A 72,089-nucleotide genomic window follows, 5' to 3' on the forward strand; every position below is an offset into this window, starting at 1 on the left:
TCTTTAGAAATAAACAAAATCTGGAATTTTGCTGGTAGATCTTATAGCTGTGTGAAAAGGAAAAAAAAATTCTGAGTACCCACAACCTTCACCATGGAGGAGGTGAATCCCTAGGCTTACCTGAAGAAAACAGCACAACTGGCAATGTCTGCTTCTAGGTATATGAAAATTGTCTGATATAACAATTGTATGCAGTTGTCGATAGACAGCTTTTTGTCTGTCTTTGGATGCCTAAAGGTGTGGATTAAAGAGGAATCCCTGCATTTCAGGATGATGGGAACAGAACTGTCATGCCATTCTTGGTCTTAGATCATACATTTTTTTTGGTCTTGGGAAGTAGTCATGCAGCCTCCATTTACAAAGCGGATTTATCAGCTATTTTCTGATAAAGCAACATTTTATTAGAAAATGCCAGTTCATCAAACCCATACTACATGATTAAAATTACTGAAATAAACTTTACCTTAACCCATGTAGCATTTTCATGAAACTGTTGCTTACACACTTGTAAAATTACTTCATCATCAGTGTTGTTGTTTAAGCCCAGCCAGCAACAAAGCACCATGAAGCTTCTTGCTCATTCGTCCCCCCCGCAGTGGGACGAGGAGGAGAAAATATAAAGAAACACTCGTGGGTCGAGACAAAGACAGGGAGGGATCACTCACCAGTTACAGTCATGGGCAAAAACCAGACTCAAATTAAGAAGAAAATAAAATCAATTTAATTTACTACCAATCAAATCAAAACAAGGATAATAAGAAGTAAAACCAAACCTGAGAACACCTGGCCCCCACCCCTCCCTTCTTCCCGCCTCAACCCCACTCCCGGTTTTCCCTCCCTCCTCCCCCTCAGCAGTGCAGGGGGACAGGGAGTGGGGGTCAGGGTCCGTTCTTCACACGTTGTCTCTGCCACTCCTTCCTCCTCAGGGGGAGGACTCCTCACTCTTCCCCTGCTCCAGCGTGGGGTCCCTCCCACAGGAGACAGTCCTCCATGAGTTTCTCCGTCGTGGGTCCTTTCCACGGGCTGCAGTCCTTCACGACCTGCTCCAGCGTGGGTCCCTTCCACGGGCTGCAGTCCTTCAGGCACAGACTGCTCCAGCGTGGGCTTTCCCATGGAGTCCCGGCCATCTTGGGGGGCATCTGCTCCCCCACTCCCCTTCATGGTCTCATGCGGACAACCTGCCGCCTCACCACAGGCTGCGGGGGCATCCCCTCCTCCCCTGCTCCTCCTCCTCTCCTTCTTCTCTGACCTCAGTATCTGCAGAGGAGTTCCTCTCACATTGCAATCCCCCAACTCGCTGCAGGTTCCCTTTCTTAAACTTGTTCTCCCAGAGGCATGACGACCGTTGCTGACGGGCTCGGCCTTGGCCAATGGCGGGTCTGACTTGGAGCTGGGGAAGCTTCTAGCAGCTTCTCTCAGGAAACACCCCTGCAGCCCGTCCCCCGCTACCAAAACCCCACCACACAACCCCAAAACAACCAGCTTTATAGGTCCTCACTCTTGAGGTGTGTTTGGTGGACTTTTCCTAAACCAAGAATTCAGTGCTCTGAGAAATTTCCCACAGATAACCCAAAAAGCATTTGATCATCAGCCTGTCCATGGTCCTTTTGGTCAATCTGGCTGGTAGCCCCAGATCCTGTGAGGTGGATATCCACTTTTAGCACTAGTGAAAAAGACAAGCATATCAAATTTTACTGAGCAGTTTCAGGGTCTGGGGAGCTATTTTATTTCAGTCACTTTGTTTCATTGCTCAAATTAATAAAAAATGGTTTTAGTGTGATTTCAACTGAATGATATTTCAGAAAGAAACAGCTTTTCTTGCAAATTGGAAACCCAGATTTCTAGGCAGGTCTGCCTAACACCAGGTGGTCTCTACATACTACTGTGACAGTAACATGTTCGAGTTGCCCCAAGTTCACATTGCCTCAGTATTTGTAGTATTACCCAGAAGAATATTAAAGAAATATTTGCACTTATTAGAATGTGTGAAGACAGAGGTAGCATTGTTTAATTATCTAGAGCAATTGACAAGTTTAGTAGGACCATTGCATTTATTATGGCTTTCTCATAATTGTAAATATTATTCACAGAAATACAGGGTAGCTCATCCAAAACCTAGGATTTAAATTTTTTTCAGTAGAACACATCATCATCATGTTATATTTTATAATGCTTTATACTGCAGTTGTGCAGTGTATGCTGACAGATATCCACAAGTTAACAAGTCTAACTAGACTGTAAGTATGCAGATAAAGGCAACTTGGGATTGTTTGTCATGATAAAATGATTCAGATTGTTTAGACGGATGAATGAAACTGTCTTGGCAAGGGGCATTGTTGCTTCCACGTACTTGAATAGACTTCTGCATGCTATCTACAATGTTTGATTACAGTCTGACTGTGATTAAATTTGTCACACAAAGCATTTGATCTACAGTTTATTATACATTTGAAATGATGTAATCGATGACAAACTGCAATGATGGTGGGTCAGGTGCTTCATTATGAAGGCTCTACACATGGAAGGACACATATTTGAGCACTGGGAGCAAAGGGTTGAAACTCATAAGTCCAGCTTTGCTCAAGGCCAGTTCTTACTGACAACTAAAGAGTGAGCCACAAAGAAAGGTAAACCACTTAAATTGTTTAGGTGCCTCCAAATTTAGGCAGCACTGGAATAGACTTTTTTAATGAATCCAGCCTATAAGCCCTCTGTATAGACTGCCTTCTATAAAAAGAGAATATCATTCCTCCATCTCACCAACCCATGAAAACAAATATATTAAACAGTGAGAAATGTTTATCTGCTGTGGTAAAGTATGTGGAGATTGGAGGATTGCAATACTCAATCATCACTGAATAGATGATCCTGCCTCAGATAGCTGTGCTACTGTTGGTGTTTCTCCAGCAACCACATTGCAAGAGGGGAAAAATGACCCATTGCCTAACTGTTTAGTTACACTTGCCTTGTTTATATTATACTGTTTCAAATTTAGAACAGAACTCTGCATACATTTACCCATTATTAATCCTCCTAATGTAGGCAGTTCCAATAAGTTAAGCATACAAGAGCCTGCAGCGTCCATCTGTAGAGAGTTCCCAAATGGATGCCTTATTTGTAAATAAATAAATAAAATCCATCCCATATTTCAATAAATTTAATGTATTTGTTCCTATTATATAAGTCTGAGCCTTGGGAATATCATCAGGGTGTTCCTATCTCTTCACATATTGTGCCATAGTCTCAGCATTTTAACAAAAGCTGTCACCATCATAACGTGTATTTATTACAAAAAACAAGAATGAGGCAAAAATGATTGTAAGAAGTTGAACAATCCCATAATAACCTTCATAAGAAGGTGATCTGCAGAAGTAACATCTAAACACAGTTTCTCAGACTGCCCCTTGATTTCTCCATTGCAGCAAACAAGCAGATTTTACTTTACGTTCAACTGGTTGTGGGTCCCCCCCACAGACTTTGTCCCACAGAAATATAATTTAAACTGAAGAAAAAGTTTGATTAAGTAATTCCATTCATCTCTGAGAAGGCAGATTAGGCAAAATGGCTCTGCAGAGTTTAGCTTCATTGTCCATCTGACTACTGGTGTCCTCTTCAAGGACTGCCCAAGTTTCAGTATTCTTAGGCACCTGGACTGTCAGTGCATTATGAGATTGTAGAGAAAATAAATAGAATTAAATATGTCTAAAAAAACCTAAACCATGCTGTTGAAACTAACTTCGCACTAAGCAGGTTGAATTTCAGCTGCCCAGGCTCAAAAAGGTCCTAAGCTGTAGCAACCCAAGCTCAAAAACACGCAGACTTCCCAATAGCTCTTGGTGTTGGCATCTTTTGCTTGCTCCATGAGCAAACACTCACCAAGGAAAATTCCTCTGACCCTCTCTTCACCTCCTTGCTTCAGGACCTTGCTTTCCTTAGGGAATAATGTCAAGCTGAAATGCAACACTCAGGTTGTTTGTTTGTTTGTTCATTTGTTTGTTTTTGTGAAGCAAGGTGAACACTAAGCAGTGCATGCCTTATCAACATTGAAAATACAGCACCTAAATGGGTGCATTTATAAAAATGGGACTAATGGCAAAACTGTAGAACTAGCAGCAAAATTTTCCTACAGGAGCACTGAGAGCAGCTTATTCAGTTGTCTACCCACTAGACAAGTGGAGATTTTGGCTGCCCTTCTAAAGAGACCTCCATTTTCAACTCTCCACCAATCCCATCCAACAGTAGTGCCTTCAGTAAGGCAAGTCCAGTAACCAGTGTCTGTTTAATGGGAGGAAAGGGAGGGCATTTTCAGTGGAGGACCCTCAGCAGTGGAATTAATTTCTTTGTTGGTCCAACAGAGCTCAGGTGTCCGGACTTTCAGGGCACATCGCCAGCAGAAGCCTTCCTAAGAAAAGAGAGTAAATATGATAGGTTAAGCCCTTGTTCTAGGAGGAACTGGCAGTGGCTCATATGATAAAGGTTGCCTAATACTTTCCATTATAAATGCCTAAACCCTTCCATTATAAGCACATATTTTGGGAAGCTTTCAGTCTACTACTTGACCCATAATTATTATACTTCTGATTATATTCATATATATATATATTTTCTTTTCTTTCCTACCCTCTTTCAAGGGCAAAATGTGAATTGATTTTGATGGGCAAGGATCCTGTTGTTAGGTTTTTCACTTAGTGTTATTAATAATGATGTGCATTTTAAGGCCTTTATTGCTGAAGGTGATATACCTCAAGAACAGGAAGCAGACAAATTTGGTACCTTTGAGATGTGCACCAGTCACTTTTGTAACCAAGGTACCAAGAGAAGTAACTAAGCCAGTCAGGTTGTGATCCATGAGTATGGTCCTCATGGTACGAAATGCATATTAGTTGAAAATAAAGCCTGTGGACACTTACACTGTATGAGAACCAGGTGATCTCATCTGGAAAAGAAACTGAGTGGCATGCCTACCTTCTTTGTTTCCCTCTATTTTCAACGTTGTCCTGGTCAACAATATCATGGCTGACATTGTCCTGTCAACAATGCAATTGCTCACCACCCACTGACTGATGCCCAAGCAGCGATGGGCCCCTCCTGGCCAACTCCCCCCAGTTTATATACTGCGCATGACATCCTATGGTATGGAAGCTCCCTTTGGCTAGTTCAGGTGAGCTGTCCTGGCCATGCTCCCTTCCAGGTTCTTGTACACCTGCTCGCTGGCAGAGCATGGGAAACTGAAAAATCCTTAACTTAGGATAAGCGCTACTTAGCAACAACTAAAACATCAGTGTGTTACCAACATTCTCACACTAAATTGAAAACACACTGTACCAGCTACTAAGAAGAAAATTAACACTATCCCAGCCAAAGCCAGGGCAAACGTATATTATTTTTCTGCCTGCTTGTATTTCCTAGGCAGATCGTACTGTTCTATCCACCACACTGGACTGAAAGATCTTCAATTTGTGAAAAATAGACCCATGTTCCAAGGAGGTTTGGGGTCCAGAAAAAAGGACTACTGGAAAATCTTTCCAGTGTTTAGAAAGGAGGGCTACAGCAAGATGATGGGAATAAATATTCAAAGCCATTTCATCTTTATTTCTAGAGTCTGTCCTCTTTCTTTTACTGGAGGAACTCCCCTAGTCCCAGAAAAAAAACAGCTGTATATTCTGCAAGGTACAGTTTATGTGCCCCTAGGTCTTACAAGAAATGACAGTGTCCTCCTTTCACAATTCTTCCGCTAGCATTAGTCCAATACTTCCCATGATCAGAGGGAGGCAATCACAGCAACCCATGAGTGGCCTCCTGACATACATGAACATTCATAAGAGAATACTTTCATTCACAGTCCATTTTAGGGCTAAAGTTGAGTTGACACCACCAGTATCTCTATTTCTATAGCTTTATGAAATAATGCAGAAACTTTGCAAAAAAAATCATTCATTGAATAATTTTTTTTTTAAATTAATGTCTGAGCTAGCATATTTATAGCATTCCATAAATAAAATGACCATGAAACAAAAATAAACACAACACTTGAAAGTAAATCAGGCCAGTGGTTTGGTGGCAACTTTAGAAGTGGGTAGTGGGTATATTGTATGGATTGATGTTTATCTATGTTTGACACCCTCAGTCCGGAGGTAGGCTATAAAATATATTATTTCTTCAGGGGTTGGTTTCATCAAATATTCAGACATGAGGTTTACTGAGGTAACTGTCCCAAAGTCAGTCATGGTAAACATTGGGATTAGAATCTACATAATTTTGAATGTTTCTGTTACGAATTCATTCCAGTGTTCAAAGATGCCATAAAGTGGACATAGGTGATTTCCACAAAAAATAAAAGATTTTCATGTACACACGCACGCACACACACACACGCACACAAACACATTTAGGTTTTGTACTGGGTATTTTCAGCCAAATGGAAAACTCATGTTCGCATCCCAGACACTCTTCTGATTGTCTGCAACCTCTGACTGAAGCAGAGGCAGAACAGTCTTTTTTTTTTTTTTTTTTTCCCCTGCAGGTTACTTTTGCCTAGCTCGAGGGTTAAATTTTTTAGAATTTCCTACTATTTTGAGATTATTTTCTATATTTGTCAACTAGTTCTTAAAATTGCAAGATTTCACCCAATTGTCGTGGTTTAACCCCAGCCAGCAACTAAACACCACGCAGCCGCTCACTCACTCCCCCCCACCCAGTGGGATGGGGGAGAAAATCGGGAAAAGAAGCAAAACCCGTGGGTTGAGATAAGAACGGTTTAATAGAACAGAAAAGAAGAAACTAATAATGATAATGATAACACTAATAAAATGACAACAGTGATAATGAAAGGATTGGAATGTACAAATGATACACAGTGCAATTGCTCACCACCCGCCGACCGACACCCAGCCAGTCCCCGAGCGGCGAATCCCTGCCCCCCACTTCCCCGTTTCTGTACTGGATGGGACGTCCCATGGTATGGAATACACCGTTGGCCAGTTTGGGTCAGGTGCCCTGGCTGTGTCCTGTGCCAACTTCTTGTGCCCCTCCAGCTTTCTCACTGGCTGGGCATGAGAAGCTGAAAAATCCTTGACATTAGTCTAAACACTACTGAGCAACAACTGAAAACATCAGTGTTATCAACATTCTTCGCTCTGAACTCAAAACATAGCACTGTACCAGCTACTAGGAAGACAGTTAACTCTATCCCAGCTGAAACCAGGACACCAATGTACTTTGCAAAAAAATGTTCATCAAAAAGAAAAGACATTTAATTCCAGTTGCTCCTGTTCTCCACAACATGTCCAGATTCATAAAAATCTGAATTAACCCAACTTGCTAAAGATTCACCCCATTAGAGGAGAACTGTATCAATGCAGACTATGCTAGGGAAAATTGCATGTGGGTTAATTGTACTTTAAGAAGCACTGAGTTTAGCACATTCATGCTACTGCAACCCTGGGTTTACTTCTGCCACAGCCATACAGTTTTCCCAAAAGCCAAGTTCAGAGAGGCATTTGGGTCTACGGGAGATATAGGGAGATGGTGGAGAAGACCTGGTGTTTGCGGCATTCATGGAAAACAAAACAAAATGAGGTCATCTAATAGCTCTGTTGAAGAGAGCATAGTAAATTAATATGGCTGAAAGATTGGTGAGTTCTGTCTCTTTTTCTGAAGAAAATATTGCAGGCAATACTGAGGGGCCAGGGAAGCGCTTTCTGCAGTTGCCCTCCCCGGGATCTTGTAGGGTGCTGGATCAGGCCCTAATTATTTGCTTCCAGAGATGGGCAGCCTGGATGCTTTCAGGCTGCACTTCCCCAGCAGAGATGCTCATGCTTTTGCCTCCTCAAAAGGCTTCTTTTGCACGCAGACAGGGCCATCTTTGATCTCAGCTGGGGGTCCACTGTTAACTGCTGCTGGGAAGCAGTTTCAAATCAGCAGGTCAACGAGAACTTTTGAAGATAAAGCCATTTATTCAGCAGCTAGAACAGCAACCACAGGCAGCCAGAGGAGCATAAATTTTATGTCTGGTGTTGGCCATTAAAACAGGGCTTTACTGTTTGTGGTCTCGAGCTGACTCAGTAGCACCATTGGAGCAGTGCGGTGATAAATGCGTATTCATCGCCGTTTTATAATTTCGTTATTGAAGGACGCATTCGGCGTGGCTGTTTGGGGGCGGACGCGTGACTGCAGGTCCATCCTGGCACCATTGTGTCACTCGGCACAAGAGGGGTGGGAAGGCGAGGGGGCCATGGCGACAGCTGTGATGGATCTGCCTGAGCTGGAGGAACTGACGTTTTCACTGCTATTTACGGATCTTACAGACAAGCAGCTCTGGGGTGGACATGTGCTTGCCTCTGCTGCAAAAATTTAGGAAAGAAGGTAAACGTACCCATATCCTGGACTGAAACTCTACTAATTAAGCTACCAATGCTTCAGTGAAGGCTTTCAACAGCACCGAATATTCTTATAATGTAGGTGATGGCATATCTGTGCCAGAAACATAGGGTCAGATGCTCACTTGGTTTGTCTCCAAATTAAGTTGAGTACAGCTGCATCGTGAGCATTTATCCCTTATTGCCCAGAATCAGGATATAACCATGATTTATAGAAAGAAGTGGTATTTTAAATAGTTACCATGAAGCTTGTGTTTTGATTCTTGGCATAAATGGCTTAAATGTGTAGCTCTCGAAGGCAGTCTTACATATTTGTAAAGTTCTAAGATGAGGTGGCTTCTAAGTGTGCAATATTTAGTAACAAAATAAGGCAGCTAGTCTTCTGGGATTTTTTTTCTTCTTGTTTATTTTTTTTTCCATAAGTACAAGCCAGATGTGAGAGCCTGAGAAAGACTGTACTATCTTTTCAACCCTTGCCATAGGCCAAAACCATTCAGTCTTTAAGCAGATTACATCCTGTGGAAAGATACTTTTGCATGCTAGACTTAGTGTTAATCCACAAGAAGATTATAAAAACTGGTAAATGAGCAGTGAAAAAAAAAAAACCCTTCCCATTCGGATTGTATGTTTTTACTACAATCAGGAAAGTAAAGCAGGGCTAGGAGGAAATTAGGATTCTCTGCAGGTACTGTTAGTTTTGGAAGGTAGCAAGCGCATGGCCATGTCATTAGAGACTATATTTTTGCAGTCCTCAAATCCTTTAACAAAATTACATTTGGCAAGTGGAAGCACGGTGTGCCCTAAACACACAAATATCCCTTCGGTAGCTTTTCCAAGGTGATGTTTGAGAGTGCTGTCTCGCTGTCTGGCGGTCCTGTTCCACCAGCGAGGTTTATGGAAGTTCAATAAAAAGCATATTCCGATGTTCTGTAACATGAATGTAAGAAAACCTGCTGTTGTTGTGGTAAATGCACTGTCCACAGATTTATTAGGAATGCTCTCATTCCTGGAAGCGCCAGCTATTCCTGTAACTCGCCACCGCCAAGTTTTTTAACCATGTTCTCCTTTCACGCACACATTACAGAACGGAAAGCCGTGTCTGTGCTCCGGCCGCTGGGATCGGTTCTTCGTTTGTTATTGGATCGTATCATTTTACAGTTTGTCTTGTGTAAAGGGCAATGGAGAAAGCTGCTGAGAGTTTAGCTTCCCACGCCTGTTGTTAACAGCTAAGCTTTGTAACTGTAAAGGGCTTGCTTTAAAGTTTGCATTGAAGTCATATTTTAACGTGTAATAAAATCTACAATAAATCACTGAGGCAAGGAGAAAACAGGGAAAAAGGATGACAGGGAAAAGAAATTTTCTTTGCTCCATCTCCCTGTGGACTACTGGTATTTTTAGAAAGGATGGGAGCAGAACTGTATCAAGAGCGGGTACAGTGTGCACCCATTCCTGGAGCAACGTGCTCCAGCCCAGTTCCAGGTACTCCATGTACTTCGTGGAGGAACTGTGTGTCAGCTGTGCAGACAGAGGAATGAGTCAAATGTGTTTCTCATCTTTTAAATCTGTATTTGACAGCCTAAGTTGACTACAATACACAGTGGTCATCCAAAAACTAGTTCTGGCTGTGACTTGAGAAAACTTTTGAGAAAAATTTAAGGTTGAATTTCTTCATCCAGTATCATCACAATTAACATGAAACCATATCACAACATGCAATTACTGTGTGTAATGTTAGTTTTATAGTGGTGGCTCTCAAATTCCCTTCTTCTTCCTTCCTGATTTACATGTTTTCTCTTTCAGCAGTTAGCTTAGTGAAGAGTGAAACCTTCAAACCACCAAGGGGAAAACGTGGTGTATTCGTGCATCCATATTTAAGAACTGATCTATGGGTAGAAGCGTGAAATCAATGGCATCAACAGCAAAATACTCCAAGTGCCACTTTCTTTTCTCTGTTTTGCATTTTTGCATATAATCAAGGCTAGAATTACTGATTTCAAGATACCACCAAACACCTTCTTACAAAGGTATCTGGTATATTGACATGTTGTTAATCCGAGTTGCCATGTTGACATTTCCTAGATTGTAGAGGAACAGTATCAGGATTGAAATAAATTTGTCCAGGAAGACACTCTGACATGCTTTTAGTTTATGTTTGACAAAACAATAGTATTTTATTGCAAAAAGTCCCTTTATGTTTATGAAAATCCTGATGTGTTTTATACTGCTGCTGTACCTCATACTTTCCACATTTTTTCATTTGGTGTTTCATTCTGGTTTGTGTTAGGATACCATAAATTGTCCCTTGAAAGTCCAGCTTCAGAGCCTTTAACCACTGTTACTAATGTAAGAAATATTACCCCATTCATAAATCATATTTCAATTGGGACAAATTAATTTCTTACCTCTGAATCTGTAAAACATTCTGAAAGTTTAGCATCTACTCCTTACAATGGTGTGTTGTCTTTTGGATGAGACACGAAGATGTGAAAGTGCTTAGAAAAGTAGTAGTCTTGTGACTTTTACCTTTCTTCCTTGATTTAAGCTTTATTTGTAGAGACCAGACAAAAAATTGAAATATTGGATGTAACTGCTACTCACAATTCTCACAAATCTTCAGAGATGCATTTCATATTCAAATTTCATGACCAAGATCTTAAAATGCACAAAAAACCACTCCATATAAACATATCACATATTTAGGAAGCTGAGATGAGTACTCAGTGCCAGATTTTCAACCATGGACATAGATCTTTTCAAACAGAATACTGCTAAGACTGTAAAAAACTGTGATCTCCTGTTCCCAAGCATGAAGGGATAGGAAAACCTGACCATTCTCACTTGCAGATTTATGACAAATATGCTTTTGTTCAAAAGCCTAATTAATCATTATCAATAGTTATTATTTGAATTAAACCATCACATGGAAGGTCAAGTAAAAATTAAGCGCATTTTTTAGGACTCATACAATATGAAATTTATATTGTCTGGATTAACACTGAAAAACAAAAACCATGCAAAGGATAAGCAAAGAGATAGATAATAACTTGCCCAAGCAGCTCAGCAAACTGGTAGAGAGGCTGGGAACAGAATTCAGGTCTACTAGTTTCCAGTACAATATCTTCTCCCTAAGATCAGGCTGGCCTTGAAATTCCCTTCAGTACATCAGACAGGTAGGAAAGACTGAAAAATGAGAGGGGACATGCTTAAGTGTAGCCAAGACAGGGACGACAGAGGGGTGTCCTCAAAGTGGCTCCATCCTGGGATGTAGAAGCCTTTATCAGAGCTACCAGCTAGATGTTCCCTCTGTTACAGTCCAAAAACTTTTCCTGAAGGGATATAATGATGCCTTTTCTTTTAAAAACAAAAAACAACAAACAAAACAAGCAAAACCCACAACAGAAAAGAGGTTCGCTAATTGCTTAAGAAGTACAAATAGAAGACGAGGCGGTAGGCTCTCCATTACACAAAAGCTCAGTGATTAGAGCCCTCGCTCAACATATGGGAGACCCAGATTCAATTAATTTCTCAGCCTCTGAGGTTTCCAACCCGTATCTCTCATGAGGGTAGCCGAACTGTCACATTATAGGCAATTTGCGGTAGGAGGGAACAATGCACTCATCAGGCTGTGCTGGAGCTGTTCCACTGGCCGTTGAACGGTGACTCAGTGGGCCAGGGAGAAACAAGAAAAAGGGTCAGGATTATCCAGCACAGCAGCTGGGGTTTCTGTCCCAGAGCACATGCCAGTCTTGCCCTGTTCTGGGATTATTTACATGACTTTTCCAATGGCTGTTTGGTTTCCTATTGCACATCTGTCCGATGAACGGTGGTGATGTGGCTTTCAACTCATCCAGTTTCTGTGGGTTAATAATCATCATGTATTCAGCCAAAACTCGTTTTTTTGTGCCTACAGTATCTGAGGTTTCAGGGAGGTCTTGATCAGGCCCCATCTGGCTCAGCTTCATGTGCATGCAGGCAGCTACAGCAGGGCTCTACAGGAGTCTATCCAAAAGCTGCTCCTTACCCAGCTGAAAGAAATGCAACCAAAAGTAGCAGCATTGCAAGGGGTGTGCTATTTGTGATAAATTATTTAGATCCTATATTTACTCTACCTTTTTCATTAATTCCAGTTCAAGGGCTTTAGTGCATATATGCTGGCATGCAAAGAGTTAACAAGACATATGCAGGCATTGTATAGTTGTTGCTAAACTATATACAAGAATATGGAGTGAGTAGGAGAGTAGACCATATGAAATTATAAGATCACAACAATTTTAATACTGGTTTCCTAAGAATCTGTTTCTACAGTGCATTTCACTTTGGGAAAGTTTATTCAGACTTGTAGAAATTACGTTCAAAGTATGACTATTCTCATTCTGTAGTATTTTTTTGTCCACTTTGCAATCACTTTATCCAGGTAAGTGAGTGTATAACACACATTCTAATCATTTTCCTTCTTTTTTGTTTATCCACTGAGCTTTGTCTCCTGGAGCAGGCTTGATCAAATTGTAGGAGGACCAGTCTGTGGGGCATTGTGAGCTGCTTTAGAAAGCCATTGAGAAGAAAAAAAAAAAGTTATTTATACATTAATGCATCAATTAACAGTCAAAAAGAAGCACCATTATAAATATTAAGTGACATTCCAAGTGTAGCCTAACTTTAATTCTTAAATGAGCAACACCATACAGGAAGATCTACGTTTTTTTAAAAAGATTAGTCATTAAATTAGAATTTTAAAAAAGATAAATAATATTTAAGTAATATTTGAAAGACTAGGTGTGATATATTTGAGGCTCCTAACTTTTTCAGCCCTTCACCAACTCATTTCTAAAGTGAGTCAGGTAACAACTGTATTAGGAAGAATGTAAATGTGTGGAAAAATGGCACAGGCTGTAAACTCAATATGGAGAGTGGGAGGGGAATAAAATTAATTTTCCCAGTTACTGTTTCATTAATCATAATATTATTGTTGGCTAATTCTGCCTCCCCTTCCCTCTTATATCTAAAGATCTTCCACTGCTCTATGATGGCTGTATTATATATTTTTTATAGTCTTGAAAAATGACTTCCTTTTCTTTTTAAAGTCATGAGTTATGGAAGTGTTGCACTTGATTCCCCGATTTTTAAAGGTCATTTACTTATTAAGATTCTATTAAAAACAGTAGGAGACAATTAAACATAGCAACTATCTTTACTTCTCTTGTTATAATTTCTTCAACAAATAATATTTTCAATTATTTAAGTAATCTAGTGCTTTTATTTGGTTTGGGGGAAGGCCTGGATACACAGTATTTCTTGAATTTCTTTGTGCAGCACCGAAAGCAGCAGATAAACTTCTCGTTCTGCTATGGGAATAGTGCACATAGTCCTGTGGAGTCCCCTCAGTGCTACCTCCCAAACACTGCTATTATTCAGTAGCGGAAGAACACGGTGAGGATTAATTTGCTCTGAACGGCTTTCTTTACATTAGTGGCTAAATAATGCATTTAGGCTAAGTCCTTGGTGCAAAGCATGAACTGTTAACTCATGTTAAGCAACACAATCATCTCACTGACATTTGGCTCTCTACCTGTTATTTTGTCTGGGTTTCCCTCATGGCTCTAAGATCTTCCAGCTACTTGGTCCCTAAATGGTAAGCAAGGAGACCACTCAGAAGTAAATCAGGTAATAGTTCTTTGCTGGCCCATCTGATAATATGTACTTGTGATCTTGGTATCCTTCTTAAAGAAGGAATGACTTTGTGTGAGAGCATTCACGTCTTAATTTGGGTGGTAAAGGTTTTCCTAAAGTTACTGCAGAGCGAATAGCAAGTCAAAGACCTACAAGTCAACCTGGTCATCCTGTAGTTTGTCCAGTAAGCCATTTATAAGGTAATAATCCCATATTTGCTGCTGCAGTAGAAGGAAGAGCAACATTCCTCCATGACAGAAGAATCCACCAAAAAGCCTTTTGGGAAGGCGGAGGGGGAAATTTTAGAAGCATTGGCTTTGAAAGCACTTTCAAAGGATTTTAAAAATCTTTCTCTGAAAGCTGTATTTTGACACCTCCGTTGTGCAAAACATCATGAAATACTTGGTTTAGTTCCTTGTGAAGTGGTTGGGAATATGGATTGCTACCTTGCTGCTTTTATTTCAAGAACTACTGTTTCTTGGCTTGGTTCCTTATAATAAACTGGACTGGCTTCTAAAGTCACCTCTATTTTATATGGCTGTGATTTATTTTGCTTTGATGGAGTCTCTTCAGATTTTGCCAGTGTAAAGGAAAACAGAATTCAGCCTAGAGCAAGGCTATTAAAGCTGAAACAACAAAAAAGGGTCTGTGTCCTCCTTTTTTATGTATATTCCAGAAGACTGAATGGCACAAGACTCTATCTACTAACGAACTCTTGCCCCACCACTCTCATACTACATCCACCTGTATGTACCCTAAGAAAGTTTCTTATGCAAATTAAATCATGCCCTTGGCCATGACTAGAAGCATTTTAGTAGACTCCTCATTCCTATTTCTGTTAACAGCAACCCAAATTTGTCATCTCTGTCCTCTATCAGAAACACTTTCAAACAAGCACTCTATCTCCAGTCAGGTCCAACTGTCTTGAGAAATTAATCTCTGCAGATGTCTTCAGTGGGCATTCCCAATAAAGTGAAGTTAGTCTTGGCTACTGAAACAGCGTTGTGGGATTGGAAAACGCTTAGTGGAATTAACCATAAATTAACATTGTGCATCTTGAGGTTTGGGTTCAAGTACAATTAGTTTGAGGGTCTTGGCTTACTCCTTGCTAAATATTTTGTCTGCTGCAAGGAGCAGAAACACAGAGTTCCACTGGAGCAGAATAGTTTGTGGTTTCAGTGGAGATGCAGATAGAGGGTGGCTAGGGTCTTCAGGAAGGGTGGAAGAGGAGAGGGCAGGCATAGTTACTTTCCCCGCTCTCCTTGTGGCAATTCACAAGTGGAGCTGAATAAATAACTTGCATTGTGTACTTTGAACTTTTAGTATGTCCATAGGAATTCACACATTTTCTACAGTGTATTTGCTGTTTGACACTACATTTTTTGCCAATACATATATTTTACTTTATAGAACTAGTATTAATGAGATTAGAAGGGTGTCACAAAGTGGAAAAGATTTGATTTTATCTAAACAGTACATGGCTTTGACCTCTTCTTGAATTTTGTTTCCCGTATTTGAAGATTCATACCTTCCATACACTCTTGAATGCCATTTGGAAATGTCAGAAAAAAAAGCACTTCCTGATCTGCACATGACTTGACAGTTGGTATGTCTACATGTATGGTTACAGAAAGAGTCACAGGCTCCTCTATGCAGGATCCAGATCTAGTATGGAAGTTCAGCCATCAGTGTGACCAACCACCCCTGGCAGAGCACAACGTTAACCCAGGCACATGTCTTCTGAAGAAGCTGGGTCCAGCTATCTCAAGCAAGTACACAATGAGAGGTTGTCCATATGCAACTCAGCTACCAAGTTATCTCATCCTCCAAGGATCTGTCCCTGATATTTTTGCTGACCAAGGGTAATTGTGTTTACGTTCATGGTCTTACCTGCACAGGTACCTGTGCTGTGAGGCATGGAGGAGGTCCTTTCAGAAGTATCAAAACTGACTGATAGACTTTTTAAATGCGGATCTCATAAGGCCTGAACAGATGCTTTGATTTTGATACCACAACCTTATTCCTATATAGGCATTCTAATATTTTTACTGTAAAATAAAGTATAATGATTAGTAATCCATCATTACAGCAACACATGAAAATAGATAGTGGTGATTTCTGCTAACAGCTTATGTGGTCTGGCAAGTGATCTAGATACTATGATTTAGCATACCTAAATTCTGTTTGTGATTTTACTGTTCATCTTAACTGTGCATAATTGTTGTGCCTCTCTTTCTTCATCTCTGAAAATGGAAAACCAGTAATGAGCTCCTGACATCTCTGAAAGAGTTACTGTGGCTGTCTAAACAGAATTTTCTATATAATCTATCCATCTAAGTATCTCTTAATATTTAGACATACATTAGCACAGTTTGTTTCAAGCACCGGATTTTCATCTTAAAAAATGAAACGCGTTACCACAACCATAAGTAGACACATACGTTTTAATAAGAACAATATTTGGTTGGAAGCATTGGGAGCAAGAACAAATTCCCATTTACTGGATCTGTGTTAAAGCAGCTGAGGCTTTCATCCAAAACATGCCTTTTAAACCTATGAATTAAACTTTATGGGTTTGAACATATTATTCCTCTCACTTTATTATGCTTCTTTCTTTGTCAAACACCAGGGAAGACAAATCTACCAAAGCCAAGCAGAGAAAGCAGACTGGCTTTCTGCCCCCTCCAACTGTAACATTTTCTGTGTTCATATCCTGTTTCTTTGACCTTTATTAAACAATTTGTGAGCGTGACCCGGTCCCACTGTCGTCAGCGTTAAAACGTCTACTTACTGCAGCACAGCCAGGATTTTCACCCTAGTGTTTTGCTCTGCATTAAGATGGAAAATGGTCCCTGCTGGCACAAAGTCCAAAAGTCCTCTGGGCACCCGGCTGCCGTTTGCAGCTCACATGTGAAGCACCACACATGGGTCTGCAGGCAAGGTTTTTCTTCTCTTCTTGGTGGATTACACAACCTTATTAAAGCTGGTAAGTGTCAAGTTTTGAGCTATGGGCTAGAAAACATTGCCCAATAACCACAATTATAGTTTCCAAAATCTGTTGTTCCTCATTTGTAAATCACAGTGATTCCTGTTAAGTGATACCATGCATGCCTGCACAAGCCAGCGGAGAACCACCTCTTGCCAGTATGTCCAGGACAGCCTGTCTTTTTGTGGCCTTTGGAGAACAGTTGATCCTAATTCACCGGGAGAATGAATCACTACCCATTTGACATATGCTTTTCTAGTGGGTTTTGGGGTTGGGTTCTTGAAAATACAAGCATGTATTTCCTCCATTGCCCCTGGTGCTCCTGCCCGACACGGGCAATTCGGCTTCAAAACTTGAAGAGAACAGAGTGGAAGTGCAGAGTCCATGCATGCAGTGCTTGCAAGCAGAGGCTAGATGGGTGCCTCATGGGACTCCTTACGTGAGGCTGGTGATTTTTCTTACGACATGCACAGATGTGTGTGCACAGCTCACTAACCAGGGGAGGTGGGTGTCAATGTGACCCACAGGAAGGCTGGACAGTGACAGCCATAAATAGAGCTGTCCTGGGGAGGAATCCTAAGGCTCCCACCCACCCCATCCACCCAGACCACATTTGTCTCCCAGCACAATCCTGTGCTCCCTCCCCTCCTCCGACAGCAGCTGCAGTCCCCGTGCCCCTCTGAGGTTGATAAAGTGAGCAGACTGCATGAAGACATCCACGTTGCTCTAGGGCCGGCTGCTAGGAGACACCCTCCCACCGGAGGTGGAGAGCATCCCAGCCCTAACGTCTTAGCATCTCGCTGCAAGCCAGAGAGGGTCCGGCATTGTGGGAATGGGGCATTTCCAAAAATAAAACAGAAAGATCTAAGAAACTGCGTATTGAAGCAGCATTCCAGGCCCAGATACTTGTGTGTCCGGCTCCAAAGCATTGTACGGAGAGAAGGGTGTGGAGTTGCTTTGACCACCTGTCCCTGGTGAAGATCAAGACATATGATGATGGCTTATGCCAGCTGTTGTTTTCCCTCTCTGCTGCTGGTTGAATATCCTCATGTCTGGACTTTGCTAACCTGAGACTGCCGCTGTTGTGCTACTGCCCTTGTTATTTCTCACCCTTCACAAGCTCACAAAGAAAATGGTGCTCTTATTAGGTGCTGAATTCCTCCAAGTATTACATCTCTGACATAAATATTTCTCTTTCACTCCCCTGTTCCTGTAACTTTGAGTCTTTGCAGACATAAAAAGCTGGCAATAGAAAGGCAGAGAGGTGGAGGTGGGGGAGTGAAGGAGAATAAAAAGAGGATCTCATAGTCTTTCTGTTTCTTATCCGTCACTTTATACTTTCTGAAACATGTCACATCTGAAAAGCATTTTGCTTAACTCCTGTGACTGAAGGAGCATTGTATTGCTGCTATACTCACCTCACTATGGGTTTTAGGGGTTTTTTTTGTATACCACAACAAAATTCTTACAAATATTGAGGGAAAGGAAAGCTGGAAATGAACTTGTAGTCAGAATTTGTTTAAAATATAGCAGCTGCTGTCACTGCTGGTGTGCTCCAGCCCAAGCTTTAGATAAGCTCTTTGATACTGCGCTGAGGTAATCCAACCACTTTGATGCAGCATTATGGTGATCAGGCTCTTAGATACCATTATTAAAATGATCTAAGCTTTTTTTAACGCTTCACAGAGCAGTGGCCAGAGCCCCGAGTTCAGCACCAGGTTACTCCAGGTGCTTAGATACTATACTGAAGAAATTAAAGGTTTCAATGCAGTTCAAATTCTTTCATGATGCACTGAAATAACCCACTTTCTTCCCCCTTGAAGTGCTTTGACAGGGTATTGATCTGGTGCAAATTATTTAACCCCACTACAACATGGTGATGCAAACCTCCTGCTACTAAACTCTCTGACAATAGGTTGCAAAGGTCTAGGATTTTTTGTAATTGCCTATGGACAGTCAAATACTTGAAAGCATTTGTTATTCTGCATGCTTGACAAATACGTTCTCATAATACATGACAGATGCCAATACTCTGCAGTACTATTTTTAAAGAACTGATTAAAAATTGCTTTCATTTATAAACATGTTGAACATGAAAACTGTCCATTTAAAATAAGACACAGCAGTCATCATCCTACTGATTGTGCCTAAGTTTACAAATCACATCAGCCAGATAGCTGAAGCAAGAGAAAAGCCTGAGGCTTGCTACATAGCTCTGCTGTAGCACAGGAGCCGAAGTGGGCTCCAGATCCCTTTTTTTTCTAGAGCAGATTGAAAACTGCTTCCATCTCTATGTCGTTTTATGTTTTCTTCTTCATTCCAAAATGTGCTTATAGCCTAAGCAATGATCTCCCAAAGTGTCATGCTGGGATGCTGAGCTTGGTCTCTGATTTACATGACAGACGTAACCAGTTTACAAGGGAAGCACTTGGATCAGCTCCTTGGCTAGTGCGAATAGGTGATGTGGCCCTTCCCTGACTAGCACAACTTCCCAACCAAATGCCCAAGATCTAAAAAGTACAGCTGAGTACAATCTAATCGATTTGCAAATGTACTGAATCTTTCTGCATAGTCCCAGTGTATAAAAGTTAAGGTGGTAGAATTTCAGCCACGCTTTATAAACCTAAGTGTGTGCCTCATCCTCATGCACGGTTCTGGCAATCACACAGATCTGCTGATTGATGTCTACTCACAGGATTGAACTGGCTCCTGTAATTTAAGTCAAAACCTGAATCACCATGGTCTTAACTGGACTCAGTATCTTCAAGGTAAATGCACTGTGAAGTACACTCTCTGTATAGAATACCCTTTGGAAGATGAGGCTGGATTTCAGATAGCTCATTCCAGTTTTTTAAAACACACCTCATGTTGTGGTTGGTTATAGCTTAGTCACAGAAATAAATCTTGTTCTTGATTCTGTCCACCTTCTAGAAATACAGCTCTTTACCCTCTTTCTTTTTCATTTTCACATGATACTTTCATATTTAGAAACTCATTTAAAGTGTTTTGAAGTTATGAGCTATGGAGTTGCATTATGCTAGACACTGTTACCCTGCAAAATAGAGAGGTTGTTCTTACTCCACAATGACTCTTATTATGGAAAAAAAGGGGAGAGACCAGCAAACATCCTCCGACTCATTTCCTGACAAGCCTAAATGATAATCAGAATTATCTAGTTTTGTGCAGGAAAGGAAGGAAGAGACCCCTTGGCACCCTCCTTTGTGGAAGCAATATCTTGGTTTTCTTCTTTCCAGAGAGCACACGTCTGCCTCGACTGAGACCCAGCTCTTTCCACATTCCCTGTCTTATCAGTGCTAACACTTTCTGTCTATCCTAATATCAAAAGCATTTTTCTGCTTGCAGTTTCAGCATTAGTTTCCGCTATACTACCTTGGTCTGTACTGTTCAGCTGCTGCATGGGCTATGGCTGTTTCTCTCAGTAGTTCTCATTAGTTCCTCCTAGACCTACAAAAAACATTAAAAAAAAAAAAAGAACTCTGTGATAAACTTTAAATCCATGACTGCTCAGCATCAACTGTGTTGTTAACCAGAGTTAGAGAAACATGGGTAAATTCAGCAACACTCATGAATAGAAAGAACATCAATTATGTCCTGGTTTCAGCTGGGATAGAGTTAACTGTCTTCCTAGTAGCTGGTACAGTGCTATGTTTTGAGTTCAGAGCGAAGAATGTTGATAACACTGATGTTTTCAGTTGTTGCTCAGTAGTGTTTAGACTAATGTCAAGGATTTTTCAGCTTCTCATGCCCAGCCAGTGAGAAAGCTGGAGGGGCACAAGAAGTTGGCACAGGACACAGCCAGGGCACCTGACCCAAACTGGCCAACGGTGTATTCCATACCATGTGACGTCCCATCCAGTACAGAAACGGGGAAGTGGGGGGCAGGGATTCGCCGCTCGGGGGACTGGCTGGGTGTCGGTCGGCGGGTGGTGAGCAATTGCACTGCGTATCATTTGTACATTCCAATCCTTTCATTATTGCTGTTGTCATTTTATTAGTGTTATCATTATCATTATTAGTTTCTTCTTTTCTGTTCTATTAAACCGTTCTTATCTCAACCCACGGGTTTTGCTTCTTCTCCCGATTTTCTCCCCCATCCCACTGGGTGGGGGGGAGTGAGTGAGCGGCTGCGTGGTGTTTAGTTGCTGGCTGGGGTTAAACCACGACAATTACAGAACTTACTTCTGGAAGAAAAATTAGTATTTTAGCCAATCAGTTTTAAAATTAGATTTCTTTGCATTTTCCCTTATAATATCTTTACACCCAGAAAGAATACTCAGAAACAAAAATGGCAATTACCAGGACCGATGTTAGAAAGAAAAATGCTTGGGATGTGCTGAGATATTAACTGGGCTATGTAATTTCTGACAAACCCTATGTGGGTTCTGTGACAATTAAATGTTCAACTGTGTATTTGCATGTGCAAACTTAGGTTTTGTGGAAGAATGTGTATTTTTGCAAAAGCACCCGTTTTGGAGATGATCTGGGTAACAGAATAGAGGTTGTCAGCTTTTCTATTTGATTTTGAACTTGTTCTAACTTCTGTGATAATAGACATGATCAGCTAGCTAGAAGCACCTTGGAATTTATTTAAATGAGCAGAAATGCTCTACTCCTTTTGGTATTGCCAAAAAAATTGCAAAGCAGTGGAATTGTAGGTGGTTCTACTATCTTTATACATTTCTAGAGTACAGAAACACACACCGATATATACCCTGAAAAGTCACACATTTCTTCCATCCATCTATAATCCCATTATTCTATCAACCAACCATTTCTGCTTTTTTTCCCCCTGCCCCTTCATTTATGAAAGTGATTATATTGTAGCTGGAAAAACAGGGAACTTTGAAAGTTTGTAAGAAACTAGAATAAACTGCATTTGAAAATCTGGGAAAGTCAGGAGAACGTGCAACATATTTTCCCTTGATAAAATTGTGAAAAGCACAAAAGTACTCTTGAGACATATGTGTTTCCTTCTGCTGAGTGACAGCCTTAAGGACAGTACATGTGAGAGAAAAGTTTTAGAGGTAAAAATATTTTTTATTTTAACTGAGTAGCAGAGAATCAGGGGTGTTTGAAGCGCATGTAAATTGGCAGTACAGTCTTTGTCTTTCTATATTATTTTTCTCCTTTCTATCTCCTGTGCACGGGTGGATTTTGCCTTTTGTCTGATTGTCTGTTCAGAGCCCTGAACCACCCTCAGAGCAGAATTAGAGGTACAAGACACAGGATTTTGAGAAAGCATAATAAAGACTAAAACCTGTGTGAAAGAATCTTCTAGAGATCTAAGGATATTTTATATCTATTAATTGTCCCCTGTACAGGTGCCCTCAAAATACACATTTAGCATCAATCACTTCCACCAGCAGCATTGCATAGATGAGAATTGCATGCTTGCTGATCCGGTTTTTCACTGCAGTGATGCATTTTTCAAAGCTAATTAATAATTCCGCTGAATAAGACACTGAAATATATAACAGTTTGCTTGCATGTTATTTAAATGGAAAGGAAGAACAAGGCTTATTAGGAGAATTCAGTAGAGATGGCAGAGGTGATTTCCTCTCTCACACCACAGATTTCGGTGAGTGTCCACATTGTGGAAGGAGGGGAGCACTGGCACAACGGTGATACTGACAGACAACGAGATGGAGAAAAAGGCCTACCAAAGGTGGCTTTGACTGAGTGAGAAGAAGCAGTCATAAAACCTAAAGGAAACCAACAGCTATCGAAAGCTGATGGTGATTTGAAGATCAGAGCTTAAGCTTGTGGGGTTGTCAGAAAACTTTGCAAGAGCCATTGCAGAGGATAAATAATTTTCTAGGAATTCTGGAAGGAATTTGTATTGAAAATTAATGTTCATATTTATTTAAATATTTGTGTACTTGGTACAATTAGATGAAAGGAGGAAAGGGACATTAAGCATGTAATTAGTGGCTCAAGTTCTTGAAAACATCAGAGCAAAAGCATTTTCATTGGAAAGAGAATAATTCAGTTTCAAGCTATAGAAAAGGAAGAAATAGGGTGTTGAAGACTGAGGTGCCTGTTTTACAAGTGTAAACAGGAGATTTCCAAAAGGGTAACCGGGCTGAATTAGAATAATGAGGGCAGGAGGTAGAAGATGGTGGATTCAAGAAAGACTTCTGAGTAAGCAGGCAGGGAGTTGTGGCACACACATAAAAGCCTTCAACCAAAGTTGGATATATTGGATTAAAGGATCTATTGTTATGCAATTCTTGTCAGAATAATTCTTTGATATTTGTTTATTGGAAGGACTTTGTTGAACTGAAAACTGACATTCTGGATCCACTGTGATATAGCAGCAGAGCAGATGACATGAACAGAATTTCATTTCTGAGTGCAAGTAACCACTTGCTAATAAACATTTCCAAATTTGAGTGCAGCACTGTGGAATTCAAAAACTCTAATTGGAATAATTTGTGCAGAAATTACCTTAAAATGATTCAAAGGTCCTTTGAAAATTAACTGCATAATTCTGCCCCTTTGTCAGTGTGTCTGGAACTGTAAAGCACTCTCCGTTGCTACTTGTTCAACATAGCTCTGCTTAAAGAGAAATGTGAATGCTTTGTACCATCCAGAGACAAAAAAATAAATTCTTATACAGATTTAAATAAAATTACAGAATGGTAAATTTTGTTAGCAATTCTAGAAATTACATTTACAATTTCCAAACCCTTTTTAGGAATCTTAGCTGGCTGTTTTCCACCCTCTAACCTCAAAGAAAAAAGGTTAAAGCAAATGGTTCAGAAACAAATAGAAAAAGGTTTTGAGGTAGTAACCAAAACCAGGCTACAAAAGGTCTCAGAGCAGCTTTATCTGCTGGTGGGTACTTGCTCAGTTCAGTAGTCACATGATTCACACATTGGTTCATGTTTTTTTCCAGAAATAGAATCAATAGAGAACAGACAAACCCGCAGTTGCCAGTTTGTGCAGTCTTGTGGTTTTTCTTGAGGGCTCCAGGCTTGCACAGGTCTACCAGATAATGAAGACAAACTATTTCAGTTCCTGCGTGTCCATATGCTGCCCTACTGGGTTCTAGTTATCAAAGCACAGAAAAATAAGTGGTGGTTGAAACTGTCTAGCTAAAGTTTACATCAAGGAAAAAAATGTTATTTAAAAGCCACCTTTACATTTTCAGCAATAGTCTATTTGCCATGTATTTCATTAATCACTTGTAATTTATGTTAAAAGCCTTTTAACAGAAAGTCAATATGTTTAAGCCTTGAGGAAAGCATATCGTAGCATTAGATGTATAGTAGTAAATATTAAGTACCAAGTCCTTTGCATTATGCACAGGAATCTGTACCTTTCCTGACGATGGGCTCTACTAAGAGAATGCTTGAGCCTTTCTGCAGTTTTCTCAAACTTACATGACAACCGATTTTGATCTCCTAAATATGTGTAGCACTTCCACTAAATGAAATATCATATCTATGTAAACAGCAAGCAGAAAAGTTAACATATGGATGTTTAGACATGAGAGAAAGTTTTTCTTTAAATAGTGGAAGTAAAATGGACAGCAGAGTTTAAAAAAAAAAAAGATTCCCAAAATCAATGAGACCAGATAAGATTGCAGATACAGAGAAAGTAATAATTTTGTGCTTCTAAACCCTGACTCCTCAACTGTGTTTAGGAACCTGGACATGCATTGTTTTAATGCTCTTTGAAAGATGCAGGATAAAATATCATCAATGTTATCCAAAGGCAGGAAAATCTTTCTTCATATTTCGTTAGACAAAAAATGTTAACTAACTTTTCTCTGAGTTTAATGCACTTTTAGTAACCAGCAATGCGAGGAAGGACAAAGCATAGAGCACACAGGAAAGAACTGGAAATCATGTTGCTTCTAGAAAGTTGGTTCATAACAAGCCCAAAGCCTTCAATGACTTGTTGAGTGACTCTTCTTAGGGCTTCGCATCAAACTGAAATGTACTTTAGCCTTCATATATTTCCAGCATTCCAGCTGCATGATCACATTCATTTGTGAGCAGGTACTGAAGGAGCAGCATGCAAAATGCTGTGTGTTTATAGCCGCACTATGCTGTGTGTTGTAAATGGCCTCATACCACCAACTTCTGATTCTCTGCAAATCTTGCATATATTTTAACAAGCGAACTGGTCCAGCACAGTATAAAAACCAGGAAAAAGGATGCTATTATGATTAAGTATGAATTGTAAAGAGCCTGCATGAAATATTTCCTGTGATCTGGCATTACAGAAACAGCCATCCGGTGAGCTATATGTTCCTTCCTTTTCAGAGCCCAATTCTGCAAGCTGCTGAGTATTAAAGTATCCATTCATTTCAGTAAGAGCTGAAAGACTCCTCGTTAGCTCCCAGCATTAGGCTTAAGGACTGAGTTCAGCACTGATACAGGATCCCTGCTAAAATGTTATTCAAGAGTAAGGAAGTTTCAGATCCTTGAGTACACTTAAGCAGGTATCTTCTCTTTAATTGATTTGAATAAGAGGTAGCCTCCAGGCCTCAGTGCATTAATTGCTGCAACCTTAAGTTATATTGTGTGGTAGGACACTCTGAGAGCTGATGTTTTAAGATGAAGACTCATAAAATAAGAACTGTTCAGGCCTCCTTTTCTTGAGATGCTGGTGTGCCTCCTCCCCGTGTCCTTGCAGCCTGGGCTGGTGCAGCTTAAGGCATTCAGGACAGCTTCATGCACTCCCTGCTCACAGTCTTTCCAAATCAGATGGAAAAGAAAATAACAGAGATCTTTCTAAAGGACTGCAAGTCTCTATTCATTCCCACTCCAGAGGTCTGGAAGGGCTTTGGCAAGCAGTCAGGCTTTTGAGTGGTTACCCAAAGCAACAATCAGACCATCTCCCTGATGCTGTGTGGATCCATTTCAGGGAAAAATTCAGCTCTGCCTCTGCAGCCCCTGAGTGGAAAATGTCTGAAAGCGACGTGATGTTCCGACCAAGCGCTGCAGCCTGCAGAGGAGAGAGGGGAAGGGGAGACGGCGTGCGGGCAGCCTGTGCCCTCACCTGCAGCTGTTGGCGGCTGATGCTAGCCAGCACAGGATCGGTACCCGCAGCATGGATGAGTCCCTGATGATCCTCCTCCTGCGAGCTTTCGGCAGCTCCCTTCCTTCCCCCACCGTGGCAATCGAGGCTTCGTTGCCCCCCAAGTCCTTGGCCTCCACTGGGGACCTCGCCACCTCCCTGCCCCAGGGAACAGCACAGACCCACAGCGTGCAAGTGCCAGAACATTTTACGTAAACACTGATAGAGGTTTGGGGGTTTGTTTTACATTTGGGGGGCAGGTTTTTTATTTCTTCTCTTTTCTTTTCTTTTTTTTTTTTTTTTTAAGTCTTGGGCAAAACCACGCCTCTTCCCCCAGTTATTAATTGAGGAATGGTCTTCAGCAGACACAGGCATGAATTCAGTCTGACTGGTTGGGAGGAAATCTCAGCTTTATGTTACATAAAGTACCTTTACAAAAATGTGTAGGTGACAACATCAAGGAGTTTGGGCAATGCTGAAGTAACATTTTCAGTTTTCTGACAGAACAGTTGTGATTTCCTGTTCTATAGGAATGCCAAACTCCGGATTTTCATTTCAATTCAGAATTTTAAAGTCAACATTTCCAAAATGTTCCACACAGCAGAAATGTACTTTAATAAATACAGCTGCAAAATACCATTCTGCTACCAGTTTCTGAAAAAAAGTATATCCCTAAAGCATACTGGCCAGTCACATTAGTTAAAATGCAGTGATATATCTTAATGCACAGTTATTGAGATAACTTTGTTGATCAGCAGACTCTATTTGCACCTTTCTTTTATTCCTCTTTGTATACAATTGATTTGTGATCACTGAAAGCAAGATCAGAGCTTGCTAATATGTACTGTAGCTCACAGGTTCACTGGGAAGTATTTATTTCTTAATCATGTATCTCTTAGATTAATTGTTTGGGATGATCAAAGGCTCAGCAGGTGGTGGGGATGATTTAGAAACCACAAAATTGGTGTTATCTTTCTGATTGACATCCTATTAGTGCAGCATATATTTCCTGTTTGTCAGGAATGTAAAGTCTGAACATTCGGTAATAATATCTAGTAATATTTTGGAAAGGGAAACCATTGGCTGGATGCATTTTAACAAGATGAAAAATCTTTTTATTTCCTTCTGTCAGGTTTGAAACAGAAGCTGAGCACATGTAGCCCAACCTTTCCCGAGAAAAAGAAAAACTAGCAACAAGGCACCTGCTGCTGCTTTTTCCTGCTTGCCTTGAGCCACAATCCCTCTCAGCATTGCCCCTTAAAAACAACCAAGCCTGCAAGGTTTTAGAAAGATGCAAAATAATCATCAAAATAAAATAAAATGAGAGAACAGCTGTTTTAAGACAGGTTTGAGGCATGAACAAATAAAGCCTGTCCTGAGAGCTTCTTCCTCTCACCTACCTCAAGCTGCACTTCTCTCCTTCATTTTGGGTCAGGTTTTTCAAGATCATACCCCTTCTCCTGACAAGAGTAATTCTAGCCTTGGGAGAAAACTCAGGACTCAGCCACTCGAGCTCTTCTCTAAAGCACCAGAAATTCTGGCATTTTTTTCTTCCTTTGTTTCCCAAAAACTCAGGCAGCTTAGGACATGCTTTACTTTTTTTTCCCCCAAAGTCATTTTCTTTTTGTTTTTTTTAGAATAAAACCTTAGCTCATCACTGTTTCATCCCATGCTTAGTCTGAGAAAATACATTTCTTTTTTACTTTGTGATAGGGAATCATAAGATAAATTTGTGGGATAAAAATGGGAATGAAAAGAGAAACAAAGAGAAGAAAATAAAGTAGCTGAATAGTCTGAGTGAAGGCATAAGGAAAGCAAAACTAGAAACTCAATGAACCCAGCATTTCTCAGCCTCTTGTTTTCAATCAGCTGCCTCTCTGGGGAGAAGCCTTACTGTAATAACAGCTTTGACCTCTTTCTCTTAGTAAACAATTTGCCTTAAACTTAGAAATATACATTCTTGCTGTCAAAAGCCAAATGAGCCACCCCAGGGCATGTACAGGACCATAGCTAGGAACGTCTGAAAAGGAAAAAAAAAAGCAAATTTCCAAGGGAGATGCTACATCTTCTCTCATGGCATGGGAGGATGAACAAGAGGAGCCCAGTCCAAGCCATGGGGGAACTGGTCACAGGGCAGCACCTGGTTCTGCACCTTGTGCTGCAGGGTCCTGAAAACAGCCTTCCTCGCCTTTTCTTCATCCTGCCACACCACAGCAATGTGTTTTGCCTGCCACCAGCTCCATTCCCTGGGTAAAAAAGGGTAGCTCTCCAAACATGGCCCCCTAAGGGAGTTTGCACCCTGTTAACTGGATTGGGTGCAGGAGAAATCTTAAGGACCCCTGGAGAGAGTCAAGCTATGCAGGAAGGCTCCGCATTTTGCAGAAGTGGGTCCCCCACAGAGTAGCTGTTCCTAAGCACAGCTGTTGAAAAGAAACACTAATACTGAGAAATTGCAGCGGTGCCTTTTGGACAAAATGCTGCAGTTATGTTATAGTATCTGCCCTGTAAATGACACCTTTTGCTTAATATTTCAAAACCGTAGCAGAAATAATAATGCTCTCTCTCTTATAGATTATTACAGCTGCTAACCAGCATCCCAAATTAACTTAGCATAGATGCTGTTTTACTTTCATCTGGGTTTAACAAAAAGGTGCTAGGAAATAACACCATTCAAATCTTCTGTGCTGATTATTTGAGATACTAGAACTTTGTTTTTTAAGACTTGTAAGATTCCTCCCTACTTTTTCCCAATAAAGTGTGTTTGGCAATAGTTATGTTTACAACACCAGCTGCAAAAAACTTAGCAGTAGTTGCTCAACACTACTTCAGCCTCCACTTAAAAAAAACCCAACCAAACAAACAACAACCCTCTCCAACAAGACCTGCTGTATGCTAATGTGAGGGATAGAAACCATATATTTGTGGGTTTGAGTGTTATTTTGTTCAGCAGACTCTGAATTAATTTGTTGCTTACAGAAAATTGGGTAAGAAATGCACAAAAGCCAGGCCAGTTACTACATTCACTCATCCTGGGTGTTGTACGTGTGCAAATTCACATTTGCAGGATGCTGTGCCCCAGAAATGGCTCCTGATAGCTTTTCCAGGTGCACAGGGCTGCATAAGGTACACTATTTCCAATCAGCTCAGTATGGTACTCACCAAAGGTGTTTACAGCCACCCCCAGGCCATTCCTTACTATTTCTGTTGGCTCTTCGAAAACCTTTTATTGAGGGAAAACAAAGAGGTGGAAGAAGATACTTAAATCAACACCTGATATCACATCTTTCTGCTTATGTAACGGGCCAATAAAAAGACCCAAACAGCCCTGTCTTGTCATCCGGACATCCTGAAAGACGGTCATATGTGCTTATTTATTGTAATGTTTATGAGGTGAATATTTAGTGGAAAGGTAAGCTTCAAACTAAGAAGTCATTCCTGTTTCTGGGAGCTTTCCAAAGACTTATGGATCTAGTAGAAACAACTCAACTCATCAGAAAGCTTTTGAAGCATATCAAGAAACTTAATCACGCTATAGTTTCAGTGCCTTCCTTTGCGCAAATATTACATTTAAGCTCCAGCATGAATTATTAAACCTCCTTATAATGGTTGTGATTAATCTTCTACCAGCTAATAATTTTCAAGCCATACCTCCTCACTGCGCATGTAATTTTAAGAATGGCTCCTCTTTTCATCCTATCCCATCACTAAAATCTATGTGCCAAATAACCTCACAACTTCAGGAGCTTTGTGTAAATGTTAGGCTGTTTTCCTAACAAAACCAGCTTTTTTCCTCTGCAATGTAGCCATGGTTCAGCAATTTCAGCTCATGGCTCTCAGTGCAAAAAGGAGTACTGAAACCAGCCATGTAAAGGACATGCTAGTTGGTGGCAGCGGCTGTGAGGGTAGTGTGGTAACTGTGTCAAGCTCTTCAATCTGAGGATGCTAAACCGTTTGATGAACTCTCACCCTCAAAATCTAAGGCTGACTGAACTTCTCTTTTGTTCCCTACTGCATTTAATCCCCATTTTGCTCTGCCCAGTGCTAGGCAGAAAGAGTGAATTATCTTGCTGCTCCCTCATCGTACTATTTGGCTGCACAGATGTCTCGTGACTCTTCTCTAACGTCTAGCAAAGTTCCCTCTCATTATGGCCCCAGCCTAATTTCACAGAGGAGACAGCTCACTCATCAAAAGTCTGGAAAACTAAAGATTTTTGCGCCCTGTGGGGACGCTCAGAGCCTTGCATCAGTGGCTATGAGAGCCTATGGCTGCTGTGCGGTCCTCTCAGCTGCAAGAACTGGTGCGAGTTGAACATGCTACACCTGATGGGATCTTTCACCAGCAGAGACGGAGCCATCACCCAGGAGGGTACCAGCCAGTGTTTTGCTCTGTGAAAATATTTCCAATTACTTTAGTGAGACTTAGGTTCAGTCCTCAACTCCCAGCTTCTGTACATTTATCTCTTTGATGGGTTTAAGACTTAAATGTGGCTGACATATGGATTTTGTTCTTTTTGTTTTAAGCGGGTGGTTTCTATTAAAATATTTTTGTTGGTTTTTTATATAATGTTTTTATTGTACAGCAACCCACCGTGTCTCAATGGGGAAGCATTTTATATGTTCAGGCTTATTAGCAATACTTATTATTATTTCAAAAGGTTGGATTGGCTCATTTGTAAGCTAAAGACACAAAGGTATTATGTGATCTGTTTTCCCTAAACTTTAGATTAGGAGAACAGAAGATGAATAGTGAACCGAATCCTGAAAAGTCAGCCTTAGTATTATTATGCATAAATAGCAGTATTTATGCAAAAATAGTGTAATTATGTATAAATAAATAAAATCTGCCCTGAAATGAATGCCATCAATAGCATTGTAATAGGGATAATGTTTGAAACCTGGGCCCTGTTTTGCTAGGCAAACAGAGGACATAGCCCTTCTTGCTAAAAGGGTCTTAGGAGTTTGGAGAGACAAATGATGGTGGGTTGACAGTGGGTCAGGGAGGACAAAGGAAGGCTCATCCTCTGTGTTTCTAAGCAGGAAAATGAGGCAGAGAGGGGTGAAATTACTTGGTCTAGGCAACAGTAGAAGAGTAAGACACCAATTCCAGGTCTTGCCAGTCACTGACACATGACTCGGCACAGCCCTGCATCATGAATTTGAGTTGCATTTCATACTTATTCGTGGCAAGGGATGTTGAGTACTGGGGAGGGGGAAAGAACTTCTTCTGGTTTGATACTTTGGGAGTCCTTACAAATGTAGTCTCTGCTTTCAGTAGAGGAAAGAATTTTTCTTCTGTCTCAAGTGTGATCATTTTTAGAAAGGGACAAAGATCTAGGAACTCAAGGACACTTACACAATTTTAAGCCTTTCACCACCTACCATCTAGATGGTTTGAACAACCCTTTGTGTCCTTCATTTTCCTTATCCTTTTAGGACAAGCAGCGAGTCATGAAAAGTCAGAGCCTCCTCTAAGCACGATGATAGTGCTGTTTGCCTACAACTCCTGAAGGAGTGCTTTTGTTATCAATCATAATGGCAAAAGCACTTAACTTGGCTACTCTTACAAGAAGTCCCTGACTTTTTCAGCCTTTCCTTTTGTGCTGCAGATCGACAAGATCAGAAATAACTCAATGTTACAGATGAGAAATTGTCAAATAAGGTAGATAACTGGGGGAAACTGGGTGTGATTGCCAAACCTGGTCTTTGTACCTTTCAAAATTGTTTCATGTGTATTGTAACAGACTTGTAAATCTTTTTATCTAAATTTTTAACATTATTCTATTTTTATACTGTTTTTATATTTTTTAATATGGCATAAAAAACTAATTATTTTTTTTCTCTGTTTTGCTTTGTTGAAAGCCAAGCCAAGACCTAAACATGGAAACCCAATCCTGAGTGAACTCAGTAGAAGAAAATGCCAGATACTCAGATTTTTTTCAGTTCATTTTCATTAAGAACCAAATCCTCAAGTGTCTCTGCAGGCAGAAATGATTAGTGTTCTATTCTTAGGATGAATGGAGTCTAACTGACAAAGAATTAGGCTTTCACAAAGTTTGACAGAAGCTTTTTTGTTGACCTATACATAATGTACCTTCTTAAAAGAAGAAATTAGTTTCTAAGTTCTGCTTAAAACAAACAATTAGGCAAAATTATATTATACCAGTTCAATTGATAAAAACTGTATGTTGGGGGGATTTATAAAGACACTTGTACTGGCGTGGTGATGGTCAAGCTTAGCTCTAAAATAGCTGCCATACTTGTCCCATTGTACTATGACATGGCTGCCATTTTATGCTAGAAAAGGTAAACAGATATCAGTAAAAACATTACACTATAATCTAAAACACCAACATTGTGAATGGGTCTCCCTGTAAATTTTCATTTTGTTAATTTATCAACATGATATAAAGAAGGGTATGTGACTGAAATGCATGTATTTTGTTTGACTTACTTAAATTTGCCATCTTTCAGTTCTGGAGTGCAAATTCAGGAGTTTAAACTCTATTCAGATATTCTATTCAAATCCAAGAAAGCAGTAACTTCCCTGAGCAATCTCTGTTAGTTGCTTTTCCAAAGACAAGCTGAAAATTTCATGTGAATAACTTTTTTGCAGTACTTTCAGTGTTGTGAGATCATTCTCTGCCATCTTATGATGATGCTTTGGAGTCCTTCTGAGACACAGAAATGAAGGCAAGGAGAAAAAAAGGTAAACAAAACATTTTGAACTGATTTTATGTAAAGGTTTACATCAGCTCTTAATTTACCTTTTGCTGATCCATGCTATAGACATTAAGAATATTCATGCACTGAGGATACTGTAAGCCACTTGCTGTGGCGTGTCTGTATTCAGTTGAATCAGAAGTACAGAATAAACGTCCCTCAGCACAACCTACAAAAAAGCTAAGCAAACTGTAGTGAAAATAGGGCAAAATAGGTAGCTGCTACCCAGATTGCCTTACCACCAAGTTGTAAGAAAAATGGACTAGGCAGAAGGCTTAACAGCAAACAGTAGAAAGGGGATAAAATAGGCCAGCTGAAATAAATGAGACTAGCAGCAGGCACTGATGACAGGCATTGAGACATTCCAGTGGATCTCCTCCGGGATGAACTTCTACAAGTGAGGAGTCTCAAGCAAGAAAGATCTGCCTTGGGGCTAAGTCTGAATGAACCCAAAGACTGTGAGCATGTTGGCCCCAGCTGACCAGAACTGCTGCCTCCAGTTCGAAAGTGTTATAAAATGAAAACTCTCAGAGCCCTTGGCTAGAAAGATCTTCCAGCTTAATATTTGGCTTTGGCATTCAAAAACTTTTGTGCCTTTCTTTTCTGCTTCCAAGTGATGCCTCTTGCTGCACTTGAAGACCTTGCTCCTGCTGAAATCAATGGCAAAACTCTTATTGACTTTAATGGGAACAGAATCAATATGGCAACTCATCTCTCTGACACCCAATTCAGATCCTGTTCTTCTTCTGTAAAATAGTATCTACGCTCATTAGTAACCCTACTTAAGGAAGGTACTTGCAGAGGAAAGTATCTCATTTCTGAGGGTGGCAGAAGGTTCCAAATCAGTCTCTTAATTTCAAAATGTTTTCGGGTTTTTTCCCCTTCTTTAAGGATTTGGTGGCATGAATCCCTGTTCCGGGTGGTGGGAGAAAACAAGCCCTGATTTCTGTCCATTTGCCCTTCTACCCCTGCATTTCTTTTTCCTTGAAACCCTTTCAGATTCCTATCCACTCAGTTAAGCCTAGCTGTATGGATCATGGCATCATTATTATTCCTCATTCTTCTTTTAAAAGCTAGCAATTTTTACAAAGGCTTTGCTGTTACCCTGATGAGTATCTCTGAAGACGCTTAGTCCCAGAACAAGATATTTAGGAGCCTAGCTCCACTCTTAGTCTAGATCCCACTGAAATCAAATGCGAGTTAGGTACTTGCATGATTTTTTAGATCAGGTTCTTATCTCAAATGAAAAAGTTAGGCTGTTTCCCAGCATACTGACTGACATGCTTCACATCAGCTTTTTAAAAAATATATGTGTCTGATGGGAAATGAGTGTAAAGGATGGCTTAGGATGTTTTCAGCCTAGTACCAGGCAAAGTAGGGTCACAATCCTTCAGAGAGGAACCAGACAGAAAGAAGAAAACAATGTACAGTCAGGTTTCTTTTCTACTCACCAAATAAATCCTCTTTCAGCTAGAAAAAAATCTGTCTGGTCCTGAGGGACATTCAAGAGTGAGGAAAAAGTAATTCTCACTGCTATTATTTCTTTACCCCAGGTATCATGCCTGTGAAGAGATGAGATGGCCAGGCAGGAGCCAAGGGAAAGTGAAACCAACCCTCTGCTCCTCAACATGCTCCCCAGCTGTGGGCAAGCCAAAGGAAGGTATGCCTGCCGTACCAGATCACAGCAATCCTCCTCTTCCTCACCTGTGCTCAGGTGGCCCTGAGCCTCAGAACAGGTTTGCTTTTTGGCTTATTACCAGCTTCAAATTCTTTCTTTTGAGTCCAAAATTGCCAGCTCTCTGCTTTGCAGTATTCTCAGGGAATTAAGCCTGAAACTATTACCAGTAGGTTTTTTTAAAATTTGGTAACATTTATTAAAAAAACCCCTCAGTATAAATGTTCCATAAAAAAATTTTTAGTACGCATAATTAGTAAAATCTAGTAATTTTTGAATGAGATTCAAAGAAAGGCATGACTTAGAGTACCAGCTATAAAGAATCAGGCCTTAACAGAAAATCCAGATACCCTTGACAAACAAATGTCCACTCTGCTCCCTCTGGGAACACTGTGAGCCTCCTGTCTGCTTTCAAAAGCCTTGCCTTTGTGCACAGTGATTTTCATAAAACATGTATTTCTCCTCTTACTTTTCTGCATAATCAAGTTGCAACTGCTGTGTTGTTTCAACACAGCAGTAGCTGCTTGTTTAGCAAGGTGCAATTGAACATGAGCCAAGCTGGCAGAATTGGGCCCTCAGCGAAGAGAGTAAAAGCAAAGGTTGCAGTCTCCGTGCCTCTAATCTGTCCGGACAGGGAGGTAAAAAGACAAGAGACGGAGTTCAGCCCTTCTATATTTAGCTCCAGAGCGGCCATGCTATCTGCATGCCCTTGCTGAGCAGTGGGATCGCATCCGTCCAGCCTGCTTCGTGTGGCTTCTTACATTGTCCACACTTGTAAGAGCATCTCAAGTAGGTAAGTAGGAAAATTGGCAATAAACACTCACCCCCCCCAGGGATACCCTGACGTCGGTTGCAGCGTTGCTCATCCGAGGGGCATATCTCCTGTTGACAAACGTGATGACAGATCCTGGCTTGTTTTCTGCCCAGCTCACTTTTGGAGGCTAAAGAGCACATGGCAGGGAGACGCGAAGTAAAGCGGGTTGAGTTGCACCAGCTGGGAGCAGCCCTTGCTTCAGGAGCATCCCAGGACCCTCTGTAATCCCACGAAGCCCAGGGTCTGCAGCTGTGGGCAGATCTTTATGTGGAATTTGCAAAGAGAAAGAGGGTTTCTAGCTTCTCCCCCCATCCTGGCAAACGCGAGGCTGGAAACCAGCCAAGCGGAGCTTCCCGGGGAGCAAGGGGGCTGCTCCTGACACTTCAGTCCTAAGCAGCAATACGCACGTGAACGAATTAAAAAGTAATAAATTCAATGAGTTTGACACAATCTATGGATTCAGAAGTAATTAACAAGGATAATTAACTTTAAAAGGGAAACCAGATGATTTTTAAGGAAAAAGTGAAGAAGAGATTCAGCATTATTTATCTAACTGATTCCCTTAAATAGATTAGCTTAAACTTCTGTTACTAAGATACTGTACCAGCATCAAGCACATCTGCTTTTTCCCTGTCCCTCTCTGTCTGGTTTTAGATCATGCTTGTATGTACACAATTTTAGGAAAGCACCTAATCATTTCCCAGAAATCAGTCATACACTGAACAAATACTAACTGGACCTGTAGCTGAAGTAACTGATGTATACGCTCATTAAAGAAATCATTTAATATTGTGATTGTTGATCCAGTCATTACATTCAAGTTATACTATTACCATGGCTGGCAAGATGTTAGTTAGGATCTGAAATCAATGTTCAGGCAGAGGATTTGCCTTTTTTTCATAGCACTTTTATTTATATGATGGCTGTATGGATGGATCCCTCTTATGGACCAGCATTCATCTAGGGTTGCTTTTATATCCCACCTCTAAGTTTCTGGAAAGGTAAAATTCTCCTTCATGTCTTTTTTTTCCCATACAAGAAATCTTCTGAAGTTCCTCATAGCAGTCTTACCAGTTTCCTAATTAAATGCTAAGAATATCTAGAGGCACACATCAAAAAAAAAAAAAAAAAAAAAAGATCCAGCATCTCTTTCTCCAACAACCTCCTGCCTGTTTCTACATCCAGCATTTTCTGATTGGGGTACAGTCCTGTAATGATGTCTGAGATTATGAAATTTTGTGCAGTTCATCTGCCAGCATTGCCAGAACCCTTATTTCTTTGATTTCTATTCCCATCACAATGTGTTTCAGATTCGGCATGTATCTGCCCCTCCTCCACTCCATTTTGCTGCTATCTGCGGCCGCTGTGGGACCTTTGAAAGCTAACACTAAAACGTTACATAAAAACACTATTTCCTCCAATTTTCCTCTCTACTCCATTTCATTTTTTTTAAGTATTATTATTTTGGTGAAAAGTGGCTTTTTGGAAAATTCTCCCTTAGTGGTTCGTGGGGTTTTTTTTTTCCATAGTTGCTTTTACTTAATCCAGTGTGTGGACGCTACGTAGGCTGATTATGGCCTCAGAAATATTCATAAGAAATTTTCCTGAAATTAATGGGAATTGTGGAGGAGGCAAAATTTCATGATTTCCTTTTCATAGGCTACGCTCCTTAGGGCAGTTCACATTTTTTATAGTGTGCAGCCAATGAGGGTGACAATATCAGATGGAAAATGAAGCAATTGCCAGATATTTTCCATCTCAGTTAATAAGCCCCCTGCTCAGTGTCAAACTGAAGCTTATACCGAGGGCAGGCAAGCATTTTATTTTATACTGGAAATATATTTCTAGTGTTCTTTAAAAAAAAGAATTTTATGAGCAATTTAGTCTTTATATTTTTAATCCTTAAGTTCTTTCAAAGGCTACCAGTGGTTCAGGGCCAAATGTTGAGGGATTGCATAATACAAAAACAAGTCCAGCCTGGAAGAAGTACAGCAGAGCAAAACCATTTGGCTTTGGACCTTCTGTCACTACTGGGTATAGTGACAGTGAGTGAGATTTAAGGTACTGAAAGATGGCCAGTGTGATAATTCAAGATTTGAATAAGCATGTTACTTGTTAGGTGAAACTGTGGGTATTTCATGGTGCTTTACAAGACTGTTTTACATACAAAATAATGATATATATGCAAAACCTAAATCCCATGACAAAGTTTCTGACTCACTGAGTTTTACACTGTTTCCTGTTAAGAAATGCTTCCTTTGTGCATGTCAACAGTGCTTTCAGTTATTGTGTTGAGTTTGCTTTTACAGGCTTAAAAATAGCTTCCCTTTTTTTTTCCCTTCACTTTCTCCATACTTTTTCTTAATTTATTGATATGGTACTGAACTACTTTTTGAAATAGGATGTAATAATATAAATAATATTTTTAATTTGTCAAAGGTATTGGACATATGCTTTATTGTTGATTTGTCCAATATGACACCCATCATATGGTATGTTAATAAAAATCATATTTCACAGGCTGGTTTAAGTGCCCTTTATTCTTGCTTGTTACGGACATTAGAGGGAAAAGCACTGCAAGACTCAGATAAAAATTTCAACAAGCCTTTGGTTGTCTAATGGCTTCTCTTTTTTTCATTACTGCTGACTTTTGGGTTGGGTGGGTTTTTTCTTTCTTTCTTTCTGTATTTTTTGTGCATTTACTACTTGTGGAAAATGCTGTATTAAGAGCTCTGGTATATCTATTGACTACTGTTCCCAGTGTCTCCACAGGAAAATACAGGAATCTGACTTCAGATATGCTAAAGCCAGATGTAAGCCCTATTTCCCATCGCTTTTTTCCTAATGACAACAGTGAGTAGGTCCCTGTCTAGTTCTTGACAAGACTATAGCTGCCTATGGGTAGTTTTTAGCAGACAACGGACAAACTATTTTTTTGATCTAGACTGGCACAGATCTGCTCAAGACAGTTGGATTGTTTACATTTTCAGTTTGGCTGAGAGACACAATTTCGAGAAAAGAGTATATTTCATTACAGCCCATTGGCTGTAATGAATCACACATGGCATTACAAATACTGCTGGTCACCTCCAAATACACAGTGCATTTCTACAGAGAATAGAGATGTTTTCAGTAAAATACCCCTCTGACCTGTTAAGGCAAACAAGGTCCTTTGATCTTCCCAGATCCTTGGGTCTGAATCTCTAAGACGTAGATTTTGGGTGTTTGTTGTGTGGGGTTTTTTTTACTTTACGCCAGTGTCAAGTGCAAAAATGACAGTACTTGAATATGCTTAGTTACAGCAGGAAATGTTAGAACTTTTCACTAATACAAGTTCCCAGGTATGAAATGCTTCCTTTCTGTGTGTGTTTTTAAAGGCTTTGATGTCTGAGATTTGCCTATCCAGAACTTTGTGCAAGGGGCACAGAGGCCAGCTACTAAAAACAGGTCCAAGATGCAAGCAGGTTAACATTCAGTTTAAGTTAATTTATAGTCCATATCAGAAAGGAAAAACTTAGAAAGTATCATTGTGCGGATAAATGTTTTACTTATTGTACAAAGTATTTATTGTAACAAAGATGGGATCAACGAATACTTGAAAAGTTAATATTATTACAGAAGTAACAGAATGCAAGCTAAACACATACAGGTTGTTATCCTCAAAGCCAAGCACACAAGTTTTCCAATACCCAAACAGCTTTGAGATTGCAGCTAAGCGTACACAAGGTATTTTGTCTGCCTGTTTGCCAAAGTTCACATTACTCAGTAGTCTGGCTTAGCCCCTGGCATTGTAATAGCTGATGATGGTACAGATAGATGAATTTGTTAAATTCTCCGTTGCCTTTCTGAGTAAGTTTGCCTATGAGACTTTAACGTGGATTCATCAAATACATATTACAAAAGCAGCGTGGGACTTGAATGCTCAATTGTAGCTGACCTGATACCTATGAATCTTATACATGAGGAAACCTTTGTGCTCTTTCTTTTTTCATACATTAACTTTAAAGTAAGCAGTAGGAAAATGTCAAAGAAAATAAAGAAAGCAAAATAAGGTACTTAAGGCTTAAGAAGTTAGCTTCTTTTCAAAGTGATGCATGGGTGGTACTGTATAAATTCCTGTTTGTGAATAAGATTTGTGTATGCCTCCCATGTATCATTTTGAAAAGATACTCTCAGTCTTAGAACATTTCTATTTGTCTTTCATTAAGAAAATGTAACACAGTGAGTCACCTATTGAAAAGAGGGCTGCGGAACCACTACTGTCAAAGCCCAGGTTTGTTGAAAAGAGGGACTGTGCATGTGAAGTATCACAATTGCAAACTCTGGAAGAATGTCACTTGCTTCCTCTCTCAATTCAAAATACAAGTATCTGTACTTAAACTCTTCTCTCATTATTGATATTATTATTAATAATCTTATTATTACCATTTATTTATTTGTACAGCTCTGCAGCTTGCTAGGTATTTTACATGTAGGTGAAATGCACATTATCTGCCCTAGATAGCATGCTATTTTTCTTCTCCGTTATTATTTTTCAAATTATTCCAGGAGGCACGGTCTGTAGGTAGTGTATGCCATTAGCTAAAATTTCAAACATTGTATGCATGGAATTAAGATTTCAGTCAGGAAGAAGAAAAGGGTGAGGTATGGTTAAGTCAGAAGCTGTTTGTCTCTTTGCAGATAAACACCTTAATAATTATCATTTAGAGGAAAGAACAAAGAGCTCAGAAGTAGACTCTAATGTTTAATCACTTGTAATACACAAAATGCATTGTTTAAACTGAATTTTAAAAAGTGTTGATGTTTAAGGGTGAGGTGGATGCTTGCTCAACTCAACTGCATAAAAAAGCAAGCTTAGCTATGGGCGCTGGTCCCAGTGGCAAAAATATGAATTGGCAGAGGGAGGTGAGAAGAGAGTGAAGTGCTGATTCTGCTGCCCAAAGCGCTGCTAAGAAACCTGATTTGTCTCAGGACAACATGTAGTTTGTGGACTGCTAATTCTCTTCCCATCAGTCCCAAATGGCACCTGCTATCTGAATTACATCTTGCTAATTGCAGACTAGCTCCTACTGTGTCCTTCAGCAACAGGACCAGGTAGACCCTCTTACCCAAGACCCATAGCACAGACACAGTTCAGCCCAAGGGACAGGGAGAAACTCAGCTCAGAAAATTATTTTTACCTCTGTGAGAAAGTACCAAAACATGGATGTGTGCCCACTCAGCAGGCTTGCTGTTAGGACATATTTTTTAGGATCTACAGGATCGAACCTATTGATTCTAATGATTTTTTTTTTTTTTTCTATTAGGGATTTGGGGATTTTGTTCTATTTTGTTTTTGTTTTCTGTGCATCATCAACATAGTTTGTGATGCTTAAGTCATAATCAGTTATTCTTGTGCAATATATTTAAAAGATACCATACTTGCAGCACAATGCTATTATTACTTTTTCTTTCTTACTGTCTCCAGAATGGGACTGCCTCACACACAAAAAAAGCCAAACCCTTATGTTCTGAATCTCAAATGTGGTTTTCTGGTTGACAGTTTAAATTACCGCGATCTTACTTCTTACCTACATATACCTCTTAGCTATATACACTTGATATTGGAGTCTATATGCAAAGAATGTTACTATTGTAAAAATGTTGCTATTAACTATTAAGCTAAGCTGGAATTTAAATTGCACTAGAAAAAATACATAGCAAGCCTAAACCAATATCCTCTTAGGAAACAAAAAAAAAATCAACTGTTTTATGGCAGGTGATCTCTGGGAAGACAAAAGCTGCACCAAAGTGACACCACAGTAACTTATTTTCTAATCTAAGACTTTTATGAGAGTTTTCAGAGCTACAGCCCAGCGACATCATTTGCAGGGGATGACAAGAGCATTGCCTCTTAGTATCTTTGGTGTAATGACCTCACCTCACACCACAGCTCCCATGAAGACCTGCCCCGTGGCTGGGTAGTAAGGAGATGCTTGTGTAATCCTTGCACCTGCTGAGCCCCCCAACCCTATTTTGCTTGACACAGGCTTCAAACTGAAGCAACACAAGTCTTGTCCTAAAAGGTGAGGAGATGCACAGTTCTGTAATCCCTGCGAGAGACAATTCCTGTCTCCCCGCCTTGCAGTAGCTGCATGGGGCTAGCCAGGGACAGAAGAGTATCCATAACAAAGGTACACAAATGATTCCTTGCTGTTTAGGATCCTGTGCACAAGCATGGGGACTCTACAGGCCAATACAGGCTGACATTTCCAGTCTTTTCCCTACTGAAGAGTTGCACAAAAACCAGTGGGAAATAAAGGCAGGTGTTTGGCAGTAGTAATCCCTAGGAATATCTCATTATTGTATGGCAGAACAGATACAAATCTCATATACTTATTAGGTATGAAGCTTTTCTATACCCTAGAATATTTCTTTGTGGTGGCTGGAAATAAAATATTTGCCTCTTCTACAGGAAGGTTTTCATTGGTAGACTTGAGCAGCCAATGGAAAGACGCTTTCAGGCCTAACTTAGCACATGGATGTCCACCACTTCATCAGTATGTGAGTCAGTCCTTTTAGCAGTACAAGGTAATACTCATATACAAAAACAATATTTTAAAATAAGTAAACATAGTCCACAATAAAGCCCAAATTATGATATAAAATTAAACCGAGGCAATAAAATACTAGTTTGTCCCTACATACCCACCAAAAGAACATTACTGTACTCTACATAAAAGCATGAGATATAGAATAAATATTGTCAAATATTTATGTCAAACATTTAAAGAAGGAAAACCTCTTCTAATACTTTTTAATATATATGTTTTCTTTTCACTACTCCTTTAAAAATAGTAATCACAGATTTTGTAGTCTGTCTGGACACAGAACATTTATTAGTTCTTATAAATGTGAAGAGGTTGCTACTACCGTATTCACTATTGCATTTAGGTTTTTAAGTAAGTAAGTCAGCCATTCCGCAGGTCAGATTTCAGGAAAGGCAAATATCTTTGCCCACAGTTTCTCTGTTTTCGACAGTCTTTGCAGTTTTTGCAGGGTGGGGGAATAGCAACATTGCAAGACCTTCCTCACGGCTCAGTAGGTAGTTTCCCATGCACAGTCTCATAGTTCAGAGCAGCTTTTTTGGTCTGCCTGTGAAGTCTGCTTCAAGATGTTGGTCTTGAAGGACAGTGGCAGACATACTAAAGAGAGAATTTTCTTATAGGGAATATGGTAGTTCACCGTACAGTGATATAACATAGTCTAGCCAAATTATCTTCATTATATACTTTAAGTTACATCCCTTCAATCAACAAATACATACAGATACTATGTTACCCAGTCTTCAATTATGTGTGGTAATATTTCTAAAAATTGTCATAGTAGAGGCCTGCTCTGTTTGTAGTCATCTATACCATGAGGGGAGAAATCATAAATCCTTTTACTGACTTTTATAAGGGTTGGATTCAAATTGGTGGTGTAGTTGCAGCTAAATTGCTCTCATAGGACAGAAATATTCTGCCGGAGGACTTTGCAATTGCTGTGTTCATACAGATGTCAAAGCCATAATAAGGCAGGGCCCTTTGACCAGATGTCAGAAATACCTTTTTACCAGGCGGCTGTGTCATCTATTCTCCAAAAGTGTAATTTGTTTTAGAGAAAAGTTATTTCTGAAAGTTTTATTGGCATAATAAAGGCAGTTTATCACTTAATTCTGTAATTCATCATATGCACAGCACTGTTTGATGAATATGGATTTTCTTGCCAAATACTTGTACACTTGCCAAAGTTTTATAGTTAATTAGATATTTGGCTTTATTCATTGGCTTCAATAAAGTTACCCCAAAGATGAAATTGGCCCAATGTTTATGAAATGCTAAATAAGAGCTAAGTAAAATGTTTCCTAATTAGGGAGGGGGGGTGTCTTGTGGGCTAAGTTCTACTATTAATTAGACTGAAAATATCAAACTCACTTTTGTATTATGAACCTGACTCAGATTAGAACCAGGGGTTGAGAAGCATTCCTTGATTTTCTGTGAGCTGCATCCATTTTATTTTCATTTTCCAAACCAGAACACATCCCTTTTTAATTATATTTATTTTTCATCCTAATTCCCCATTTTTCAATCTAATTTAAAACTCCATTTAAAATAGTAAAATGTTTGGGAAACTTTAGAGGCAAAGAGTTGAAATGGAATGACTTGAACTGGCTGTTTTGAAAAAAAGCTGAATTAGAAAAGCATATTCTGTTTCTGGAGTGGAGTGGGCATAATGTTGCTTAAGCAGAGCTTTGGAATAAGGAAATAAAATGGCAAAGGGCAGGAGAAGAAAAATTAAAAGTCTTTGTATAACAACCATTGTTTACTTTAAATGCAAAGGATATTCTTTTGAACTGAATATTGTGTTAAGTGTTAAGCCAAAACCAAAATTATATGAATGGAAAGAAAGTAAAGACTTTGACTCCCTGATGAATTTTTCAAATTCCTGTGGAAAGTTTGATGGCCTGTCTTTCTCCTTATAAATAAACTATAGTGGTTTTAAGACATGTGTTGAGTCTTGGTTTATTTAATTCAGAATAGCCAGAAAAAAGGGACCCAGTAGGTACTACACAATATATTGACAGTTAAAGTAAACTGTGGCCAGCATAATACAGCTAGCTGCCTATGCTGGGGAGATAAAGATGTTTACATATTTCTACAAAGGAAGCTTGTCTGTATATGGCATTTTTTCAGCAATTCAGGTGAGGATATGCCATACGTTGCTTGGAGTTCCTATATCGCGATGATGGCTCCTGGTGAGGAAAGCTGCTTACAGCAGATCAAGTCCTCTGCTTTCTGTGGTTGTTTTTTGTTGTTTTTTTTTCTTTTCCCTTGGTGCTTTTTCTCTTTAAATCATAAGGCCATTAAAGTAAAAGGCAAATATTTTCTTCATTTCAACATGGTCAAATTGCTGTGTTGGTGTCACCAGCTTTGGCGTCAATACAGAGTGAGCTGTGTGCTTTGTAACATAGAGATGACTCAGAAATATAGGTTCTCTATTTTTTCTGTTCTTTCAGCAGTTAAATGATATTTACCAACCTAATATTCTACTACCCACTATTTTTATTCTTCGTTTGCTCAATGGGTGTCCTTGCTTTTTAGCTTTCCTATGTCTTTCCTGGCTGGTTGAAAATATTCTCTAATGCTTTTACTGGACTGTAGCTTGGGGATTTTGGGGAGTGTGTCAGAAAACAAACCCTAAAAGGAAAGACTGTACATACCTCCTGTGGATGGACAGGTGGGAGTGAGGACTATGGCATCAAGGACAGCTTTGGCTCCATCTCCCACAGCTCCCAGTGAAACATCTTCTAGCGATGCTGCTCGAACCAGTTCAAGTCATCCTACCCCCAGCCCCCGAGGCTCTACGTGTGCTCCCCCAGCCCCTGCCGCTCCGCTGCTGTACAGCTCTGTGCAGCCACGCAGTCATGCAGCTGAACCAGTTCCTCAATACGGCTCTCTACACAGCTGCACTTACAGCTGCACAGCCATGGGAGAGGCAGTGGCGTGGGTCAGCGTGGGATGGTGGCCGGCACCACCAGCAGAAATGCACATCCTTGTTTGGGAGGCAGGGTGGTTGATGCAACGTGCAACTAGTGGTGAAGCAGGTAGGGCAAAACAGTGTGAAATGAGGGATAAGCATGACCTAACACCTCTATTGCAGACACAGTTTGTAAGCAAATGCCAGTTCTGGGGATTTTTACACATAACTAAAAGCTGTACTTTTAATCCTAATTAAGCTCTTGGGCCTTATTGGCCTCCTCTTAACAAATATTGGCACCTTTGGTGTTGCTCCTTAAGCACAGTTACTACTGATCAAAATATTTTCTCCATCATGCACTTTCTTGGAGAAGAGGATAGAATAATGTCGGAATTGCAGCATGGAAACAGAAGGTGTTTTCTGCCAAGTGGTAACAAGAGGTTAGGACATGAGTGTTGGCCTCATTATCAGAAAAAAGCAGTGACAGAGAGACGTTAGCCATTCATTTTTGTCTGCGTTATTCAAAGTATGTCTATAAACTGTACCTTCATTGAACTACTTATTTGGAGGGACAGCTCTGCATTGGTTTTCCAGTGTATACTGACTATCTTCACTTTGCTTTTCCATTGGATTTGTTGCGCACCTCATCATGGCACGACATTAGCTGCTTGCCCCACTAACTCTGGTGTTTCAAAGGTCTATTGTACAGTTTTGCCAAAAACAATGGACTTTTTCGATGAGGCAGTGGCCTTATGGAGTCTTGGATTATGCAGTGTATATCCCCACTCATGTACCAAGACAGGGATCCTCCCTTGTTCATCATGTACCACCGAACACCACCAAAGGCTGCTTCATGGAGAGGTCTCTTTTCCCAACAGCTTGCCAGGGAAAAAATGTTATTAAGATTCAGGGGATTGGGTTTAGCTTTCTACATAGGGACAATATGAGCTATACCACATGGGTGGCCCATAGCAGTGACCACAGCTCCAGGGCCACAGCAGTGGCTTCAGAGTGTCTCTGGAGGAAGATTATTCTTCCTCCCCTTTCCCTGCATAGCAGATAGAGGAGCAAACAGCCTGTGCTGGTGGATTTGCCCCTAAAAGCATCCAGCTCCTCTGTGATTGACAGTGATAGCACACGTACTTTGAAAGCTCTAATGTTGATGATTAAGCCTTAATAAAAGCAAATAAGGTGGTGTCTGTGTGTACCCCAGTCAGCCAAGCAGATATCTACCTGGCATCTTGTAAATTAATCTGGGTGTTTATGCTGTAGATCATGATGAATGTGTTGCTATAGCAACCTACATTTCTTCCATTTTTTTGCTGCTAATTATCCTAACATCACCACCAGCTACTAAATCTTTGAATTCCTAATGAACGCGTGTGGAAGGCAGTTTCTTGATATATCTCTCTTACTATATCAGCAGGATGAGATAATTAAAGATTAATGGATATTGATTATTTAGGGTTTATTGGAGCCTGTCATTCTAATACACATGTGCTTGTACACCCAGAGGATCTGCCTGATTGTGCTTGGCTTGTTCTGCCAATCTGCTCCAATTGTTGGTGAAATCATGCTAAGAGTGTGCACTTTCTGTCAGATGCTCAACGCACTGCTCCCACAGATTTCAAGCCTTTGCCAGCTTGGGATTCGGGTGTCTGAATTCAGGTCTCCTCACTGGCAGCACTGTCACAAGACCTATGAGCACAACCTGTTTTTCTGCTTGGTTTTTTTTTTGGTTTGGAGGGGTGGGAGGTTTTGGGGGGGGGGGGTATTGATTTGGGGGGATTTGGTGTGGTTTTGTTTTTTCCCTAAGTACAATATAAAAGCAAAATGTTGTTACCATCCTGCAAGGGTGAGTGTTTTCAGTCATTGCTGAGATACTGGATATTGTTGAGGCTGTTGGAGAAGACACTGGGCAGTAGACCTCTCGCAGAGACTATTGCTTCACACTGTTAGCAGACTCAAACACATCTTGATGATGGTACCACCAGAGCTTCAAGCTTTCTTTGTAAGGTATTATGACTAGATATTCTTGGTTTCCATACAGCTATAATTTTTTTTTCAGTGTTGTAATATCAGGACCAAAGCTCCTCAGGATGAGTTTTTAGTATGTGATTCTTCATCTGACCCTGATGAAATCCCCTTTCTTCTGGAAAGCCAGTGCTGCTCCATGGATTGCCATCTGTGCCTAATATTGACCAGATATTTCAGAGTTTCTAAAATCATTTAGGGAAGAGAGGAAACATTATCTGAAACCAGAAAATGCACATAGAAACATGTCAACTTTGATCTTATGCAAGAACACACTAAAGGAAGATAATGTTCTTTTTTTTGTTGTTTGTTTTGCCTTTGAATCTGATGTTCTTTTTTGTTGTTTGTTTTGCCTTTGAATCTGACTTTTTAATACTGGTTATTTCATAATTTTTATTTATTTTTATACTTAAAAACAAGCTGAGATACGGCTACAAAAAGTGATCCTTCCTGAGTTTTGCATTGGTGTAAAATGATACTAATTCCACTGACAGCACTGAGATTTAGATCACAATCCAGAGTAGTAATTCTATATATTAAAAAGCTTTACAATTTCTATAAAGTAATGGTAAAGGAAAAATATTGCTGAAAAAGTATTGAAGAGTATTGCTTCCTAGCTGAGACCTTGAATACCAGTTTCAGCAAAAAGCAAAGTTTGAATGTTGCATTATATGCTCCTGTAAATGGAATTTTAGTACAAAAATGCTAGCAGTCCCTTAATTAGTGTTTTTAGCAGTGCTAGTTGAACTACACTGGTGTTTAGGATACATATTATGTCCACCTAATATAATTACTTTCTCTTATATTGCAGTAAACAATAAAACATTTAGGCAGCTTTTCAAATTTATCAAGGTAACAGTAGCAAAGAAACCTTTTGTTCCTTTTACTGAGTGGATCCTGAAAGCTGGCAGCACAACAGTGATTCATGCCACAATCATGGCTTAAAAATACTTTTTGCACAATGAGCCAATGAAATTTGGTGTTCCTTCTGGATTTTCTGCATATGAAGATTAAGAACATTGTGGAGCAGAGGTCAGAACAAAGGAAAAATCCAAGTTCCTCAAAGTGAACAAGTTAGAGCCAATACATTTACAATAGACGTGGTTTTTTCTCCATTTACGAGAAAAGTCTCTCACATATCTATTGTTTTGCTTAACAGCCATATTAAAGAAACATTGCAAAGCTATGCAAGTGAATTTTAGCCTTATATGGATGTTACCAGGTCATCAACTGAGTGCCCTCAACCTAAAAAAAAAATAAGGAAAATCAAATTAGATTCACTGAAAATTATACTGAACCTGAGTGCTAAGTTTTGATCTAAGCTAAATTTATTTCAAACCTGGAACAAGTTAGTTTTGAGTGGAAATGATGTCTGTCTCTGGTTTTGCATACCTTCCACCATAAACGAAGAAAAGAGTGTTCCAGCTGAGTTTTGCTTTGAGTTTCTTAGTTCATATGAAACTCAAAATGAAACTCATGATTGTGTGAACCGAAACTGGAAAAAAATGCACACAGCTTTATACAGCATGTTGCTTGCAGAACGACTGTGTCATCACAAACAATAAGGGCAATGCTTTGGTTTTCCTTGCATGCATACAACAAAGAAGAGGGGAAAATACTCTGATCCCCTTATGTTTTTGGTGAGTTCCTGTGCAAAAATTAGGTAGGATTCCGTTCACCTCCTAGGTGTAAGCTCTGGACACCTCATAAATACGTCTGTGGGATTTATGCATAAGGGAAACAACTCTGCCATGCTGCGAAGCTAACAGTTTCACAAGCTTGGAAGTGATATGCTACTTAAAAGTGCAAGCCTGTTTTCCTCACACACACTTCCAAGTACATTTAGAAGCAAATTGTCTGATGTATTTTTAGTGGACATGTGAAAATGACGAGAGAGGATGAATGTTTGTAATAATAATTCCTCTCGCCACTCCATCCACCTCCATATACCTCCCTAATTTCTCTCACTGGTTAAGGCACTAGCTATTCTTACTCCTCCCACTGATTTCCTGTTTTATTATCATTCGTATTATAATAGCACTAAGAAGCTCCTAAGGGTTTGCATTTGGCTAAATCATACATCAATTGAAAATCTGTCTGCCTTTAATATTGGTGAAGCATAAGGTGAGAGGTGCGCTGAACAGAGGGGAAAGGCACTGCCCAAGGTTGTTAAAGCCAGAGGATAACAGACTTCCTCATGTTATGGCCTGTGGTACAATATTTCTCCTATATAAAACTATGGGAATGACACTTCCTAGAGACAGTCTGCCTCCCCAAGCCTTTGCAGAGCCAAGATGTCTCCAGTAAGCCAACCTTGTGCAGCATCTCTCTCTGCCCTCCCAAACACTCGTCTTCTCTCGAGCCCAGTGCTGGGCATCAGATAATTGTATTTGCTGGTAAACATGACAAATAAAGCAGATCCACCACTGGAAAAAAAGAATAGAAAAAAAAGGGAAAAAAAAAAAGGAAAAGAAAACAAAGGCCCATCCTAATCATGTTATTTATAGGTTCAGGACTTTGTGCTGATTTTAACTGAAGAAACATTTTAAACATTTATCCAGGCTTTCAAAAGCACGTATTAGTCATTGACTTATATATTCTTCTACATGTGCTCAATATTTAGGCAATTTACTATTTTTATCTTAATTAAGATAGATCTTCTCAGCCAGCAACAAGCTAAGTCATCTGTACTGTCATAGCAGTCAAGCCGCCGAGGCGCTGAATTTTGAGATGTTGTCTGCCTCAGTGGGAGGGTTCCTAGAAGAAACATTCATTTCTGCGACGCTGTCATTTAGAAACGAACATACGTAAACCTGCCTTGCAATGAAAAGCTGAAGAAGCTCAATTTACCCAACTTAACAAACAGAAAGTTAAGGAGCAAAGTCCATAAAAGAAAATGTCAGGAAGGGCTTTTCAATCTAGCAAAGACATGACAAGACCCCTGTTGCTAAAAACTGTTCAGGGTAGAAGATGCGGGGGGTTTTTTCCAGGTATTTAACCATAGGTACAACAGATGAAATGCTCACTGCCGTATGATGTTTCAGAGTCAAAATGGATATGTTTTGAAAGATATTAATCAAGTCTTTTGCATGCTTTGGGAATAGATTCTGTAGTGAAACTCCATCACCTCTAGGCAGAGTAGATGGTCATGGTGGTCCTCTCTAGCTGAAATCTCTATACAGCCATGTCTATTTGCAGTGTCAGGTGTTGTGTCTACTTAATATACTAATACTCTGACACCTAAAGAAGTGATCTGTGCTCCATCTGAAACATTTTCATATTTTACATATAATCTGGATAATATGGAGAAACAAATTTGATAGCTCATCTGTCAAGATCATTTTGGGGTCTCTAATGATGAAAGAGGCAAGTTAAAATACACATATGCATATATTACCTGTTCATGGTAACATTAAATCAGCAGCCTAACAAAAATTATACCAAACATATATACCAAAAGTTTTGTCTTATTTTCTGAAGTTTATGGTAACATCTCCATTGACTTTTGCAGCAGAGCATAAACTTGTGTTAAATCTAATACTGTTTACCTGGCTTTGGCAAGCAAATTTCACTAGTTGTAGAAATTCCATTTCCTCAGATAAATGCTTTGGGATTAATCAGAACTAGTGGAGTTTGACAGGAATTCCCATGTAATTGTTAACATTTCCGAACTTGTGCAGATCACACCACTATAAAAAAATCGATTTGGGATACTTCATTATTTCGCCTCCTGCTTCTTATGGAAGCAAATAAATATGGAAAGAAAACAGTAGAAAGGAATGAAGGAAGACAGCTTTTCCTGAATATCAAAAGAAACATTGTGGGGAAAATTATTTATTGGGAAATACTAAAGAAACGCATTTTTATTTCATTCAGAGCAGTTCTATTACTCTGTTCTCTTATTTATTAATGGGACAGAGTCTGCTCTGAAAAATTCACTGCAATAAACCATATAAATGCATATTTCCCCTTTAGTTCTCTTTCTTCCATCATGCAAGACAAAGAAGGCCACGATGTCCTGTGGCTAATGGCATCTTAGAAAGTATGGGAGGCATTTCCAGGATTGGACCTTTTGCTTTTCTAGTCCACTCTCCGTGCTTCCATCTACAGTCCTGCAGCATGTGGCAAACATGAAGCCTGCACAGAATCTTGCACAATCGCCATCTCCCCTATTTAAAATTCCAGTCATCCTGATACATCTGTGGCTTTCTTCAACCTTGATTTGCGCCCTATGTTTAGTCACAATCCTTACCGTCCAAAAGGAAGACGGTGCGCGTAACTAGATACAATATATATAATTATGACATGCACATACACACGCACATATATATACATTTTTATACATATATAATTTATCTCCAGTGATAAAAAGTATAGCGGTTTTTATTTTTTCCTACTGTTGCACACAAAGAAGAGTACAGGGAAAAACAGCCCTGAAATTGCCAGAACATACTTTAAACAACACTATGTTTTGTTATAAAAATACAAATTGTTTACAGCAATTTATAATATGCAGTTATGTTTTAAATGGGTAAATCCTAACATTGCCTACTTGAATTCTAGCAGCTAAGTATAATTCAGCACTACTTTAATTTTCTATTATATTCATGCTAAGTGATTTTCATGCACATCGGATTCAGTATGCAGCATGAAGTAGCAGTGGATAGAGAAAACTAAAATCCTTCTAGCTGGTACTGAGAGATAAAGAAACCGAGTTGTTTTTAGTATTAGAAGTAGATTTATGGTAAAATTAGATGGCGGGCTAATCCCTAGACACTATCCATACTCCCTTCATAGAAAGAGCTCTTCTCTCTACAGTCTTTGCATATGTTCATTTAAAATGTTGTCTTCTCAACTTATCAGTCTCTGTCTAAGCAAAATTTGATCAAGTGCAGGAAATATCAGGAACTGACTATTGACAAGGAATAGCCAAACATCTGTATCACACAGATTTTACTATATCCAGGCCCAGTTTTGTGGTCTTATAGGAGATGTTACCATTGGAGTATGTAAAGCAATTCTTGAGCTCTCCATGCAAACTAAGGAAGCCTCATTGTTCTGGACATTGAGTCATAAAAAGAGTTGAATGAAGTCACAATAGTGACAAGCACAAATATAAGGGCTCTGCCATTCTGCTGTTGGGATAAAGGATCCCTGGTGGTAAAAGTCTCATCTCAGTGAAATCAGAGAAGGGAACCTTTTATACCATAAGGACATTTCAGCAGGAGAAAAAAAGAGACAACATCTGCCTATCAATGAGTTGATTTTGTTTGTATAAATAGTTTCACTATCACTGTTACTAAAAGTACTAATATTATTTCTGGGGAGACTAGGCTTTCATCAGTAGCTAGGTACTAAAAAAACACATCACAAAGAGTTTTGTCCCCGAAGTGCCTTACCAATAAACAAAATTAGATGAGGTTGCCCTGTGAGGAACATTCAATCGTACACTGGCAGCTTCCAAAGGCATTTTTACTTTTGTCCTTCTTAGGGAGCCAACCTAAGAGACCATGAACAGGTTCATTTTCAGTGTGGTCCATGGGAATGCCAACATCAACACGTGATGCCACAGAGCTCACAGAGATCACCAAGGCAATAGCACCAATAACGGGTGCTATTGTGATGATAAAGGTATTGAAGTTGACCCCAGTATGAGCGCAGAAAAGGTATATTGCCACACTGTTCTGATCAAAAGAGTCTTGAACTTCTCAGCTACAATAAAATCAAAGCTGGTGCATGCACAGAAATGACATCTTTTTTATGTATGAATCTAACTGAAAAAATATTTTTCCAGAGAGGCTATACTATCATTTTCTGAACTTTTATTACAGGAGTTCTGTACCTATCATTTTCATATGCTTCCTTAACCAGCAAATGATGTGGTAAAATTGTGGGTAGTGGCAGCATGAAGAACAGAACCATTTTAATTTGTCCCATCTGGCATATTAACATTAATAAAAGATGTTTAAAAAGAAATGCCTTGAAAGGCTTTCACCTACTGATTTAACAAGATAATAAGGAAAGCTTGCAATCTGCCACTAAATATAACTGATAAGAATAAGAGTGAGTTTAAAACGATGATAACAGAGATTAACCTCCGAAACACTGATATAAAAAGGAAAAAAAAACCCTGCTGATTGCAACATATGAATATTAAAACTGGCAACCAAACTGTCTATTATTTTTGGCTAATAGGGTATATCCAAGTACAGACTATCGCCAATCTAACAAACATTGCTTACCATCAAGGGACTTTACACCAATCAGGTCAACACAGAGACAGAGCATTCCTAACCCTATAATTGCCCACCGAGGGTACCCCATGCTGGGGAATTAACTGCTCTTTGATTGTTCCATTAAAATTTAACCAATGAATCGGCCTATTTTCAGGCTGCTCTAAGGGGGAAAGCAACATTTTTAATTTGTCTAAAATAATTATACCATTACTTATTTTGGTTATTTGTACTCCAGTATTTAAACGCCCTGAGTGGTTTGTCAGAGGCAGAGAGGGTTGGCCATGGAGACCAGTAGCGATAATTTCGCCCCCCACCCCGCTTAGTTCCAGATTTCAGTCATTTGTGCCCAATTCTAAATTCAGTTAAATAAAGTGAATACTCGGGATTTTCACCAGTGTAGGGGCAAATTTTGTGGTAGCCCCCCCTTCTCCTGGCAACCTATTCTGATGCTGAAAATGGGCTCACTCTTTAACTCCATTCCCTGCCTTGGACCCACCTTTTCATCCCTGCCTTGGTCTGTTTCTCAGGGCAAAGCAACATTGTTTCCTTTCATTGTTCACAAAGAGATTTGTACTTAAGTCTGTGAGAAGGTGCACGCTCAATTTTTGTTCCCAGGAAAACAACAGTTGGTATATGGTATGTCTGATACTGCAAGAGTGAGATTCACCTTCTGTGTTCCCAGCTGGGATGAAAGAAGCTGGTGGCATCCAAGTATGACTTTTGGGGTCATAGAGGTGGAATAAACCAGTATTAAGCATTATTGGCCAAGCTTATATACCACACTCACCTCTTATGCATTACTTAAAAGTATTCATAACACAGGCAAACCACTATTTTAATTCACGTGAACATGAGAGGCAAGTTTCTGAGCCAGACCTAAATGAGTGCCACAGCAGAGCCCAGCCAGTGAAGCGACAGCTTGCCCTCCACGCTGCCCTTGTTGCTCTAGACCTCATCCTCTCTTCAGCAGATGCTGCCCATCTCACCAAGCAGCTCTGTACATTTTTGACATGCAGAAATGGGGATACAGATATGAATGATCTGTATGCCTTGCCAAACCCCACGATACCCTGTCAGGAAACTATGGATCAAGATGCAGGAGAAAATCATGTGAAAAATACCTGAAACTGATGTAAATGTCAAAATATTTTAAAATATAATAATTTCCATTAGTTATATAAATAGAACAGCAAGAAAAAAATTACAATGGCTGTAACATAGCTGTGACAAAGAGACAGTGAGAAGTAATAGCATATATCACTGTTTACAGAAATAATGGGTTTTATTTAGCATATCTATTTTCAACCAGTTAGACAGTGTGTGTATTCCAATGTGCTCATGTCTCCAAATCGGGGATCAGATTACAGAATATGACAGATGATAAATTAGGGACATGGGACAATAACAAGACAAAAGCTTATTAAAAGGTTAAGAGCTCTTAAAACCAGACTCAGTCTAGACAAATTATGCCGATGAATGCATGAGGAAGATGCAGGAAATTTGCAGAAAATATGAGAAAGTTTAAGAAATGTTTTTAACGCTTACTCAGTGTAGGAAAAGGCTATCTGGGCTGTAAAATGGCTGACATGGCTAGTTATTTAAGGACATCCTGAAACACAAGAATTTTATGAACTTTTTCCTTCTGTTTTATCTCTGATGGTAAATATCAAGCCTTGAGGTAGATGGGTAGAAAGTATGACAAGTGGTTCATGTCAAAGGAGAATTTCTAAAATCAAGCAACATTCTTAATTGCTGTGGTGGCTCAGGTGTTTTTAAAAACACTTTACAGGTGGAGAAGCAATGTTATAACTGCATTTCTTTGGGAACTATTTCAGGACATCATTCCTTTCATCAGTTTCTGGGATATTTCCTTTTTGGGGCAGGGGGGCTTCCTTTGCTTCTGCAGTCAGATGTTTAAATGTGGGCCTCGGATGCCTTTTCTCTCACCACGCCAAATGTCTTAGTTCACTGCTACCAGTGGTAACATCATCACGTCTTTTGCTTTACAGCAGATGTTACTATCTTACTGTATTTTTAGCACTCGGATGTCTAAACTTGTCTAAGCCTGGTTAAACTATGTGATGGCAGAACTTAAGCAGCCACCAGCATTTTGATCGTACTAATGTTCCCACCACTGCTACCACCAGAGTAGATTTACTGAAGTTAATTTGTTTGACAAGTCCAATGAATTAGAGAAGTGATTTGTCATATAGTGTCATATTCCTTCTCTGCGTATTTGTACCTTGCATAACAAAACAGGAACGTGGTCCAGTTCTAGGGCTCCATCACCCACCCCCTCCTCCTCCTCACCGTCGCCAGCACTACCCAACACCGTCATTCAAAAAGGTAAACACATTTTATTTCATAACATATTCCAATATGTTCAAAATGTATTTTGACATGTTCTCCTTCCCTAGCTATGCCTATTTTCTAAACACCCTGGCACATTGTCAACACTGCTGATTCACTGTGGTCTTTCTTTGATTGCTGTGATATCAATTAAAATTGGAAAGATGTCACAAAGAACTGTTGGGGAGGGGAGGGAATTGCATTTATGTCCTACAACACAAATGTATGTGCACATCTGATTATTCACAGGATTACAAATTCGTAACGTAAATTTAACCAAGGCTTACATACTGACAGTTGTGTAACTGACAACCCAACCCTTAAAAATGCTGCAAAGATTTGACTCAGTTACATAAATGAGCATAGGTGATTAATCAAATACTGACATACTGATCTGCTAATTTCTTTTTTTCTTTCATATGAGCCGTTTTGTTAAAGAAATGGTAAATGTGTGATGAGAACACACGTTGCAATTGTCACCAATAAAATAAAATAAATGCTCACTTAAAGCATGTAGACACTTCTCCCTATACTCTTTAAACAGAGATAGACTTCACATGGAAATTAGGGTCGACAAAGAATTCGGGACTCTCCCCTCTCTAAGAGTATATGGAGGTTTTTTCAAGACATCATCTAGGTTTTCTGTTCATCCAAGATTCTCTAGATCCAATGAAGTCAAAGGAGTCACAGATATTACAAGCAGCTTATGCTGTAGCCCGCAGTGTTTCTGTCTCTCATAGAAACGTTTTGCCAAATTAGTCTGATAATAGCAGTGCAGCACAAAGTTTTCCATCATACATCAGGATCACTGATAGAGTAGGTCTTAACTCAAAGGGTTTAGGTGTGATACATGTTGCATCATCTAAGGATCTGCATGTAGATGAAAAACGCAACTTTAAAGACCAAAGTTTGTAAACCTACTGCCAATATACAGAGCCTTTCCTTTTTTTCCTCAGAAACTTTATTCATTGCAAACACCTTTCATGCTTAGTAAATCTTATGTGATCCTACTGAAGTGCAGATAGAACAGGCTATATTGAGAACATCGTGGTGGATTTGAAGTTGCTGACTTGGAGTAGACAAACCTGCAATGAAGGCAATTAACATTTACATGGAAGACTCAGACTGAACATAAACTGGGCCTGGGGGAGACGAAAGTGTTTATTCAGACCTTGGAGGCTATTGTTTTTTTGCCTGTGCTTAGCAATATTGATACTATCACACAACATTTGATCAGTGCATGTTCACAGCTTGCAAGAAAAAAAACTAGAACATATGCTTAGAGGAAGCGTTTGTAATGCAGTTATCCTCAGAGCACACTGGGACCTGAGAATGCCTAAATAGCTTGAGGAATTGGACCTGATGCCTAGCACATAATCCGTTATAGTGGTCCGAGCTCACAGAACTTAAAATTAATAACTGTCGCTTATGGATGAGATAAGGTCCATGCAGCTGGTTGTTTGACTATTAATGTTCAACACCATATCCTCAGTCTTACGGGAAGGTAAAAGATATAAAAATAATTTATATATATCACTATCATTGTAAGTGTCTCTGAATAGCATACAAAAATAGCTAAATCTTCCATATTCTAAAGTAATATATTGAAAACATAAAAAGTTGTAAATGGCATGAAAATGCTTGTTTAAAGGTGGGAGAATTTAGGTCCAATGTAATCTTCAGCTTGCTTTATGAAATAAACTTGAAAATGAAGGATGGAAAAGAGCTCCAGAGAGAACAAATCTTATTTCGCCAGGATTTTGCAGCATTTTATTTTAGTTTAAGATGCTACAAAACAGTCTTGATCAACTGTTTTTTCCCCCCTCCCATAAGGTTCTACTTTAAGACCTCCATATGCTCAATTTTAATAATTTGCTTCCAAAACCCAGGAATGATTCCAAATGTGAGTTATGGAAATATTATGCTTTTTATTAAAAAAAAGAGAAATCCAAAGCCCAGGTACCAAATCTTTGAAATACACTGCATGGAAAAAAAATATTTTTAATCGCATTTGCAGATTCTGTCCCTTTTCCTCTAGACACAGAAACCACTCCAATAACATTGCTGTAAATGTTATAGGGAAGTTTCCTCTTGTGGCAGGGTGGTTTTGTGAGCTACCTCAGTAACTTAGCGTTGCTAACCATCACTTGCCATGCAGCTGCCACTCAGGTTCCTACTAGTGATGCGTCTTTGCAAAGGTGAGCTGGACAATTTGGACATTTTGCGCTGGGAAAAGAGGCAACAGCTTTTCCAAAAGTCATCGCTATGTTGGAGAACCAGGAAGAAATTTATGGAGAAGGATGAGATTTCTTGGGGTTTTTTTGTATTAGGACTAAGTGCTACATCATTGGAAAGAACTGCGAAGGAAGACTCACTGGGATCACCTGTTTAAACAGAAAGAAGAGAGTTCATTAACTTTGAGTACACTGCTTAGTGAAATGTTCCACCTACTAATTTGTCAGAGCATATTGACATAACGCTCCAGAGTCTAGACACAAAGTACGGATGAAATCCTCTTCTCTGTGGGCAGAGGAAGACTACCCACTAGGCACAACATAGTCCTGTACAGCCCAGCAAGATTGCTGAGATCTTGCAGAAGCTCTTGATGCTGACCCCATGACTGAGGTTTCTAGCACGAGGAGTGGGTGTTTCTTAACAGTCCTCCTTCAGCTGCAGAAACTCTTTCCTCTACGTGGTGAACAACATCTGTATATTTTAGCCATCTTCATTCACCATTAGCAAATTTGAGTGAGTGAGTGAGGGGGGGTTGAGCTATTACTTCGCAGGACCCGTTCTGTAGCAATGCCTCTGAAAATAGGCATGGAGGGAGGCAGAAATTAGGGGACCACAGCTACACAGTGTACTATGTTACAGTACACAGCCACTGGCATCCCAGCCAAAGTGTGTCATTCATCTATACCAGTGGAGAGCCGTCCCCTGTTTGCGTCGCTCGATGCATACAGGAAAGGAGCTAAGCCAAAATTACATGCCCATTTTCAAACAAATGAACCCACTGCCAGTATTAAGAAAGAAGGTTTGTAAGTTGAAAAGTGCTCTAGAAATCTGTTTTTGGGGTCTGGGCAAGCTGGAATAGCCATATCGTGAAGATGTCAATGGGAGGAATATCAAGCTGCTGCTGGTCATTATAGCAATGATGACAGAAACGACTGGAAACTGGAAGGCACCATCCAGAGCTTGTTGAAATCAGTGAAAACATTTCTAAAGACTTTAATAGGCTTTGGCTCAGTCCTGGAGAGAGCGAATGGGGAAAAGGGAGTTGTTTCCGAGTGGAGTCAGAATAAGGGAGTGTAGCTGGAGTGAACACATATGTTCCTAGCATATGGGTGGAGAGCTCTGGGATTTCTGCCATATTGGTCCTGAAGTCAAATACAATTTGTTTTTCTAGTTTGGATAAACTAGATCCTCAAGTGAAGAATATTTAACTTCAGATGAATGCTGAGCCTGGCGTCTTCAGAGACCGATTTGTAAGCCCACGAGCCCGTCTAGACTGTGAGAAAGAAAACACATCCTAGGTTGACTGGGCTTGATCCATAGTTATAATGGAAAAGCTAAAGAATTCTCTACCCAAAATGCTGTATTCTCTTTGCTTGTATTTATTATTTTTAAAACATCTGATTTGCTTAGTTTTACTTTTCATAGATGTAGAGGTCACTTTTCAGTCATTCTGTAGGAACCGTAGTGTATATGAGACAGTTAGAATGAAAGGGAGGGTTTACAGGAAGCATCGTGGGGTATCGATCACCTATACAGAAAATTTTGCAGCTCTACTTCAGTGAAGCACTACATTTATTTACTTAAATTTATGTTGGGACCGATGTAACTTAGTTATATGTGTTTCTCAGCATATGATCAAGTTGGTGCCCTTACAATAATTACTTTTAATTATTTCAGGGCTGAGCCCTGCATTCAACAATTTTTTTGGCGTTAATAAAGGCTAGCTAAGAACTTACACTTTGGCCAGTGGCTCATTCACAGTTCATTTTGGGCCCATACAGTTAGTAATGGGTGAATCATTAATAGCCAGAAGATGAGTTTTGGAAATCCAGAATTTTTGTGCTGAAATATATCAAAGCTTCCAGGACAATAAATCTCATTATTGTGAAAGTTCTCCAGTACCTATTTCTGTAATCACCAACATAAGCTGTTTCTTATAATTTTAAAAATTTCCTCTGCCTTTTCAGATAAGGGTTACCTTAAGGATCACCCCATGTAATGCTAATTTTGTATTTTTTATCATGCATATGTGTACAAAGATACATGAAATTCTAAAAAACAATGTTGGTAAAGAAGTTATTCACATGTTTTCAAAGCCGCAAACTTTGATTTAGCCAGTGAAAAATCTCAAATGATTCTTTAGTTGTCTAAGACAGTTTATGTGTCTGTGTATAGATGAACACAGGCTAATACTACTTTAGGTTAAAAGAAGAAGATGTACAGATTTGCTTAGATTAATTTAGACATAATTCAGATGGACCAGGGTGTTGTTTGAGAAAGTGATTAGCACGAAGATTACTATCCGCAAATGCATTTGATTGACATGTGTTTCAGACTGCAATTAATTAACAATATGTTTCTCTTATGCCACCAAGAATTTTTACACATGGCAGTGAACACAGAACTTTAATTCAAACAGCACCTCTGAGGTGGGATGACCCAAATAGTTTCCACCCAGAGGACTCTTGCATTTCTCTTCTGATCCCTGCCAGCTGGTCACAGAGCAGCAGCCACTTACTCCTCACTTGAGGAAGGGTGATAGGTAACAGCTACGGTATCAAGTGGGCGGGAGGGAAAGAAAAAACACAAATGCATGGGCCATGCAGATAACTCTGGTGACAGTAATAAGGAGGGCTGATAACATGACACACAGAAGAATAAACTAATTTCAGGGAACCTCTGCAAATTTTTTTCTCTAATAGTGATGATCCAATATCTTTTCTTAGTGGGACTACACATTTTATGTTTTAAAAATAGGGTCATCCAGCAAAGTTGAAGAAAAGCCTAGATCAGCACAAGACCCTGTTAGAGAGGATTTTGTGGTGCTTTCTGGACACAGCACATCATTGGTTTGTGAATCAGCTTATGAAGCAGTTGATGGCTGTGTGGAGAAAGCTGGATTGGAAATTCTTATTTTGAGTTGCTACAATGTGCCGAAAGCCCATTAAAAGTGCACAAATATTCCTGATTCAGTGCAAACAACTCCATAGCTGCCATGGCAATCCCAGTGGACTGCAACAGCCGTAGGAGTGGTCTGCAAGGGAGCTGCTCCAGGATGCAATCCTGTCTCAAAAACATGCTTCTTACCAAAAAAATATTTGATGCATCTACAAAGCAACTCAAAGAATTGCGTCACCTATAAAGTAACTAAAATGTAGTGTTACCCTACATTTTTATTTTGATTTTGCCAAGCCGTATGAACATGGGTAATGCATATGCCTTCCAGAGGAATTTTCGAGACTTTCTGTAGGAGTCTTTTGTTTGGAGACTGAGGATTACTCTGTCTGGGACAAGCTGGTGACTAATGGGCTTGCTATTGGGGCAGCCAGTCCCAGTTTCTGCACTTTGGTTGTTTAATGCTTCCTATTATGAAAGATACTTGCAAGCTTTCCTGAGAAGTTTAAGAAGTTTTAACACCTCTTTTGGAAACAAGCATTTAGATTTTGGCAAAGAGAAAGCCTCTGGGCTGGAGAAGAGCCTTTGTCCCAGATATAAATATCTGAGATATAAATATCTGCTGTGGTTTGTCTTCCTCAAGAAAATTTGGGCAGTCTGTCAAAAGAGTAACTGCACATGAATATGCACATCAAAGTCCAGACCTCTACTGCCGCCAGAGCAGTAGCAGCAACACTACATACTGCAATGGAAAAGCATAGATACAGCCTGGATGCTCTAGGTGGGATGGGAAAACAAAAGCAAACAGGTTCAGAGCTGCCTAGACCGTGCTCTGGACAGAGAAAGTATCTTTTAGTAGATGCTGTGCTGGAACACTAGGTTGGAGAGCAGGCAGAGCTTGTGTGCTCTGTATAGACACATCCAGAAGCTGGTCTGGATTCAGTGCTCACATCTCTACGCTGCTGCTACACCTCTGGCTTTGAGAAGAGGAAAGGAGGGAAACACGCACAGGCAGGTTCCCTATGGTGAGAAACTGGAAGAGGGAGAAAGAGAAGAGTCATGTTCGTCATCAGTGTTTGCATGTGCATTATAATATAGGCTTTGGTTGCACTATAATGCTATATTTTTCCACCAGACAGCGTCTGTGTTCAGTGTGTATGAAACAGAATTAACGTTGCAGGGGGTCCTGTAAATCTGATGCTGTTGAGTGTCCACAGGCCTGGAGAGACATCTCACTGTCCTCCTACAAAGGTCTCGGAAGTCCTTAACTGCCACTTGGTTGGCCATCAGAGCCAAGCAGGAGATACCTTTGTTCAACATCTTAGCCAAGGCACAGCTCTTCTAACAGCGCAGCTCTCCTAGTATTACACTGCAATATTAGCGTTGGATCTGAGCCCAAAGCCTGATGTGGGATTTAACTCACTATTCTGGCCCACAGGCAAACGGGTAATCCTGGCAATACACTGTAAATGGGCTAAACAGACATAAATCCTGGAATTATTAACAAGCATAGTATCCAAAACTGTCCTAAAAATACAAAGCCTATACCCCTCTCATATTAGCACTAGAAAATATACATGAAAGAGGCAGCCAGCCCATGAAAGCTGATATTTTATCCATATATATGATCTGTTTTTTATGCTTCTGCTGTTCAGTTTTGTAAACAGCTGGTAACCAACTGTAATTCAGATTTAAACCTGATAACTTAACTTCTCTTGCTCATTAGATAAAAATAGCAAAATTGTTGGTCTGTATTTTCTTAAATCAAAGAAAATATTGAAATTCACATATTTCTCCTCTTAACATAACCTTCTGGAAATGCCTTACATAACCATGTAGTGAAGATTACAACTGCATTGTCAAAAGAAGCCCAGTGCTAAAATTTGTTACAGAGACATTAGGGTAAGTGTTCCCAATTGTGAGCAGGTGGTACAAACACGAACCCTACTGAGATATAATGAGATGTGTATACATGGGAAGTTTAGGAACCTCCTGTGCATCTTTTTGAAAATGACATAAAACAACTTGCAATTAAACTCTATTTGATGCCAGATGAGAAACAAATGTTTGGGGGAAAGTAGTTTTTAATACAATAATAATTCACTTTACATGTGCATGCCAGCAGCTTTGCATGCTACTTCCCCAACCAGCAAGAAGTCTTACAATCATTCAGCAGGGGATGAGATCTTCCATTTCACATATCTTTACAGGGATGTTTCCTCTAAATTGTTGCATTTGCACGATGGTGACAACTCAATGTGCCAGGTCTGCTTTTACACTTCTGTAAGACTATAACCAGAGGAGCACTTCAGCACACATCTAACTATAAGGACACTAGCATTGCTTGTTAAAGTAACAAAAGCAGCTCCATCGAAGCCAGAGGCTGAATGTGCTTTGACAGGCTGAAGTCTGAAGGTGCAGAACATGCCATTTTCACACTGGTTTTGTGAGTGAGGTGCAAAGGGAAGTGTCACTAGTGTTTCTAATAGAATCAATTTTCTTCTTTTCCAAAAGTGTTCAGACCCCACAACACATACCTACAAGTGGCATCTATGATATACAGAGAGGCAACTCCATTTTTCAAAGGACACAGTTTTTTCTGTCCCAATATGAACATACCAGTGGAGTGTAGCACTCGGGCCTACCAGTTGCACGTCCCATAAATGCTGAGTAGGAGATGATACTGTTATCTGTATGTTCATAGGGCATATTTTAGTCCAGCGCATATTCTCTCCACTGCTTTCCCAAGGTGGGAAAATGAATCTAAATAACATATTAAATCTGCTTTTGCAAGTTACTCTGGAACTAAAGCAAGATAACTGACATAAAATATGTATATAGGGCCAGTCTCTTGCACTAAGAAATTGCATGACCACAGTAAGCAGTACAGTTAACGGTACAGTATTGCAGCTACCCCTTGTTTCTGCTAAAATTCTTAGAAATATTAGTGTCTGTACTGTAGTTTGTAACTAATTGGAAAAAGTGAAACAAAAGACTAGGCAGTCTGGTAGGTATGTTGACAAAGGATTAAGGATTATTATGTTGCTGAAAAACATTCTTCAGTAAGCCACATATTTCCCTTAATTCCCTGTAGATCTTTGTTATATTTTCATGCTTATAGACACTTCTAAATATCTGGAACTTTTCTCAGCAGTGTGAAAGACTGAAGGAAAAGAGATGAGAAGCTGGAAGAAGCTTCTGCAATGCATCATTTGACAGGAAGTCAAGTTATCAGAACGAAGCCGTATAGGTATCAATCTTACACCCATATATGGTGTATGTCCTAGTTACCATATAGATATGAAAGGGCCATTAGGGCCTCTTATCAGCTGTATATTGGTGTAATTAAAGGGTTTGATAGCATTAACCTGAACTGTGAAAGTCTCCAGACAATGCACTCTATCAGTCATCTGACCCTTGAGTTTAAACAGCTACAACAAGAAGACTTTCTCCTCTGCTTTCCAAAGGACACACCAAGCTGCTGAGTTCAGTGGCCTTTTAAAGGAAAAGCCTTGATTTTTTTCCCTTAAAAGCAAACTGTTCTTTTTAATCTAGCCTTCTATTTCAATGACAGCACCAAAAAAAAAGCATCTTCCTTTCCCCAATAGATTGTTATATTTTGATGAATATCTAATGTAGGGTACTGTAGAATTTATGCTTTTTTTCTTCATGTGTTTTAGTAGCTGTACCGTGTTTTTCATTTTAGCTCATGTTGTTTTGTGGTCAAATGACATGTGAGAATTAAGTAACAGCATGTATTTCTAGGGTCCTTTTTAGCTCTGCCTGTATACCCAAAAAGAGTAATTCTTTCTATCACACTCTAAGAAGTTCAGATTTGATCTAGTAGCCTAAGCAAAATGTGGAGCTAGGGATTTAATTGCCTTTAATTCTCCTGTTGTTTTGCAGGGGGTGCTAAAGAAAGCCTATTATTTGCTATCCCAAAGGCTTGAGGAATTTACAGCACACATGATGGGGGACAACAAAGCCACTAATCATCAGGTAGATTTAATCAACTTTTTACTTTGGGGAATTTGGATACACCTTTAATTCTTAGCAAAGACTAGTCCATGAGCTGGTTTGAAAACAAAATAAAAAACCAAACCAAACCAAAACAAAAAACCTGAAAATGAGGCTGCTTGCAGTTGTTCCTAAAGGGATTTTTAATTTTCAACTGTGACTTTTTGCACCAAAAATTTAAATCACTTCCATGGAAAATAGGTCTTTATTAGTATTTTGTTTTCACACATTGTGTTTTAAAAAGGACTGTGTGAACCTGAATAAATAATGCAAAATCATTTCCAGTTTAGTAACTAGGTAGCTGTCTTTGGGTAATTCCCGCTGCAATCATCTCACTCCTAGTTTATCATGGTCAAGAGTAACCTCAGCCTATACTACTCCCAGTCAATCACACCTCTGCAACACCTTCTTGTCTAAAACTCTGAACAGTTCATGAAATTCCTAAGGAATTTTCTAAAAGTCCTGCAAAATTCATCTTTTTCCCTTTTCTTCTTTTTTTTTCTTCTTTTTTTTCTGTTTCTGTTCTCTAGCAGATTGACATTTTATGGGGGTTTGCCTTTTCTGTGTCTGTTGCATTGTACGTAAAGTCTTTTTTTTATATTACATAAAAATATGTACACCACCCTCTCCGCAAAAAATCCCACCCAAAGACTGTACTCTTTGATATATAGAGGGAATACCAATTTTAAATTTGCAGAAGTCTTCTTTTCCTCCAGACAACTAGAGTTCAAATATCATTCACCAAAATCCCTCTATCTATCTAGCCACCCTTCTGTGTATCTATCTATTTCATATTTATATTAGACACAGTACTGACAGGAAATGTAAAGAAAAAAAAAAACTGGCAGAAGTTGTTATAGCCAGATGTAATGTATGATTTTTCCATATATAGTAATGCAGTAAAAACATAATTTAACTTTACATTAAACTAAACATAATGTTTAAATTTTTCTCTAATAGAAACCTTACTCTAAATCAGTTACTATGGATCAAGTAGCATGAAACTTTAAAATAAGAATTTTAATTCAGCTGGAAAGCGATGAAGGAGACTTTGGTAAACATTATTGTTATCTATGCAATAGGCAACTTGAATGTTTACGAATGAATTGTAAATTAACTACACTAATAAAACAAACAGCTGTGCATGGTCTTACAAGATCGGGATGGAATCATCATGTTGCCCTCAGCCAAAATATAATATCTGTCCTATAGGGTAACTCTACCCTCGTTCTGTACACAAAGCCTAAATAAGGTTGGCATTGGTGTGGTAGAAGTATTATTAAAAAATTTACCCAAATGAGTATGACTGTATCTTGATCTTGCAGGTAGCATGGATGAATTATGTTCTAAACAGAGAATCTGCAGTTATCTAGATGAATTCTAATGATTTTGATGGGCTTTAGATAAGCCCGTCCAAAAGTGTGGTTTGCATTACATAAACACAAGTAAATTATAGTGAATGTCCTTTTAACATGGGGTTTTCCTCCTTTGTATGTATGCTATATGACAGTCAAACTTACTCCAGGAAAAGGTATTTAAAGTCAAGTGAATGTGACTGTTGAATCTCAGTATCAAAGGTGTTTGTAAAAATACTTAATAGCAAATGTCTTCAGCCAGTTAAGGACAGAAACCATGCCATGAGGCTTATCTGCTAATTGCAACTAACCAATATAATTCAAGGAGCTCTGAATATGCATAAAGAATCATTTGCCATTCATCTGTCACATTAAAGAGATAATTAACATTAAACCATTAGCAGAAAGAGTTGGTGTTCATGAAATATTTCTTTTATTGTGAATTCTTTAATAAACCCCAAAGTTTACACATGAAATTTTGGTGTTTACTGGACTCTCTGAGTACCATGTAGAAATGAAAATTCTTGTGGAATTATCATAATTATTATTGATAAAAATAAAAAAGAGATAGACAAAGTTTATTGCAGTTCTCCCAAATGCCACCACTATGCAGGCAGCAAGAAGCAATGAAGCCCCTTACTCAGACTGTTGTGAGTGTTAACCACTGAAGAGGGAAACAGGCATTTTCAGTCTTGTCATCTGCTATTAAGATTTGCTGTTTATGTGCTTGCACATTGGTTGGTTAGTTGGTTGGCTGCTTGGTTGGTTTAGTAGTTATGAAAACTTAGCAAACTTCCTATGTCAGGTCCTAGGAAGTACTGACTAGGGAGCTGAAATATTTCTGGTGTCCAAAAAAACTGCCTCCACACTCCAAGTAGCACTGGAGTACATCTGCATCAACACAAACCCTGCAGCAATGAGTCAGGTACCATTCCTTACCACTGCAAAATAACATCCACACCTCCTGCTGAAGGCAATGGGAGGTTTGGGCTATACAAAGGAATTCAATGAAGGCCCATAAGAACAACATATATGTCATAAAAAATTTAAATAACAAGAGCTAAAGTATTTTTATTGCATAGAGGGGGATATTGATTTAAAACAATATATTGCGGCACAGTAGTACAGACTTAGTGTTATCTTTGTCAGCCTCAATGAAGGACTCAAGGAACAAATGAGGATAGAATATTTTTTTCAGCTTATGCATCTTCTAGAACAGAGGTAGGAGCAGAAGCCACAGAGTTTGTCTGAGGCCAGCTTAAGCCACTGTATTTCTGTTGATCTGAAGTTGACCTCACTGAGGCAGCCATTGCGCTACCATTACCCAGCAGTAAAATATAGCCAGGAGATACAAAACATTTAAAAGGTAGCATTTTTTTAAATAATAGTACATGAAAACAACATTAACTGTGGCTTTTAAGACAAAAATATACAGCATGAATGGTGTAGCAAATACTCTAGATAATTTGGGTCTCGTCCAGAATCGTTTTAAATCTAGAAATTAGTAGTCTTAGGGAAAAAAAGAGGAATTAGGGAAAATAATCATATATAAAGAGTATGATTAGAATCATTTAATATTTTAGTTACTAAAGAGTGCTTAATTTTTAAAATCTCCCTGCTGTTAATCACAGTTCATAGAGAGACATATGAAAGCAAAAATGAGGGTGTCAATCCATTATACCCATTTTGTTATCAAGAGTAATCACTGTGTGAAATCCGGGATTGAAGAAATTATGCTAATTTGGGGCCTGCAGAGAGAGCAGCAATGCAGCCTGCAGTTTCCATTGACCACAGGCTTGTTCAGAATGGGTTGGGACAGAAAGAAAGTGGTACTGTGCTTCAGCATCTCAAGTCAGGGGGAGTAACCCAGATAACATGAGTCAGAGCAGCCCTCAGGCTGCTCCAAATTTATGATTTTTTCTAGAAATTTATTCTGAGATTTGTTCTTATTCTAGGACTTCTATTTTTTCTTCTATTTGGCTGTTTTCTGCTGCCGATGCACAAAATGCCATTCCGACACATCTGGGAAGGCAATATTTCTGGCTTCAGTAAAAGAAGCTGTCATTGGTTTTGAATTATGGCTCGATCTTTGTATTTCAAGGTAATTACAGATAAAAGTACCATAAGAACCTTTACATAGCTTGCTACTTTGTACCATTCTTACCTTCTCCAGAACCGGCTACAAGGTGAAATACAATAATGAAAATACATTTAACTTCTTAATTTCACTAGTTCACTAGTAAGCTGTGAACGTCAAATGTTTTAGTCAGATTCATGCCTTTTAAGAATACATGCCATTTTACATTCAGCCCTCTGTACACACAACATAATTCATATTATCTGATGTGCAGAAGACAATCAAAGAAGTGAATTTTGAGACCTACAATCGTATATACTGTTTGGTTGAAACCTGTCTGGTTGGTGCCTGGGAATGATTTTAGAATTTTCAGTGCAAAACATAATATATTGTACTACATTAAAGCTGCTATTACTACTTGTAGTAATACACTACTAGAAGAAAAAATCCTTAGACAATTTCTAGTGAAATCACTAAGCAATGAATTATATCTCAAAATGTTTTCAGAGTCTACAGGCATTTCTGATATTCAATTACTTGCTTCTGACTAGAGATGAGACCAAAGCTGAACACCGAATCCAAGCCCTTGAAATCCATTTTTGCTGCTGACACCTCCTTATCTCCATGCAGTTCTTTGTTGTGGGTTTTTTTCATGCATGGTATGTCAGTTCAGGAGGTAATGCTCCTAACTTTGCAGGGTAGCATGGGACTGTTGGGAACAAAAAGCAGCCACATAAAATACGATAGAGTGATGAAAACTGTAGCTGTGATTTCTCTGTCAGTTTGCATAGGTAAGGATGGGGGATCAAGTGATTTGTAGGAGGAAGATGTTTCCCTGATGCAGTTTAATCAAAACCTAAAACATGTACATCATGAGTGTCATACTTTCCACAAGCTCATTTGAAAGCTAAAAAAAAAAAATTCTAAATAATTTTTTACATAACCCCTAGAAACAATGCTCAGCCCACTCTGTGTCTGAATATAAAAGTGTCTAAGAAATAAGGGACTGAATTCTGAGCTTATAACAAAACAATCAGGCATTATGGATAACGTAACTGTTAAGACTACAGATCTCTTAGCTATAGTTTAGAAGCAGCACATCAGTTTTCGAACTGTGAAGTCTAAAATATGTCATCTGAACATTTTGGGGGTTTAGTAAATCTACTAAAACAGAAACGAGATATTTTCCATAATGTTAGTCTAACTGCATATATTTTAGAGGAAATGTGAAAACATCACTCAGTTGGATGGTGATCCCCTTTCTTGACCTTGCATCTCTTAAGGCAGTCTTCATCACTAGCTACAGGGTGAGGAAGAGCGTGTCTGGAGACCTATAACCCCACAGAGCAATACGGCCTCAAGCTGGACAATAACAGACATGTACTTCGAATGTGTACTTGCCTATGTGCCTGATATGGGCCCATGGATATCTTTGGGTCTATAATTTTAAAGCCAGGAATGGACTATTATGATTATCTTGTTTGACTGTAAAACAAATGAGGGAGCCTTAACCCATAATTCCTGCATAAATCCCAAATAATTAATTGAAATCCCTCTACATTTTAGGCTTATTCATCAGCTATTTACAGTAAAGTAAACCTCTGGCACTAGGATTTTGATTTCCATGCAGCAGAATTTTTAGTGCCAAGAAATTTGTTTTTTCTGTTCTCACAGAGCTTGCCACTGTGGAACAGGTGAAAAAAAATGGAGGAGTTATTTAACCATTGGAAATGTCCTGAAACCAGAACATGGTCTAAACCCCACATGTCCCTAGGTTGGATGGTAATGTAATTCAGTCTAATAAAAGAGCATCCCAAACTAGTTAGAGCACGGTTTGAGATTATCATTGCTTAAGTGATGATCTAGCATCCTGACCTCTCCTGAGGGGTGTCACTTCAAGAGGGACTTCAATCCTCACACACACGAGATGGAGAGCAGCCAGCATAGCAAAGGAATGCCATTTGCTATCATAGTTTGAGGTCTTCCTGATAGAGAGATGTCTTCTTCCATACACTGATAGGGCCTGGGAACTTCTGGCTTGAGTTGGAGTTGACACTTCGCAGACCAGAGACCCAGGTTATGTTTTCAGCACTCACAAGGCTCTGCTCTCTCTGATGAGAAATATGAATCCCAGTATTTTCCAACTATTGCCTCCAATTGTTTATAGGGAAAGCATGGATAGTGGGCTATGGTAACACCGTGCTTTCAACTTGTCATTGAAAAGATTTCTATGTAATACTAAATGGATTCCAGATTTACAGTTCTCACAAGATAAAACCTGCAACAAAATACATGTGTGTCCTTCACTGAGGAAGGGATCTCATTCTGCCTCCTCTGTTTCTATGCTCTAAGAAGTGGCGTATCGCAACATTTTACTCCCAGCCACACCAGCAGGTTGTGCAGATACGTCTAACTGTCTCCCAGGTAGCTTCTCAGATGCTGACCATGGTGTACTGGGTGGCAACATGAAGATCAGCTTCAAAGCTTGCCTGAGATGCTGGGTAACTCCTCAGATGGCAAATTTAAAGAGAGATCCATGTTGCCATGGCTACACTGCTGTTAACTCAAGCAGGCGAGCTTGGGGATGTCGACGTGATCTGTGGTGGTATTCTTTCTTCTTAAGGATGTACTTTTTTATCCCTCCCCATGCCAAAGGACTTCAGAGCACTCCCTGTCAGAAGAGGACTCAGGCTGGAGCTGGGTAGATGCTGGTGGAGAAGTGAATAGCAGGAGCCTACGCAGATACCCAAACGCACACTCAGTACCTGCATCCTTGTATTAACACAGCAGTACTATAAATTATACTGGGGCCGCTCTGGACATTAGCTTTTGAAGGACTGAGCTATTCAGCTTCAATAAAAGCAGGTTTTCATCCTTTTCTTTTTGGAGGTCAGTTCAGTTAAAAGACTTCAGCTATGTGCATTTACAAAAGGAAACAACATGTTCATTTCCCGACATTCACTGCTTAGAGCTTTCTCACTACTTATTTCTCTGGAGTCAAAAATGCAGTTCCTACCTAGCACAGAGCAAGCTGGGAGTCCAACTGCCTTTAGGACACAGGAAGAAAAAAGAATCATCTAAACTAGTAACAGTTACATTTATTCATTTAAGATAATGGCATCTTGGATGCTCAACGCTCTCAGTATGTTCTTGCCAGACTGACACCTCAAAAGCTAATAACGGGCCTCCAAAAATGAGCAAGAAATGTAACCCATACAAAAATTACAGGTAACACATAAAAATCTATTCTCTTGTTTCAAATTCTCAGGAATTTTGGCTGAACCACTGAGTAATACAAGTATCAGCAAAGAAGCCCGGAGGATAAGAAAGCTGCATTCAAAGTCAGAGTCCAAACTAAAGTGGCAAGTAAGCAAATATGAGCAACTGCTTATTTTGTATTGCTTAAGAAAATAAGCTGTTTAGCACTAAACAGTCTTCTGAGACTGTGGACCACCAGTATTTTAGGCCACACTATTCTCAGTTTGATATACACAAAAGAGGTAATATAACAGGCTGTGACAGGAGGACAGGTTTGGTCTACCAAGAATAAACATGCATGGCCAACAGGTGGATTGAGCCTAGAAACCATAACACAGTGTGAAGATCACACCTAGGATTTCCAATTCAGCTTTCATTTCCTGTCAAATGCCCCATTCAATCTCCACTGAAGGCAATGGGAGTCTTTCTCTTCAGCTTCATTGACTTTTGGATCAGGCTGTAGTATATCCTACTTAAGAAGCCACAAGCTTACATCATCTTTAAAACTGTTTGGGCACTGTTTAATGGATCAGTAATGGCCAAGGGCAGAATAATTAAAGTAGTATCTCAGTGGACTTAAGGAATTAGAAGAAAATGGAGATTTATTTTCCTGCAATTGATCTGATATGCAGATGAGTGCACCTTTACTCAAATTCATCTCTCTCCTCTCTTACTTAACTGAGGACTTGACCCCAAACCCATTAAAACAGGGGGAAGACAAGTGTTGGTATATCCATAATAATTCTCAACCTTCTAATTCCACATTCAGCTTTCCTCATTTTCCCACCTTCATCAAATACTTCTTTTGGTGAGTAACAGTAGTGCCCAAAAGTGTGCTGCTTTG

At 39.5% G+C, this 72,089-nt stretch overlaps 1 long non-coding RNA gene across 1 annotated transcript; it reads right to left on the reverse strand.

Moving 5' to 3' along the window:
* Positions 1–17,645: 17,645 nt before the first annotated feature.
* LOC128137128 (uncharacterized) lies at positions 17,646–23,864 on the reverse strand. The gene is made up of 3 exons (XR_008233563.1): positions 23,500–23,864; positions 20,422–20,496; positions 17,646–19,740 (listed from the first exon to the last, which is right to left on the reverse strand). It is a non-coding gene; the product is annotated as an uncharacterized LOC128137128 (long non-coding RNA).
* Between the last annotated feature and the right edge of the window lie 48,225 nt (positions 23,865–72,089).

The sequence above is a fragment of the Harpia harpyja genome, chromosome Z, assembly GCF_026419915.1.
Source record: "Harpia harpyja isolate bHarHar1 chromosome Z, bHarHar1 primary haplotype, whole genome shotgun sequence".
Taxonomy (NCBI): Eukaryota; Metazoa; Chordata; class Aves; order Accipitriformes; family Accipitridae; genus Harpia; species Harpia harpyja.